Below are 72089 nucleotides of genomic sequence, written 5' to 3' on the forward strand. Positions count from 1 at the left end.
ACTAGAGGTCTGAAACTCTAACATTCTATGATTTGAACCTCTCCTGGGAGTCCAGTTTAGTTTCCGATGCTACACTTTAGGTTTACTGTATCCCTTGGACCTTCTTATTGACGATGAAACACAGATATTGCCTCCGAATTTAATAGAAAAGGCACAATGCCGACTTAAGTACAAGAGGACTGACACTCTAACTTTCTATGATTTGAACCTAACCTGTGAGTCCAGTTTTAGATTCCGATGCTTCAATTCAGGTTTACTGTATTCCTTGAACCTTCTTATTGACGATGAAACACAGATATTGCATCCGAATTTAATACAAAAGGCACAATGCAGACTTAAGTATAAGAGGACTGACACTCTAACTTTCTATGATTTGAACCCCTCCTGTGAGTCCAGATTTAGATTCCGATGCTTCACATCTGGTTTACTGTATACCTTGGTCCTTCATATTGATGGTGAAACACAGAAATTTCATCCGTATTTGATACAAAAGGCACATTGCCGACTTAAGTACAAGAGGACTGACACTCTAACTTTCTATGAATTGAACCCCTCCTGTGAGTCCAGTTTTAGATTCCGTTGCTTCACTTCAGGTGTACCGTATTCCTTGGACCTTCTTATTGACGATGAAACACAGAAATTGAATACGAATGTAATACAAAAGTCACAATGCCGACTTAATTACTAGATGACTGACACTCTAACGTTCTATGATTTGAACCTCTCCTGTGAGTCCAGTTCTAGATTCTGATGTTTCACTTCTGTTATACTGTATCCCTTGGTCCTTGTTATTGACGATGAAACCCAGAAATTGCATCCGAATTTAATACAAAAGGCACAAAGCCGACTTAAGTACAAGAGGACAGACACTCTACCTTTCTATGATTTGAACCTCACCTGTGAGTCTAGTTTTAGATTCCGATGCTTCACTTGAAGTTTACTGTATCACTAGGCCCTTCTTATTTACGACGAAACACAGAATTTGCATTCGAATTTAATACAAAAGGCACAATGCCGACTTAAGTACTAGCGGACTAACACCCTAACTTTCTATGATTTGAACCTGTCCTGTGTGCCAAGTTTTATTTTCCGATGCTTCACTTCAGGTTTACTGTATACCTTGGACCTTCTTATTGTCGATGAAACACAGAAATTGCATCCGAATATAATACAAAAGGCACAATGCCGTCTTAAGTACAAGAGGACTGACACACTAACTTTCTATGATTTGAACGTTTCCTGTGAGTCCAGTATTATTTTCCGAAGCTTCACTGCAGGTTTACTGTATACCTTGGACCTTCTTATTGACGATGAAACATTGAAATTGCATCCGAAATTAATACAAAAGGCACAATGCCGACTTAAGTACATGAGGATTGACACCCTACTTTCTATGATTTGAACCTCTCCTGTGAGTCCAGTTTTAGTTTCCGATGCTTTACTTCAGGTTTACTGTATACCTTGGACCTTGTAATTGACGATGAAACACAGAAATTGCATCCGAATTTAATAAAAAAGGCACAATGCCGTCTTAAGTACAAGAGGACTGACACACTAACTTTCTATGTTTTGAAGCTTTCCTGTGAGCCCAGTTTTAGTTTCTGATGCTTCACTGCAGGTTTACTGTATACCTTGGACCTTCTTATTGACGATGAAACAGAAATTGCATCCGAATTTAATACAAAAGTCACAATGCCGACTTAAGTACAAGAGCACTGACACTCTATCCTTCTATGATTTGAACCTCTCCTGTGAGTCCAGTTTTAGTTTCCGATGCTTCACTTTAGCATTACTGTATCCCTTGGACCTTCTTATAGACGATGAAACACAGAAATTGCATCCGAATTTAATTCAAAAGGCACAAAGCAGACTTAAGTACATGAGGATTGACACTCTAACTCTCTATGATGTGAACCTCTCCTGTGAGTCCAGTTATAGATTCTGATGTTTCACTTCTGGATTACTGTATCCCTTGGACCTTCTTAGTGACGATGAAACACAGAAATTGCATCCGAATTTAATACAAAAGGCACAATGCCGACTTAAGTACAAGAGGACTGACACTCTAACTCTCTATGAGGTGAACCAATCCTGTGAGTCCTGTTTTAGTTTCCGATGCTTCACTTCAGGTTTACTCTATCCCTTGGACCTTCTTATTGACGATGAAACACAGAAACTGAATCCGAATATAATACAAAAGGAACAATGCCGACTTAATTACTAGAGAGCTGACACTCTAACGTTCTATGATTTGAACCTCTCCTGGGAGTCCAGTTTTATATTCTGATGTTTCACTTCTGGTTTACTGTATCCCTTGGACCTTCGTCTAGACGATGAAACACAGAAATTGCATCCGAATTTAATACAAATGGCACAATGCCGACTTAAGTACAAGAGGACAGACACTCTTCTTTTCTATGGTTTGAACCTCACTTGTGAGTCAAGTTATAGATTCCGATGCTACACTTCAGGTTTACTGTATCCCTTGGCCTTTCTTATTGACGATGAAACACAGAAATTGCATCCGAATTTAATACAAAAGGCACAATGCCGACTTAAGTAAAAGAGGACTGACACTCTAACTTTCTATGATTTGAACCTCTCCTGTGAGTCCAGTTTTAGATTCTGATGTTTCACTTCTGGTTTACTTTATCCCTTCGAACTTGTTATTGACGATGAAACACAGAAATTGCATCCGAATTTAATACAAAATGCACAATGCTGACTTAAGTACAAGCGGACAGACACTCTAACTTTCTATGATTTGAACCACACCTGTGAGTCCTGTGTTAGATTCCGATGCTTCACTTCAGGTTTACTGTATCCCTTGGACCTTCTTATTGACGATGAAACACAGAAATTGCATCCGAATTTAATACAAAAGTCACAATGCCGACTTAAGTACAAGAGGGCTGACACTCTAACTTTCTATGATTTGAACCTCTCCGGTGAGTCCAGTTTTTGATTCTGATGTTTCACTATTGGTTTACTGTATTCCTTGGACCTTCTTATTCACGATGAAACACAGAAATTCGATCTGAATTTAATACAAAATGCACAATGCTGACTTAAGTACAAGAGGACTGACACTCTAACTCTCTATGATGTGAACCTCTCCTGTGAGTCCTGTTTTAGTTTCCGATGCTTCACTTCAGGTTTACTTTATCCCTTGGACCTTCTTAGTGACGATGAAACACAGAAATTGCATCTGAATTTAATACAAAAGGCACAATGCCGACTTAAGTACAAGAGGACTGACACTCAAACTTTCTATGATTTGAACCCCTCATGTGAGTCCAGTTTTAGATTCCGATGCTTCACTTCTGGTTTACTGTATACCTTGGACCTTCATACTGACGATGAAACACAGAAATTGCATCCGAATTAGATACAAAACGCACAATGCCGCCTTATGTACAAGAGGACTGACACTTTAACTTTCTATGGTTTGAACCACTCCTGTGAGTCCAGTTTTAGATTCCGATGCTTCACTTCAGGTTTACTGTATCCCTTGGACCTTTTTATTGACGATGAAACACAGAAATTGCATCCGAATTTAATACAAAAGTCACAATGCCGATTTAATTACTAGAGGTCTGAAACTCTAACATGCTATGATTTGGACCTCTCCTGGGAGTCCAGTTTAGTTTCCGATGCTACACTTTAGGTTTACTGTATCCCTTGGATCTTCTTATTGACGATGAAACACAGATATTGCCTCCGAATTTAATAGAAAAGGCACAATGCAGACTTAAGTATAAGAGGACTGACACTCTAACTTTCTATGATTTGAACCCCTCCTGTGAGTCCAGATTTAGATTCCGATGCTTCACTTCAGGTTTACTGTATACCTTGGACTTTCATATTGATGATGAAACACAGAAATTTCATCCGTATTTGCTACAAAAGGCACATTGCCGACTTAAGTACAAGAGGACTGACACTCTAACTTTCTATGAATTGAACCCCTCCTGTGAGTCCAGTTTTAGATTCCGTTGCTTCACTTCAGGTGTACTGTATTCCTTGGACCTTCTTATTGACGATCAAACACAGAAATTGAATCCGAATGTAATACAAAAGTCACAATGCCGACTTAATTACTAGATGACTGACACTCTAACGTTCTATGATTTGAACCTCTCCTGGGAGTCCAGTTTTAGATTCTGATGTTTCACTTCTGTTATACTGTATCCCTTGGCGCTTGTTATTGACGATGAAACCCAGAAATTGGATCCGAATTTAATACAAAAGGCACAATGCCGACTTAAGTACAAGAGGACAGACACTCTACCTTTCTATGATTTGAACCTCACCTTTGAGTCCAGTTTTAGATTCCGATGCTTCACTTCAAGTTTACTGTATCACCTGGCCCTTCTTATTTACGACGAAACACAGAAATTGCATCCGAATTTAATACAAAAGGCACAATGCCGACTTAAAGACATGAGGATTGATACCCTAACTTTCTATGATTTGAACCTGTCCTGTGTGCCAAGTTTTAGTTTCCGATGCTTCACATCAGGTTTACTGTATACATTGGACCTTCTTATTGTCGATGAAACACAGAAATTCGATCTGAATTTAATACAAAATGCACAATGCTGACTTAAGTACAAGAGGACTGACACTCTAACTCTCTATGATGTGAACCTCTCCTGTGAGTCCTGTTATAGTTTCCGATGCTTCACTTCAGGTTTACTTTATCCCTTGGACCTTCTTAGTGACGATGAAACACAGAAATTGCATCTGAATTTAATACCAAAGGCACAATGCCGACTTAAGTACAAGAGGACTGACACTAAAACTTTCTATGATTTGAACCCCTCTTGTGAGTCCAGTTTTAGATTCCGATGCTTCACTTCTGGTTTACTGTATACCTTGGACCTTCATACTGACGATGAAACACAGAAATTGCATCCGAATTAGATACAAAACGCACAATGCCGACTTATGTACAAGAGGACTGACACTTTAACTTTCTATGATTTGAACCACTCCTGTGAGTCCAGTTTTAGATTCCGATGCTTCACTTCAGGTTTACTGTATCCCTTGGACCTTTTTATTGACGATGAAACACAGAAATTGCATCCGAATTTAATACAAAAGTCACAATGCCGATTTAATTACTAGAGGTCTGAAACTCTAACATTCTATGATTTGGACCTCTCCTGGGAGTCCAGTTTAGTTTCCGATGCTACACTTTAGGTTTACTGTATCCCTTGGATCTTCTTATTGACGATGAAACACAGATATTGCCTCCGAATTTAATAGAAAAGGCACAATGCAGACTTAAGTATAAGAGGACTGACACTCTAACTTTCTATGATTTGAACCCCTCCTGTGAGTCCAGATTTAGATTCCGATGCTTCACTTCAGGTTTACTGTATACCTTGGACTTTCATATTGATGATGAAACACAGAAATTTCATCCGTATTTGCTACAAAAGGCACATTGCCGACTTAAGTACAAGAGGACTGACACTCTAACTTTCTATGAATTGAACCCCTCCTGTGAGTCCAGTTTTAGATACCGTTGCTTCACTTCAGGTGTACTGTATTCCTTGGACCTTCTTATTGACGATGAAACACAGAAATTCAATCCGAATGTAATACAAAAGTCACAATGCCGACTTAATTACTAGATGACTGACACTCTAACGTTCTATGATTTGAACCTCTCCTGGGAGTCCAGTTTTAGATTCTGATGTTTCACTTCTGTTATACTGTATCCCTTGGCGCTAGTTATTGACGATGAAACCCAGAAATTGCATCCGAATTTAATACAAAAGGCACAATGCCGACTTAAGTACAAGAGGACAGACACTCTACCTTTCTATGATTTGAACCTCACCTGTGAGTCCAGTTTTAGATTCCGAAGCTTCACTGCAGGTTTACTGTATACCTTGAACCTTCTTATTGACGATGGAACACAGAAATTGCATCCGAATTTAATACAAAAGGCACAATGCCGACTTAAGTACAAGAGGACTGACACTCTAACTTTCTATGATTTGAACCTCTCCTGTGAGTCCAGTTTTAGTTTCCGATGCTTTACTTCAGGTTTACTGTATACCTTGGACCTTGTAATTGACGATGAAACACACAGAAATTGCATCCGAATTTAATAAAAAAGCACAATGCCGTCTTAAGTACAAGAGGACTGACACACTAACTTTCTATGATTTGAAGCTTTCCTGTGAGCCCAGTTTTAGTTTCTGATGCTTCACTGCAGGTTTACTGTATACCTTGGACCTTCTTATTGACGATGAAACAGAAATTGCATCCGAATTTAATTCAAAAGTCACAATGCCGACTTAAGTACAAGAGCACTGACACTCTATCCATCTATGATTTGAACCTCTCCTGTGAGTCCAGTTTTAGTTTCCGATGCTTCACTTCAGCATTACTGTATCCCTTGGACCTTCTTATAGACGATGAAACACAGAAATTGCATCCGAATTTAATTCAAAAGGCACAAAGCAGACTTAAGTACATGAGGATTGACACTCTAACTCTCTATGATGTGAACCTCTCCTGTGAGTCCAGTTTTAGATTCTGATGTTTCACTTCTGGATTACTGTATCCCTTGGACCTTCTTAGTGACGATGAAACACAGAAATTGCATCCGAATTTAATACAAAAGGCACAATGACGACTTAAGTACAAGAGCACTGACACTCTAACTCTCTATGAGATGAACCTATTCTGTGAGTCCTGTTTTAGTTTCCGATGCTTCACTTTAGGTTTTCTCTATCCCTTGGACCTTCTTATTGACGATGAAACACAGAAATTGCATCCGAATTTAATACAAAAGGCACAATGCCGACTTAAGTACATGAGGATTGATACCCTAACTTTCTATGATTTGAACCTGTCCTGTGTGCCAAGTTTTAGTTTCCGATGCTTCACATCAGGTTTACTGTATACCTTGGACCTTCTTATTGTCGATGAAACACAGAAATTCGATCTGAATTTAATACAAAATGCACAATGCTGACTTAATTACAAGAGGACTGACACTCTAACACTCTATGATGTGAACCTCTCCTGTGAGTCCTGTTTTAGTTTCCGATGCTTCACTTCAGGTTTACTTTATCCCTTGGACCTTCTTAGTGACGATGAAACACAGAAATTGCATCTGAATTTAATACAAAAGGCACAATGCCGACTTAAGTACAAGAGGACTGACACTCAAACTTTCTATGATTTGAACCCCTCATGTGAGTCCAGTTTTAGATTCCGATGCTTCACTTCTGGTTTACTGTATACCTTGGACCTTCATACTGACGATGAAAAACAGAAATTGCATCCGAATTAGATACAAAACGCACAATGCCGACTTATGTACAAGAGGACTGACACTTTATCTTTCTATGATTTGAACCACTCCTGTGAGTCCAGTTTTAGATTCCGATGCTTCACTTCAGGTTTACTGTATCCCTTGGACCTTTTTATTGACGATGAAACACAGAAATTGCATCCGAATTTAATACAAAAGTCACAATGCCGATTTAATTACTAGAGGTCTGAAACTCTAACATTCTATGATTTGGACCTCTCCTGGGAGTCCAGTTTAGTTTCCGATGCTACACTTTAGGTTTACTGTATCCCTTGGATCTTCTTATTGACGATGAAACACAGATATTGCCTCCGAATTTAATAGAAAAGGCACAATGCAGACTTAAGTATAAGAGGACTGACACTCTAACTTTCTATGATTTGAACCCCTCCTGTGAGTCCAGATTTAGATTCCGATGCTTCACTTCAGGTTTACTGTATACCTTGGACTTTCATATTGATGATGAAACACAGAAATTTCATCCGTATTTGCTACAAAAGGCACATTGCCGACTTAAGTACAAGAGGACTGACACTCTAACTTTCTATGAATTGAACCCCTCCTGTGAGTCCAGTTTTAGATTCCGTTGCTTCACTTCAGGTGTACTGTATTCCTTGGACCTTCTTATTGACGATGAAACACAGAAATTGAATCCGAATGTAATACAAAAGTCACAATGCCGACTTAATTACTAGATGACTGACACTCTAACGTTCTATGATTTGAACCTCTCCTGGGAGTCCAGTTTTAGATTCTGATGTTTCACTTCTGTTATACTGTATCCCTTGGCGCTTGTTATTGACGATGAAACCCAGAAATTGGATCCGAATTTAATACAAAAGGCACAATGCCGACTTAATTACAAGAGGACAGACACTCTACATTTTCTATGATTTGAACCTCACCTGTGAGTCCAGTTTTAGATTCCGATGCTTCACTTCAAGTTTACTGTATCACTTGGCCCTTCTTATTTACGACGAAACACAGAAATTGCATCCGAATTTAATACAAAAGGCACAATGCCGACTTAAGTACATGAGGATTGATACCCTAACTTTCTATGATTTGAACCTGTCCTGTGTGCCAAGTTTTAGTTTCCGATGCTTCACATCAGGTTTACTGTATACCTTGGACCTTCTTATTGTCGATGAAACACAGAAATTGCATCCGAATATAATACAAAAGGCACAATGCCGTCTTAAGTACAAGAGGACTGACACACTAACTTTCTATGATTTGAACCTTTCCTGTGAGTCCAGTTTTATTTTCCGAAGCTTCACTGCAGGTTTACTGTATACCTCGAACCTTCTTATTGACGATGGAACACAGAAATTGCATCCGAATTTAATACAAAAGGCACAATGCCGACTTAAGTACAAGAGGACTGACACTCTAACTTTCTATGATTTGAACCTCTCCTGTGAGTCCAGTTTTAGTTTCCGATGCTTCACTTCAGCTTTACTATATCCCTTGGACCTTCTTATTGACGATGTAACACAGAAATTGCATCCGAATTTAATACAAAAGGCACAATGCCGACTTAAGTACATGAGGATTGACACCCTACTTTCAATGATTTGAACCTCTCCTGTGAGTCCAGTTTTAGTTTCCGATGCTTTACTTCAGGTTTACTGTATACCTTGGACCTTGTAATTGACGATGAAACACACAGAAATTGCATCCGAATTTAATAAAAAAGGCACAATGCCGTCTTAAGTACAAGAGGACTGACACACTAACTTTCTATGATTTGAAGCTTTCCTGTGAGCCCAGTTTTAGTTTCTGATGCTTCACTGCAGGTTTACTGTATACCTTGGACCTTCTTATTGACGATGAAACAGAAATTGCATCCGAATTTAATACAAAAGTCACAATGCCGACTTAAGTACAAGAGCACTGACACTCTATCCTTCTATGATTTGAACCTCTCCTGTGAGTCCAGTTTTAGTTTCCGATGCTTCACTTCAGCATTACTGTATCCCTTGGACCTTCTTATAGACGATGAAACACAGAAATTGCATCCGAATTTAATTCAAAAGGCACAAAGCAGACTTAAGTACATGAGGATTGACACTCTAACTCTCTATGATGTGAACCTCTCCTGTGAGTCCAGTTTTAGATTCTGATGTTTCACTTCTGGATTACTGTATCCCTTGGACCATCTAAGTGACGATGAAACACAGAAATTGCATCCGAATTTAATACAAAAGGCACAATGCCGACTTAAGTACAAGAGGACTGACACTCTTCTTTTCAATGATTTGAACCTCACTTGTGAGTCAAGTTTTAGATTCCGATGCTACACTTCAGGTTAACTGTATCCCTTGGCCCTTCTTATTGACGATGAAACACAGAAATTGCATCCGAATTTAATACAAAAGGCACAATGCCGACTTAAGTAAAAGAGGACTGACACTCTAACTTTCTACGATATGAACCTCTCCTGTGAGTCCAGTTTTAGATTCTGATGTTTCACTTCTGGTTTACTGTATCCCTTCGAACTTCTTATTGACGATGAAACACAGAAATTGCATCCGAATTTAATACAAAATGCACAATGCCGGCTTAAGTACAAGAGGACAGACACTCTAACTTTCTATGATTTGAACCTCACCCGTGAGTCCTGTGTTAGATTCCGATGCTTCACTTCAGGTTTACTGTATCCCTTGGACCTTCTTATTGACGAAGAAACACAGAAATTGCATCCGAATTTAATACAAAAGTCACAATGCCGACTTAAGTACAAGAGGACTGACACTCTAAATTTCAATGATTTGAACCTCTCCTGCGAGTCCAGTTTTAGACTCTGATGTTTCACTTCTGGTTTACTGTATTCCTTGGACCTTCTTATTGACGATGAAACACAGAAATTCCATCTGAATTTAATACAAAATGCACAATGCTGACTTAAGTACAAGAGGACTGACACTCTAACTCTCTATGATGTGAACCTCTCCTGTGAGTCCTGTTTTAGTTTCCGATGCTTCACTTCAGGTTTACTGTATCCCTTGGACCTTCTTAGTGACGATGAAACACAGAAATTGCATCCGAATTTAATACAAAAGGCACAATGCCGACTTAAGTACAACAGGACTGACACTCTAACTTTCAATGATTTGAACCCCTCATGTGAGTCCAGTTTTAGATTCCGATACTTCACTTCCGGTTTACTGTATACCTTGGACCTTCATACTGACGAAGAAACACAGAAATTGCATCCGAATTAGATACAAAACGCACAATGCCGACTTATGTACAAGAGGACTGACACTTTAACTTTCTATGATTTGAACCACTCCTGTGAGTCCAGTTTTAGATTCCGATGCATCACTGCAGGTTTACTGTATCCCTTGGACTTTTTTATTGACGATGAAACACAGAAATTGCATCCGAATTTAATACAAATGTCACAATGCCGATTTAATTACTAGAGGTCTGAAACTCTAACATTCTATGATTTGAACCTCTCCTGGGAGTCCAGTTTAGTTTCCGATGCTACACTTTAGGTTTACTGTATCCCTTGGACCTTCTTATTGACGATGAAACACAGATATTGCCTCCGAATTTAATAGAAAAGGCACAATGCCGACTTAAGTACAAGAGGACTGACACTCTAACTTTCTATGATTTGAACCTAACCTGTGAGACCACCTTTAGATTCCGATGCTTCAATTCAGATTTACTGTATTCCTTGGACCTTCTTATTGACGATGAAACACAGAAATTGCATCCGAATTTAATACAAAAGGCACAATGCAGACTTAAGTATAAGAGGACTGACACTCTAACTTTCTATGATTTGAACCCCTCCTGTGAGTCCAGAGTTAGATTCCGATGCTTCACTTCAGGTTTACTGTATACCTTGGACCTTCATATTGATGATGAAACACAGAAATTTCATCCGTATTTGATACAAAAGGCACATTGCCGACTTAAGTACAAGAGGACTGACACTCTAACTTTCTATGAATTGAACCCCTCCTGTGAGTCCAGTTTTAGATTCCGTTGCTTCACTTCAGGTGTACTGTATTCCTTGGACCTTCTTATTGACGATGAAACACAGAAATTGAATCCGAATGTAATACAAAAGTCACAATGCCGACCTAATTACTAGATGACTGACACTCTAACGTTCTATGATTTGAACCTCTCCTGGGAGTCCAGTTTTAGATTCTGATGTTTCACTTCTGTTATACTGTATCCCTTGGCACTTGTTATTGACGATAAAACCCAGAAATTGCATCCGAATTTAATACAAAAGGCACAATGCCGACTTAAGTACAAGAGGACAGACACTCTACCTTTCTATGATTTGAACCTCACCTGTGAGTCCAGTTTTAGATTCCGATGCTTCACTTCAAGTTTACTGTATCATTTGGCCCTTCTTTTTTACGACGAAACACAGAAATTGCATCCGAATTTAATACAAAAGGCACAATGCCGACTTAAGTACTAGCGGATTGACACCCTAACTTTCTATGATGTGAACCTGTCCTGTGTGCCAAGTTTTAGTTTCCGATGCTTCACTTCAGTTTTACTGTATCCCTTGGACCTTCTTATTGACGATGAAAGACAGAAATTGCATCCGAATTTATTACAAAAGGCACAATGCCGACATAAGTACTAGAGGACTGACACCCTTACTTTCTATGATTTGAACCTGTCCTGTGAGCCAAGTTTTAGTTTCCGATGCTTCACTTGAGGTTTACTGTATCCCTTGGACTTTCTTATTGACGATGAAACACAGAAATTGCATCCGAATTTAATACATAAGGCACAATGCCGACTTAAGTACATGAGGATTGATACCCTAACTTTCTATGATTTGAACCTCTCCTGTAAGTCCAGTTTTAGTTTCCGATGCTTCACATCAGGTTTACTGTATACCAAGGACCTTCTTATTGTCGATGAAACACAGATTTTGCATCCGAATATAATACAAAAGGCACAATGCCGACTTAAGTACAAGAGGACTGACACTCTAACTTTCTATGATTTGAACCCCTCCTGTGAGTCCAGATTTAGACTCTGATGCTTCACTTCAGGTTTACTGTATACCTTGGACCTTCATATTGATGATGAAACACAGAAATTTCATCCGTATTTGATACAAAAGGCACATTGCCGACTTAAGTACAAGAGGACTGACACTCTAACTTTCTATGAATTGAACCCCTCCTGTGAGGCCAGTTTTAGATTCCGTTGCTTCACTTCAGGTGTACTGTATTCCTTGGACCTTCTTATTGACGATGAAACACAGAAATTGAATCCGAATGTAATACAAAAGTCACAATGCCGACTTAATTACTAGATGACTGACACTCTAACGTTCTATGATTTGAACCTCTCCTGGGAGTCCAGTTTTAGATTCTGATGTTTCACTTCTGTTATACTGTATCCCTTGGCACTTGTTATTGACGATGAAACCCAGATATTGCATCCGAATTTAATACAAAAGGCACAATGCCGACTTAAGTACAAGAGGACAGACACTCTACCTTTCAATGATTTGAACCTCACTTGTGAGTCCAGTTTTAGATTCCGATGCTTCACTTCAAGTTTACTGTATCACCTGGCCCTTATTATTTAGGACGAAACACAGAAATTGCATCCGAATTTAATACAAAAGGCACAATACCGACTTAAGTACTAGCGGACTGACACCCTAACTTTCTATGATTTGAACCTGTCCTGTGTGCCAAGTTTTAGTTTCCGATGCTTCACTTCAGGTTTACTGTATCCCTTGGACCTTCTTATTTAAGATGAAAGACAGAAATTGCATCCGAATTTATTACAAAAGGCACAATGCCGACTTAAGTACTAGACGACTGACACCCTTACTTTCTATGATTTGAACCTGTCCTGTGTGCCAAGTTTTAGTTTCCGATGCTTCACTTCAGGTTTACTGTATCCCTTGGACCTTCTTATTGACGATGAAACCCAGAAATTGCATCCGAATTTAATACAAAAGGCACAATGCCGACTTAAGTACAAGAGCACAGACACTCTACCTTTCTATGATTTGAACCTCACCTGTGAGTCCAGTTTTAGATTCCGATGCTTCACTACAAGTTTACTGTATCACTTGGCCCTTCTTATTTACGACGAAACACAGAAATTGCATCCGAATTTAATACAAAAGGCACAATGCCGACTTAAGTACATGAGGATTGATACCCTAACTTTCTGTGATTTGAACCTCTCCTGTAAGTCCAGTTTTAGTTTCCGATGCTTCACATCAGGTTTACTGTATACCTTGGACCTTCTTATTGTCGATGAAACACAGAAATTGCATCCGAATATAATACAAAAGGCACAATGCCGTCTTAAGTACAAGAGGACTGACACACTAACTTTCTATGATTTGAACCTTTCCTGTGAGTCCAGTTTTATTTTCCGAAGCTTCACTGCAGGTTTACTGTATACCTTGAACCTTCTTATTGACGATGGAACACAGAAATTGCATCCGAATTTAATACAAAAGGCACAATGCCGACTTAAGTACAAGAGGACTGACACTCTAACTTTCTATGATTTGAACCTCTCCTGTGAGTCCAGTTTTAGTTTCCGATGCTTCACTTCAGCTTTACTGTATCACTTGGCCCTTCATATTTACGACGAAACACAGAAATTGCATCCGAATTTATTACAAAAGGCACAATGCCGACTTAAGTACTAGACGACTGACACCCTTACTTTCTATGATTTGAACCTGTCCTGTGTGCCAAGTTTTAGTTTCCGAAGCTTCACTTCAGGTTTACTGTATCCCTTGGACCTTCTTATTGACGATGAAACCCAGAAATTGCATCCGAATTTAATTCAAAAGGCACAAAGCAGACTTAAGTACATGAGGAATGACACTCTAACTCTCTATGATGTGAACCTCTCCTGTGAGTCCAGTTTTAGATTCTGATGTTTCACTTCTGGATTACTGTATCCCTTGGACCTTCTTAGTGACGATGAAACACAGAAATTGCATCCGAATTTAATACAAAAGGCACAATGCCGACCTAAGTACAAGAGGACTGACACTCTAACTCTCTATGAGATGAACCTATCCTGTGAGTTCTGTTTTACTTTCCGATGCTTCACTTCAGGTTTACTCTATCCCTTGGACCTTCTTATTGACAATGAAACACAGAAATTGAATCCGAATTTAATACAAAAGGAACAATGCCGACTTAATTAGTAGAGGGCTGACACTCTAACGTTCTATGATTTGAACCTCTCCTGTAAGTCCAGTTTTAGTTTCCGATGCTTCACATCAGGTTTACTGTATACCTTGGACCTTCTTATTGTCGATGAAACACAGAAATTGCATCCGAATATAATACAAAAGGCACAATGCCGTCTTAAGTACAAGAGGACTGACACACTAACTTTCTATGATTTGAACCTTTCCTGTGAGTCCAGTTTTATTTTCCGAAGCTTCACTGCAGGTTTACTGTATACCTTGAACCTTCTTATTGACGATGGAACACAGAAATTGCATCCGAATTTAATACAAAAGGCACAATGCCGACTTAAGTACAAGAGGACTGACACTCTAACTTTATATGATTTGAACCTCTCCTGTGAGTCCAGTTTTAGTTTCCGATGCTTCACTTCAGCTTTACTGTATCACTTGGCCCTTCTTATTTACGACGAAACACAGAAATTGCATCCGAATTTATTACAAAAGGCACAATGCCGGCTTAAGTACTAGACGACTGACACCCTTACTTTCTATGATTTGAACCTGTCCTGTGTGCCAAGTTTTAGTTTCCGAAGCTTCGCTTCAGGTTTACTGTATCCCTTGGACCTTCTTATTGACGATGAAACCCAGAAATTGCATCCGAATTTAATTCAAAAGGCACAAAGCAGACTTAAGTACATGAGGATTGACACTCTAACTCTCTATGATGTGAACCTCTCCTGTGAGTCCAGTTTTAGATTTTGATGTTTCACTTCTGGATTACTGTATCCCTTGGACCTTCTTAGTGACGATGAAACACAGAAATTGCATCCGAATTTAATACAAAAGGCACAATGCCGACTTAAGTACAAGAGGACTGACACTCTAACTCTCTATGAGATGAACCTATCCTGTGAGTTCTGTTTTAGTTTCCGATGCTTCCCTTTAGGTTTACTCTATCCCTTGGAGCTTCTTATTGACGATGAAACACAGAAATTGAAGCCGAATTTAATACAAAAGGAACAATGCCGACTTAATTAGTAGAGGGCTGACACTCTAACGTTCTATGATTTGAACCTCTCCTGGGAGTCCAGTTTTATATTCTGATGTTTCACTTCTGGTTTACTGTATCCCTTGGACCTTCGTCTAGACGATGAAACACAGATATTGCATCCGAATTTAATACAAATGGCACAATGCCGACTTAAGTACAAGAGGACAGACACTCTTCTTTTCTATGATTTGAACCTCACTTGTGAGTCAAGTTTTAGATTCCGATGCTACACTTCAGGTTTACTGTATCCCTTGGCCCTTCTTATTGACGATGAAACACAGAAATTGCATCCGAATTTAATACAAAAGGCACAATGCCGACTTAAGTAAAAGAGGACTGACACTCTAACTTTCTATGATCTGAACCTCTCCTGTGAGTCCAGTCTTAGATTCTGATGTTTCACTTCTGGTTTACTGTATCCCTTCGAACTTCTTATTGACGATGAAACACAGAAATTGCATCCGAATTTAATACAAAATGCACAATGCCGACTTAAGTACAAGAGGACAGACACTCTAACTTTCTATGATTTGAACCTCACCTGTGAGTCCTGTGTTAGATTCCGATGCTTCACTTCAGGTTTACTGTATCCCTTGGACCTTCTTATTGACGAAGAAACACAGTAATTGCATCCGAATTAAATACAAAAGTCACAATGCCGACTTAAGTACAAGAGGACTGACACTCTAACTTTCTATGATTTGAACCTCTCCTGCGAGTCCAGTTTTAGACTCTGATGTTTCACTTCTGGTTTACTGTATTCCTTGGACCTTCTTATTGACGATGAAACACAGAAATTCCATCTGAATTTAATACAAAATGCACAATGCTGACTTAAGTACAAGAGGACTGACACTCTAACTCTCTATGATGTGAACCTCTCCTGTAAGTCCTGTTTTAGTTTCCGATGCTTCACTTCAGGTTTACTGTATCCCTTGGACCTTCTTAGTGACGATGAAACACAGAAATTGCATCCGAATTTAATACAAAAGGCACAATGCCGACTTAAGTACAAAAGGACTGACACTCAAACTTTCAATGATTTGAACCCCTCATGTGAGTCCAGTTTTAGATTCCGATGCTTCACTTCCGGTTTACTGTATACCTTGGACCTTCATACTGACGAAGAAACACAGAAATTGCATCCGAATTAGATACAAAACGCACAATGCCGACTTATGTACAAGAGGACTGACACTTTAATTTTCTATGATTTGAACCACTCCTGTGAGTCCAGTTTTGGATTCCGATGCTTCACTTCAGGTTTACTGTATCCCTTGGACCTTTTTATTGACCATGAAACACAGAAATTGCATCCGAATTTAATACAAATGTCACAATGCCGATTTAATTACTAGAGGTCTGAAACTCTAACATTCTATGATTTGAACCTCTCCTGGGAGTCCAGTTTAGTTTCCGATGCTACACTTTAGGTTTACTGTATCCCTTGGACCTTCTTATTGACGATGAAACACAGATATTGCCTCCGAATTTAATAGAAAAGGCACAATGCCGACTTAAGTACAAGAGGACTGACACTCTAACTTTCTATGATTTGAACCTAACCTGTGAGACCACTTTTAGATTCCGATGCTTCAATTCAGATTTACTGTATTCCTTGGACCTTCTAATTGACGATGAAACACAGAAATTGCATCCGAATTTAATACAAAAGGCACAATGCAGACTTAAGTATAAGAGGACTGACACTCTAACTTTCTATGATTTGAACCCCTCCTGTGAGTCCAGATTTAGATTCCGACGCTTCACTTCAGGTTTACTGTATACCTTGGACCTTCATATTGATGATGAAACACAGAAATTTCATCCGTATTTGATACAAAAGGCACATTGCCGACTTAAGTACAAGAGGACTGACACTCTAACTTTCTATGAATTGAACCCCTCCTGTGAGTCCAGTTTTAGATTCCGTTGCTTCACTTCAGGTGTACTGTATTCCTTGGACCTTCTTAGTGACGATGAAACACAGAAATTGAATCCGAATGTAATACAAAAGTCACAATGCCGACTTAATTACTAGATGACTGACACTCTAACGTTCTATGATTTGAACCTCTCCTGGGAGTCCAGTTTTAGATTCTGATGTTTCACTTCTGTTATACTGTATCCCTTGGCACTTGTTATTGACGATGAAACCCAGAAATTGCATCCGAATTTAATACAAAAGGCACAATGCCGACTTAAGTACAAGAGGACAGACACTCTACCTTTCTATGATTTGAACCTCACCTGTGAGTCCAGTTTTAGATTCCGATGCTTCACTTCAAGTTTACTGTATCACTTGGCCCTTCTTATTTACGACGAAACACAGAAATTGCATCCGAATTTAATACAAAAGGCACAATGCCGACTTAAGTACTAGCGGATTGACACCCTAACTTTCTATGATGTGAAACTGTCCTGTGTGCCAAGTTTTAGTTTCCGATGCTTCACTTCAGGTTTACTGTATCCCTTGGACCTTCTTATTGACGATGAAAGACAGAAATTGCATCCGAATTTATTACAAAAGGCACAATGCCGACATAAGTACTAGAGGACTGACACCCTTAATTTCTATGATTTGAACCTGTCCTGTGAGCCAAGTTTTAGTTTCCGATGCTTCACTTGAGGTTTACTGTATCCCTTGGACTTTCTTATTGACGATGAAACACAGAAATTGCATCCGAATTTAATACATAAGGCACAATGCCGACTTAAGTACATGAGGATTGATACCCTAACTTTCTATGATTTGAACCTCTCCTGTAAGTCCAGTTTTAGTTTCCGATGCTTCACATCAGGTTTACTGTATACCTTGGACCTTCTTATTGTCGATGAAACACAGAAATTGCATCCGAATATAATACAAATGGCACAATGCCGACTTAAGTACAAGAGGACTGACACTCTAACTTTCTATGATTTGAACCCCTCCTGTGAGTCCAGATTTAGAATCCGATGCTTCACTTCAGGTTTACTGTATACCTTGGACCTTCATATTGATAATGAAACACAGAAATTTCATCCGTATTTGATACAAAAGGCACATTGCCGACTTAAGTACAAGAGGACTGACACTCTCACTTTCTATGATTTGAACCTTTCCTGTGAGCCCAGTTTTAGTTTCTGATGTTTCACTTCAGGTTTACTGTATACCTTGGACCTTCTTATTGACGATGAAACAGAAATTGCATCCGAATTTAATACAAAAGTCACAATGCCGACTTAAGTACAAGAGGACTGACACACTAACTTTCTATGATTTGAACCTTTCCTGTGAGCCCAGTTTTAGTTTCTGATGCTTCACTTCAGGTTTACTGTATACCTTGGACCTTCTTATTGACGATGAAACAGAAATTGCATCCGAATTTAATACAAAAGTCACAATGCCGACTTAAGTACAAGAGCACTGACACTCTACCTTTCTATGATTTGAACCTCTCCTGTGAGTCCAGTTTTAGTTTCCGATGCTTCACTTCAGCATTACTGTATCCCTTGGACCTTCTTATAGACGATGAAACACAGAAATTGCATCCGAATTTAATACAAAAGGCACATAGCCGACTTAAGTACATGAGGATCGACACCCTTCTTTCTATGATTTGAACCTCTCCTGTGAATCCAGTTTTAGTTTCCGATGCTTCACTTCAGGTTTCCTGTATCCCTAGGACCTTTTTATTGACGATGAAACACAGAAATTGCATCCGAATTTAATACAAAAGGCACAGTGCCGACTTAAGTATAAGAGGACTGACACACTTATTTTTAATGTTTTGAACCCCTCCTGTGACTCCAGTTTTAGATTCCGATGCTTCACTTCAGGTTTACTGTATACCTTGGACCTTCTTATTGACGATGTAACACAGTAATTGCATCCGAATTTAATACAAAATGCACAATGCCGACTTAAGTACAGGAGGACTGACACTCTAACATTCTATGATTTGAACCCCTCCTGTGAGTCCAGCTTCAGATTCCGGTGCTTCACTTCAGGTTTACTGTATCCCTATGACCATCTTATTGACGATGAAACAAAGAAATTGCATCCAAAATTAATGCAAAAGGCACAAAGCCGACTTAAGTACAGGAGGACTGACAAATTAACTTTCTGTGGCTTGAACCTTTCATGTGAGTCCAGTTTTAGTTTCCGATGCTTCACTTCAGGTTTACTGTATCCCTTGGACCTTCTTAGTGACGATGAAACACAGAAATTTCATCCAAATTTAATACAAAATGCACAATGCCGACTTAGGTACAAGAGGGCTGACACACTAACTTTCTACGATTTGAACCTCTCCTCTGAATCCAGTTTTAGATTCCAATGCTTCACTTCAGGTTTACAGTATACCTTGGAACTCCTTATTGACGAGAAACACAGAAATTGCATCTGAATTAATTACAAAAGGCACAATGCCGACTTAAGTAAAAGAGGACTGACGCTCTAATTTTATATGATTTGACCCTCTCCTGTGAGTCCAATTTTAGAATCCGATGCTTCACTTCAGGTTTACTGTGTCCCTTGGACCTTATTATTGACGATGAAACACAGATATTGCATCCGAATTTAATACAAAAGGCACAATGCCGACTTAAGTGCATGAGGCCTGACACTCTCATATTCTATGATTTGAACCTCTCCTGTGAGTCCACTTTTAGGTTCCGATGCTTCACTTCATGTTTACTGTATCCCTTGGACCTTCTCATTGACGATGAAACACAGAAATTACATCCGAATTTAATACAAAAGGCACAATGCCGACTTAAGTACAAGAGGACTGACACTCTAACATACTATGATTTGAACCCTTCCTGTGAGTCCTGTTTAACATTCCGATGCTTCACCTCAGGTTTACTGTATCCCTTGGACCTTCTTAGTGACGATGAAACACACAAATTGCATCCGAATTTAATACAAACGGCGCAATGCCGACTTAAGTACAAGAGGACTGACACTGTAACTTTATATGATTTGAACCCCCCCGGTGAGTCCAGTTTTAGATTTAGATGCTTCACTTCAGGTTTACTGTATACCTTGGACCTACTTCTTGACGATGAAACACAGAAATTGCATCCGAATTTGATCCAAAAGGCACAATGCCGACTTAAGTACAAGAGGACTGACACTGTAACTTTATATGATTTGAACCCCTCCTGTGAGTCCAGATTTAGATTCCGATGCTTCACTTCAGGTTTACTGTATCCCTTGGACCCTCTTATTGAAGATGAAACACAGAAATTACATCCGAATTTAACACAAAAGGCACAATGCTGACTTAAGTACTAGAGGACTGACACTCAAACGTTCTATGATTTGAACCTCACCTGTGAGTCCAGTTCTAGTTTCCAATGCTTCACTTTAGGTTTACTGTATCCCTTGGACCTTCTTGTTGACGATGAAACACAGAAATTGCAACCGAATTAAATACAAAAGCCACAATGCCGACTTAAGTACAAGAGAACTGACACTCTAAATTTCTATGAATTGAACCTCTCCTGTGAGTCCAGTTTTTGTTTCCGCTGCTTCACTTCAGGTTTACTGTATACCTTGGACTTTCTTACTGACGATGAAACACAGAAATTACATCCGAATTTAATACAAAGGGCACAACGCCGACTTAAGTACAAGAGGACTGACACTCTAATTTTCTGTGATTGAACCTCTCCTGTGAGTCCAGTTTTAGGTTCCGATGCTTCACTTCATGTTTACTGTATCCCTTGGACCTTCTCATTGACGATGAAACACAGAAATTACATCCGAATTTAATACAAAAGGCACAATGCCGACTTAAGTACAAGAGGACTGACACTCTAACATACTATGATTTGAACCCTTCCTGTGAGTCCTGTTTAACATTCCGATGCTTCACCTCAGGTTTACTGTATCCCTTGGACCTTCTTAGTGACGATGAAACACAGAAATTTCATCCAAATTTAATACAAAAGGCACAATGCCGACTTAGGTACAAGAGGGCTGACACCCTTACTTTCTATGATTTGAACCTCTCCTCTGAATCCAGTTTTAGATTCCAATGCTTCACTTCAGGTTTACAGTATACCTTGGAACTCCTTATTGACGAGAAACACAGAAATTGCATCTGAATTAATTACAAAAGGCACAATGCCGACTTAAGTAAAAGAGGACTGACGCTCTAACTTTATATGATTTGACCCTCTCCTGTGAGTCCAATTTTAGATTCCGATGCTTCACTTCAGGTTTACTGTGTCCCTTGGACCTTATTATTGACGATGAAACACAGATATTGCATCCGAATTTAATACAAAAGGCACAATGCCGACTTAAGTGCATGAGGCCTGACACTCTAATATTCTATGATTTGAACCTCTCCTGTGAGTCCAGTTTTAGGTTCCGATGCTTCACTTCATGTTTACTGTATCCCTTGGACCTTCTCATTGACGATGAAACACAGAGATTACATCCGAATTTAATACAAAAGGCACAATGCCGACTTAAGTACAAGAGGACTGACACTCTAACATACTATGATTTGAACCCTTCCTGTGAGTCCTGTTTAACATTCCGATGCTTCACCTCAGGTTTACTGTATCCCTTGGACCTTCTTAGTGACGATGAAACACACAAATTGCATCCGAATTTAATACAAAAGGCGCAATGCCGACTTAAGTACAAGAGGACTGACACTGTAACTTTATATGATTTGAACCCCCCCGGTGAGTCCAGTTTTAGATTTAGATGCTTCACTTCAGGTTTACTGTATACCTTGGACCTACTTCTTGACGATGAAACACAGAAATTGCATCCGAATTTGATACAAAAGGCACAATGCCGACTTAAGTACAAGAGGACTGACACTGTAACTTTATATGATTTGAACCCCTCCTGTGAGTCCAGTTTTAGATTCCGATGCTTCACTTCAGGTTTACTGTATCCCTTGGACCCTCTTATTGACGATGAAACACAGAAATTACATCCGAATTTAACACAAAAGGCACAATGCTGACTTAAGTACTAGAGGACTGACACTCAAACGTTCTATGATTTGAACCTCACCTGTGAGTCCAGTTCTAGTTTCCAATGCTTCACTTTAGGTTTACTGAATCCCTTGGACCTTCTTGTTGACGATGAAACACAGAAATTGCAACCGAATTTAATACAAAAGCCACAATGCCGACTTAAGTACAAGAGAACTGACACTCTAAATTTCTATGAATTGAACCTCTCCTGTGAGTCCAGTTTTTGTTTCCGCTGCTTCACTTCAGGTTTACTGTATACCTTGGACCTTCTTACTGACGATGAAGCACAGAAATTACATCCGAATTTAATACAAAGGGCACAACGCCGACTTAAGTACAAGAGGACTGACACTCTAATTTTCTGTGATTTGAACCTCTCCTGTGAGTCCAGTTTTAGGTTCCGATGCTTCACTTCATGTTTACTGTATCCCTTGGACCTTCTCATTGACGATGAAACACAGAAATTACATCCGAATTTAATACAAAAGGCACAATGCCGACTTAAGTACAAGAGGACTGACACTCTAACATACTATGATTTGAACCCTTCCTGTGAGTCCTGTTTAACATTCCGATGCTTCACCTCAGGTTTACTGTATCCCTTGGACCTTCTTAGTGACGATGAAACACAGAAATTGCATCCGAATTTAATACAAAAGGCACAATGCCGACTTTAGTACAAGAGGACTCACACTCTAACTTTCTATGATTTGAACCCCCCCGGTGAGTCCAGTTTTAGATTCCGATGCTTCACTTCAGGTTTACTGTATACCTTGGACCTTCTTATTGACGATGAAAGACAGAAATTCCATCTGAATTTAATACTAAAAGCGCAATGCCGACATAAGTACAAGAGGAGTGACACTCCAACTCCCTATGATTTGAACCTCTCCTGAGGGTCCAGTTTTAGATTCCGATGCTTCACTTCAGGTTTACTGTATACCTTGCACCTTCATATTGACGATGAAACACAGAGTTTGCATCCGAATTTAAAAGAAAAGGCACAACGCCGACTTAAGTACAAGAGGACTGACACCTTAACTTTCTATGATTTGAACCGTTCCGGTGAGTCGAGTTTTAAAATTCCGATGCTTCACTTCAGGTTTACTGTATCCCTTGGACCTTCTTATTGACGATGAAACACAGAAATTGCATTCGAATTTAATACGAAAGGCACAATGCCGTCTTAAGTACATGAGGATTGACACAATAACTTTCTAAGATTTGAACCCCTCCTGTGAGTCCAGTTTCAGTTCCCGATGCTTCACTTCAGGTTTACTGTATACCTTGGACCTTCTTATTGACGATGAAACATAGAAATTGCATCCGAATTTAATGAAAAAAGCACAATGCCGTCTTAAGTGCAGGAGGACTGACACACTAACTTCCTATGATTGGAACCTTTCCTGTGAGTCCAGTTTTAGTTTTCGATGCATCACTGCAGGTTTACTGTATACCTTAGACCTTCTTATTGACGATGAAACACAGAAATAGCATCCGAATTTAATACAAAAGGCACAATGCCGACTTAAGTACAAGAGGACTGAAACTCTAACTTTCTATGATTTGAACCGCTCCTGTGAGTGCAGTTTTAGTATCCGATGCTTCACTTCAGCTTTACTGTATCCCTTGGACCTTCTTATTGACGATGAAACACAGATATTGCATCCGAATTTAATACAAAACGCACAACGCCGACGTAAGTACTACAGGACTGACACTCTAACTTTCTATGATGTGAACCTCTACTGTGAGTCCAGTTTTAGATTCCGATGCTTCACTTCAGGTTTACTGTGTCCCTTGCACCTTATTATTGACGATGAAACACAGATATTGCATCCGAATTTAATACAAAAGGCACAATGCCGACTTAAGTGCATGAGGCCTGACACTCTAATTTTCTATGATTTGAACCTCTCCTGTGAGTCCAGTTTTAGGTTCCGATGCTTCACTTCATGTTTACTGTATCCCTTGGACCTTCTCATTGACGATGAAACACAGAAATTACATCCGAATTTAATACAAAGGCACAATGCCGACTTAAGTACAAGAGGACTGACACTCTAACATACTATGATTTGAACCCTTCCTGTGAGTCCTGTTTAACATTCCGATGCTTCACCTCAGGTTTACTGTATCCCTTGGACCTTCTTAGTGACGATGAAACACAGAAATTGCATCCGAATTTAATACAAAAGGCACAATGCCGACTTAAGTACAAGAGGACTAACACCCTAACTGTCTATTATTTGAAACTCTCTGGGGAGTCCAGATTTCGATTCCGATGCTTCACTTCAGGTTTACTGTATCCCTTGGACCTTCGTATTGACGATGAAAAACAAAAATTGCATCCGAATTTAATACAAAAGTCACAATGCCGACTTGAGTACAAGGGGATTGACACTCAAACTTTCTATGATTTGAATCTCTCCTGTGAGTCCAGTTTTAGATTCCGATGCTTCACTTCAGGTTTACTGTATACCTTGGACCTTCTTATTGACGATGAAACACAGAAATTCCATCTGAATTTAAAAAAAAAGGCACAATGCCGACATAAGTACAAGAGGAGTGACACTCCAACTCCCTATGATTTGAACCTCTCCTGAGGGTCCAGTTTTAGATTCCGATGCTTCACTTCAGTTTTACTGTATACCTTGCACCTTCATATTGACGATGAAACACAGAGTTTGCATCCGAATTTAAAACAAAAGGCACAATGCCGACTTAAGTACAAGAGGACTGACACTCTAACTTTCTATGATTTGAACCGTTCCGGTGAGTCGAGTTTTAAAATTCCGATGCTTCACTTCAGGTTTACTGTATCCCTTGGACCTTCTTATTGACGATGAAACACAGAAATTGCATTCGAATTTAATACGAAAGGCACAATGCCGACTTAAGTACATGAGGATTGACACAATAACTTTCTAAGATTTCAACCTCTCCTGTGAGTCCAGTTTCAGTTTCCGATGCTTCACTTCAGGTTTACTGTATACCTTGGTCCTTCTTATTGACGATGAAACACAGAAATTGCATCCGAATTTAATGAAAAAGGCACAATGACGTCTTAAGTGCAGGAGGACTGACACACTAACTTTCTATGATTGGAACCTTTCCTGTGAGTCCAGTTTTAGTTTTCGATGCATCACTGCAGGTTTAATGTATACCTTAGACCTTCTTATTGACGATGAAACACAGAAATAGCATCCGAATTTAATACAAAACGCACAACGCCGACGTAAGTACTAGAGGACTGACACTCTAACTTCCTATGATGTGAACCTCTACTGTGAGTCCAGTTTTAGTTTCCAATGCTGCACTTCAGGTTTACTGTATCCCTTGGACCTCCTTAGTGACGATGAAACACAGAAATTTCATCCAAATTTAATACAAAAGGCACAATGACGACTTAGGTACAAGAGGGCTGACACTCTAACTTTCTACGATTTGAACCTCTCCTCTGAGTCCAGCTTTAGATTCCGATGCTTCACTTCAAGTTTACTGTATACCTTGGACCTCCTTATTGACGATGAAACACAGAAATAGCATCCGAATTTAATACAAAAGGCACAATGCCGACTTAAGTACAAGTGGACTGACACTCTATCTTTCTATGATTTGGTCCTCTCCTGTGAGTCCAGTTTCAGATTCCGATGCTTCACTTCAGGTTTACTGTATACCTTGCACCTTCATATTGACGATGAAACACAGAGTTTGCATCCGAATTTAAAACAAAAGGCACAATGCCGACTTAAGTACAAGAGGACTGACACTCTAACTTTCTATGATTTGAACCTCTCCGGTGATTCCAGTTTTAGATTCCGATGCTTCACTTCAGGTTTACTGTATCCCTTGGACCTTCTTATTGACGATGAAACACAGAAATTGCATTCGAATTTAATACAAAAGGCACAATGCCGACGTAAGTACAGGAGGATTGACACCCTAACTTTCTAAGATTTGAACCTCTCCTGTGAGTCAAGTTTTAGTTTCCGATGCTTTACTTCAGGTTTACTCTATACCTTGGACCTTGTAATTGACGAAGAAACACAGAAATTGCATCCGAATTTAATAAAAAAGGCACAATGCCGTCTTAAGTACAAGAGGACTGACACACTAACGTTCTATGATTTGAACCATTCCTGTGAGCCCAGTTTGAGTTTCCGATGCTTCACTGCAGGTTTACTGTATACCTTGGACCTTCTTATTGACGATGAAACACCGAAATTGCATCCGAATTTAATACAAAAGTCACAATGCCGACTTAAGTACAAGAGGACTGACACTCTAACTTTCTATGATTTGAACCTCTCCTGTGAGTCCAGTTTTAGTTTCCGATGCTTCACTTCAGCTTTACTGTATCCCTTGGACCTTCTTATTGACGATGAAACACAGAAATTGCATCCAAATTTAATACAAAAGGCACAAAGCCGACTTAAGTACATGAGGATTGACACCCTTCTTTCTATGTTTTGAACCTCTCCTGTGAATCCAGTTTTAGATTCCGATGCTTCACTTCAGGTTTACTGTATAAGTTGGACCTTCTTATTGACGATGTATCACAGAAATTGCATCCGAACTTAATACAAAAGGCACAATGCCGACTTAAGTATTAGGGGACTGACACTCTAACCTTTTATGATTTGAACCTTTCCTGTGAGTCCAGTTTTCGATTCCGATGCTTCACTTCAGGTTTACTGTATCCCTTGAACCATCATATTGACAATGAAACACAGAAATTGCATCCGAATTTAATACAAAAGGCACAATGCCGACTTAAGGACAAGAGGCCTGACACTCAAACTTTCTATGATTTGAACCCCTTCTGTGAGTCCTGTCTTAGATTCCGATGCTTCACTTCAGGTTTACTTTATCCCTTGGACCTTCTTATTGACGATGAAACACAGAAATTGCATACGAATTTAAAGTGAAAGGCACAATGTCGACTTAAGTACAAGAGGATTGACACTCTAATTTTCTATGATTTGAACCTCTCCTGTGAGTCCTGTTTTAGTTTCCGATGCTTCACATCAGCTTTACTGTATCCCACATACCTTCTTATTGCCGATGTAACACAGAAATTGCGTCCGAATTTAATACAAAAGGCACAATGCCGACTTAAGTAAATGAGGATTGACACCCTAACTTTCTAAGATTTGAACCTCTCCTGTGAGTCCAGTTTTAGTTTCCGATGCTTCACTTCAGGTTTACTGTATACCTTGGACCTTCTTATTGACGATGAAACACAGAAATTGCTTTCGAATTTAATATAAAAGGCACAATGCCGTCTTAAGTACAGGAGGACTGACAAACTAACTTTCTATGGCTTGAACCTTTCATATGAGTCCAGTTTTAGTTTCCGATGCTTCACTTCAGGTTTACTGGATCCCTTGGACCTTCTTAGTGACGAGGAAACACAGAAATTTCATCCAAATTTAATATACAATGCACAATGCCGACTTAAGTGCATGAGGCCTGACACTCTAATATTCTATGATTTGAACCTCTCCTGTGAGTCCAGTTTTAGGTTCCGATGCTTCACTTCATGTTTACTGTATCCCTTGGACCTTCTCATTGACGATGAAACACAGAAATTACATCCGAATTTCATACAAAACGCACAATGCCGACTTAGGTACAAGAGGGCTGACACTTTAACTTTCTACGATTTGAACCTCTCCTCTGAGTCCAGTTTTAGATTCCAATGCTTCACTTCAGGTTTACTGTATACCTTGGACCTCCTTATTGACGAGAAACACAGAAATTGCATCCGAATTAATTACAAAAGGCACAATGCCGACTTAAGTAAAAGAGGACTGATGCTCTAACTTTATATGATTTGACCCTCTCCTGTGAGTCCAATTTTAGATTCCGATGCTTCACTTCAGGTTTACTGTATCCCTTGGACCTTATTATTGACGATGAAACACAGATATTGCATCCGAATTTAATACAAAAGGCACAATGCCGACTTAAGTGCACGAGGCCTGACACTCTAATATTCTATGATTTGAACCTCTCCTGTGAGTCCAGTTTTAGGTTCCGATGCTTCACTTCATGTTTACTGTATCCCTTGGACCTTCTTATTGACGATGAAACACAGAAATTCCATCTGAATTTAAAAAAAAAGGCACAATGCCGACATAAGTACAAGAGGAGTGACACTCCAACTCCCTATGATTTGAACCTCTCCTGAGGGTCCAGTTTTAGATTCCGATGCTTCACTTCAGTTTTACTGTATACCTTGCACCTTCATATTGACGATGAAACACAGAGTTTGCATCCGAATTTAAAACAAAAGGCACAATGCCGACTTAAGTACAAGAGGACTGACACTCTAACTTTCTATGATTTGAACCGTTCCGGTGAGTCGAGTTTTAAAATTCCGATGCTTCACTTCAGGTTTACTGTATCCCTTGGACCTTCTTATTGACGATGAAACACAGAAATTGCATTCGAATTTAATACGAAAGGCACAATGCCGACTTAAGTACATGAGGATTGACACAATAACTTTCTAAGATTTCAACCTCTCCTGTGAGTCCAGTTTCAGTTTCCGATGCTTCACTTCAGGTTTACTGTATACCTTGGTCCTTCTTATTGACGATGAAACACAGAAATTGCATCCGAATTTAATGAAAAAGGCACAATGACGTCTTAAGTGCAGGAGGACTGACACACTAACTTTCTATGATTGGAACCTTTCCTGTGAGTCCAGTTTTAGTTTTCGATGCATCACTGCAGGTTTAATGTATACCTTAGACCTTCTTATTGACGATGAAACACAGAAATAGCATCCGAATTTAATACAAAACGCACAACGCCGACGTAAGTACTAGAGGACTGACACTCTAACTTCCTATGATGTGAACCTCTACTGTGAGTCCAGTTTTAGTTTCCAATGCTGCACTTCAGGTTTACTGTATCCCTTGGACCTCCTTAGTGACGATGAAACACAGAAATTTCATCCAAATTTAATACAAAAGGCACAATGACGACTTAGGTACAAGAGGGCTGACACTCTAACTTTCTACGATTTGAACCTCTCCTCTGAGTCCAGCTTTAGATTCCGATGCTTCACTTCAAGTTTACTGTATACCTTGGACCTCCTTATTGACGATGAAACACAGAAATAGCATCCGAATTTAATACAAAAGGCACAATGCCGACTTAAGTACAAGTGGACTGACACTCTATCTTTCTATGATTTGGTCCTCTCCTGTGAGTCCAGTTTCAGATTCCGATGCTTCACTTCAGGTTTACTGTATACCTTGCACCTTCATATTGACGATGAAACACAGAGTTTGCATCCGAATTTAAAACAAAAGGCACAATGCCGACTTAAGTACAAGAGGACTGACACTCTAACTTTCTATGATTTGAACCTCTCCGGTGATTCCAGTTTTAGATTCCGATGCTTCACTTCAGGTTTACTGTATCCCTTGGACCTTCTTATTGACGATGAAACACAGAAATTGCATTCGAATTTAATACAAAAGGCACAATGCCGACGTAAGTACAGGAGGATTGACACCCTAACTTTCTAAGATTTGAACCTCTCCTGTGAGTCAAGTTTTAGTTTCCGATGCTTTACTTCAGGTTTACTCTATACCTTGGACCTTGTAATTGACGAAGAAACACAGAAATTGCATCCGAATTTAATAAAAAAGGCACAATGCCGTCTTAAGTACAAGAGGACTGACACACTAACGTTCTATGATTTGAACCATTCCTGTGAGCCCAGTTTGAGTTTCCGATGCTTCACTGCAGGTTTACTGTATACCTTGGACCTTCTTATTGACGATGAAACACCGAAATTGCATCCGAATTTAATACAAAAGTCACAATGCCGACTTAAGTACAAGAGGACTGACACTCTAACTTTCTATGATTTGAACCTCTCCTGTGAGTCCAGTTTTAGTTTCCGATGCTTCACTTCAGCTTTACTGTATCCCTTGGACCTTCTTATTGACGATGAAACACAGAAATTGCATCCAAATTTAATACAAAAGGCACAAAGCCGACTTAAGTACATGAGGATTGACACCCTTCTTTCTATGTTTTGAACCTCTCCTGTGAATCCAGTTTTAGATTCCGATGCTTCACTTCAGGTTTACTGTATAAGTTGGACCTTCTTATTGACGATGTATCACAGAAATTGCATCCGAACTTAATACAAAAGGCACAATGCCGACTTAAGTATTAGGGGACTGACACTCTAACCTTTTATGATTTGAACCTTTCCTGTGAGTCCAGTTTTCGATTCCGATGCTTCACTTCAGGTTTACTGTATCCCTTGAACCATCATATTGACAATGAAACACAGAAATTGCATCCGAATTTAATACAAAAGGCACAATGCCGACTTAAGGACAAGAGGCCTGACACTCAAACTTTCTATGATTTGAACCCCTTCTGTGAGTCCTGTCTTAGATTCCGATGCTTCACTTCAGGTTTACTTTATCCCTTGGACCTTCTTATTGACGATGAAACACAGAAATTGCATACGAATTTAAAGTGAAAGGCACAATGTCGACTTAAGTACAAGAGGATTGACACTCTAATTTTCTATGATTTGAACCTCTCCTGTGAGTCCTGTTTTAGTTTCCGATGCTTCACATCAGCTTTACTGTATCCCACATACCTTCTTATTGCCGATGTAACACAGAAATTGCGTCCGAATTTAATACAAAAGGCACAATGCCGACTTAAGTAAATGAGGATTGACACCCTAACTTTCTAAGATTTGAACCTCTCCTGTGAGTCCAGTTTTAGTTTCCGATGCTTCACTTCAGGTTTACTGTATACCTTGGACCTTCTTATTGACGATGAAACACAGAAATTGCTTTCGAATTTAATATAAAAGGCACAATGCCGTCTTAAGTACAGGAGGACTGACAAACTAACTTTCTATGGCTTGAACCTTTCATATGAGTCCAGTTTTAGTTTCCGATGCTTCACTTCAGGTTTACTGGATCCCTTGGACCTTCTTAGTGACGAGGAAACACAGAAATTTCATCCAAATTTAATATACAATGCACAATGCCGACTTAAGTGCATGAGGCCTGACACTCTAATATTCTATGATTTGAACCTCTCCTGTGAGTCCAGTTTTAGGTTCCGATGCTTCACTTCATGTTTACTGTATCCCTTGGACCTTCTCATTGACGATGAAACACAGAAATTACATCCGAATTTAATACAAAACGCACAATGCCGACTTAGGTACAAGAGGGCTGACACTCTAACTTTCTACGATTTGAACCTCTCCTCTGAGTCCAGTTTTAGATTCCAATGCTTCACTTCAGGTTTACTGTATACCTTGGACCTCCTTATTGACGAGAAACACAGAAATTGCATCCGAATTAATTACAAAAGGCACAATGCCGACTTAAGTAAAAGAGGACTGATGCTCTAACTTTATATGATTTGACCCTCTCCTGTGAGTCCAATTTTAGATTCCGATGCTTCACTTCAGGTTTACTGTATCCCTTGGACCTTATTATTGACGATGAAACACAGATATTGCATCCGAATTTAATACAAAAGGCACAATGCCGACTTAAGTGCACGAGGCCTGACACTCTAATATTCTATGATTTGAACCTCTCCTGTGAGTCCAGTTTTAGGTTCCGATGCTTCACTTCATGTTTACTGTATCCCTTGGACCTTCTCATTGACGATGAAACACAGAAATTGCATCCGAATTTAATACAAAAGGCACAATGCCGACTTAAGTACAAGAGGACTGACACACTAACTTTCTATGATTTGAACCATTCCTGTGAGCCCAGTTTGAGTTTCCGATGCTTCACTGCAGGTTTACTGTATACCTTGGACCTTCTTATTGACGATGAAACACCGAAATTGCATCCGAATTTAATACAAAAGTCACAATGCCGACTTAAGTACAAGAGGACTGACACTCTAACTTTCTATGATTTGAACCTCTCCTGTGAGTCCAGTTTTAGTTTCCGATGCTTCACTTCAGCTTTACTGTATACCTTGCACCTTCATATTGACGATGAAACACAGAGTTTGCATCCGAATTTAAAACAAAAGGCACAAAGCCGACTTAAGTACAAGAGGACTGACACTCTAACTTTCTATGATTTGAACCGTTCCGGTGAGTCGAGTTTTAAAATTCCGATGCTTCACTTCAGGTTTACTGTATCCCTTGGACCTTCTTATTGACGATGAAACACAGAAATTGCATTCGAATTTAATACGAAAGGCACAATGCCGACTTAAGTACATGAGGACTGACACTCTAACTTTCTATGATTTGAACCTCTCCTGTGAGTCCAGTTTTAGGTTCCGATGCTTCACTTCATGTTTACTGTATCCCTTGGACCTTCTCATTGACGATGAAACACAGAAATTACATCTGAATTTAATACAAAAGGCACAATGCCGACTTAAGTACAAGAGGACTGACACTCTAACATACTATGATTTGAACCCTTCCTGTGAGTCCTGTTTAACATTCCGATGCTTCACCTCAGGTTTACTGTATCCCTTGGACCTTCTTAGTGACGATGAAACACACAAATTGCATCCGAATTTAATACAAACGGCGCAATGCCGACTTAAGTACAAGAGGACTGACACTGTAACTTTATATGATTTGAACCCCCCCGGTGAGTCCAGTTTTAGATTTAGATGCTTCACTTCAGGTTTACTGTATACCTTGGACCTACTTCTTGACGATGAAACACAGAAATTGCATCCGAATTTGATCCAAAAGGCACAATGCCGACTTAAGTACAAGAGGACTGACACTGTAACTTTATATGATTTGAACCCCTCCTGTGAGTCCAGATTTAGATTCCGATGCTTCACTTCAGGTTTACTGTATCCCTTGGACCCTCTTATTGAAGATGAAACAAAGAAATTACATCCGAATTTAACACAAAAGGCACAATGCTGACTTAAGTACTAGAGGACTGACACTCAAACGTTCTATGATTTGAACCTCACCTGTGAGTCCAGTTCTAGTTTCCAATGCTTCACTTTAGGTTTACTGTATCCCTTGGACCTTCTTGTTGACGATGAAACACAGAAATTGCAACCGAATTTAATACAAAAGCCACAATGCCGACTTAAGTACAAGAGAACTGACACTCTAAATTTCTATGAATTGAACCTCTCCTGTGAGTCCAGTTTTTGTTTCCGCTGCTTCACTTCAGGTTTACTGTATACCTTGGACTTTCTTACTGACGATGAAACACAGAAATTACATCCGAATTTAATACAAAGGGCACAACGCCGACTTAAGTACAAGAGGACTGACACTCTAATTTTCTGTGATTGAACCTCTCCTGTGAGTCCAGTTTTAGGTTCCGATGCTTCACTTCATGTTTACTGTATCCCTTGGACCTTCTCATTGACGATGAAACACAGAAATTACATCCGAATTTAATACAAAAGGCACAATGCCGACTTAAGTACAAGAGGACTGACACTCTAACATACTATGATTTGAACCCTTCCTGTGAGTCCTGTTTAACATTCCGATGCTTCACCTCAGGTTTACTGTATCCCTTGGACCTTCTTAGTGACGATGAAACACAGAAATTTCATCCAAATTTAATACAAAAGGCACAATGCCGACTTAGGTACAAGAGGGCTGACACCCTTACTTTCTATGATTTGAACCTCTCCTCTGAATCCAGTTTTAGATTCCAATGCTTCACTTCAGGTTTACAGTATACCTTGGAACTCCTTATTGACGAGAAACACAGAAATTGCATCTGAATTAATTACAAAAGGCACAATGCCGACTTAAGTAAAAGAGGACTGACGCTCTAACTTTATATGATTTGACCCTCTCCTGTGAGTCCAATTTTAGATTCCGATGCTTCACTTCAGGTTTACTGTGTCCCTTGGACCTTATTATTGACGATGAAACACAGATATTGCATCCGAATTTAATACAAAAGGCACAATGCCGACTTAAGTGCATGAGGCCTGACACTCTAATATTCTATGATTTGAACCTCTCCTGTGAGTCCAGTTTTAGGTTCCGATGCTTCACTTCATGTTTACTGTATCCCTTGGACCTTCTCATTGACGATGAAACACAGAGATTACATCCGAATTTAATACAAAAGGCACAATGCCGACTTAAGTACAAGAGGACTGACACTCTAACATACTATGATTTGAACCCTTCCTGTGAGTCCTGTTTAACATTCCGATGCTTCACCTCAGGTTTACTGTATCCCTTGGACCTTCTTAGTGACGATGAAACACACAAATTGCATCCGAATTTAATACAAAAGGCGCAATGCCGACTTAAGTACAAGAGGACTGACGCTGTAACTTTATATGATTTGAACCCCCCCGGTGAGTCCAGTTTTAGATTTAGATGCTTCACTTCAGGTTTACTGTATACCTTGGACCTACTTCTTGACGATGAAACACAGAAATTGCATCCGAATTTGATACAAAAGGCACAATGCCGACTTAAGTACAAGAGGACTGACACTGTAACTTTATATGATTTGAACCCCTCCTGTGAGTCCAGTTTTAGATTCCGATGCTTCACTTCAGGTTTACTGTATCCCTTGGACCCTCTTATTGACGATGAAACACAGAAATTACATCCGAATTTAACACAAAAGGCACAATGCTGACTTAAGTACTAGAGGACTGACACTCAAACGTTCTATGATTTGAACCTCACCTGTGAGTCCAGTTCTAGTTTCCAATGCTTCACTTTAGGTTTACTGAATCCCTTGGACCTTCTTGTTGACGATGAAACACAGAAATTGCAACCGAATTTAATACAAAAGCCACAATGCCGACTTAAGTACAAGAGAACTGACACTCTAAATTTCTATGAATTGAACCTCTCCTGTGAGTCCAGTTTTTGTTTCCGCTGCTTCACTTCAGGTTTACTGTATACCTTGGACCTTCTTACTGACGATGAAGCACAGAAATTACATCCGAATTTAATACAAAGGGCACAACGCCGACTTAAGTACAAGAGGACTGACACTCTAATTTTCTGTGATTTGAACCTCTCCTGTGAGTCCAGTTTTAGGTTCCGATGCTTCACTTCATGTTTACTGTATCCCTTGGACCTTCTCATTGACGATGAAACACAGAAATTACATCTGAATTTAATACAAAAGGCACAATGCCGACTTAAGTACAAGAGGACTGACACTCTAACATACTATGATTTGAACCCTTCCTGTGAGTCCTGTTTAACATTCCGATGCTTCACCTCAGGTTTACTGTATCCCTTGGACCTTCTTAGTGACGATGAAACACAGAAATTGCATCCGAATTTAATACAATAGGCACAATGCCGACTTTAGTACAAGAGGACTCACACTCTAACTTTCTATGATTTGAACCCCCCCGGTGAGTCCAGTTTTAGATTCCGATGCTTCACTTCAGGTTTACTGTATACCTTGGACCTTCTTATTGACGATGAAAGACAGAAATTCCATCTGAATTTAATACTAAAGGCGCAATGCCGACATAAGTACAAGAGGAGTGACACTCCAACTCCCTATGATTTGAACCTCTCCTGAGGGTCCAGTTTTAGATTCCGATGCTTCACTTCAGGTTTACTGTATACCTTGCACCTTCATATTGACGATGAAACACAGAGTTTGCATCCGAATTTAAAAGAAAAGGCACAACGCCGACTTAAGTACAAGAGGACTGACACCTTAACTTTCTATGATTTGAACCGTTCCGGTGAGTCGAGTTTTAAAATTCCGATGCTTCACTTCAGGTTTACTGTATCCCTTGGACCTTCTTATTGACGATGAAACACAGAAATTGCATTCGAATTTAATACGAAAGGCACAATGCCGTCTTAAGTACATGAGGATTGACACAATAACTTTCTAAGATTTGAACCCCTCCTGTGAGTCCAGTTTCAGTTCCCGATGCTTCACTTCAGGTTTGCTGTATACCTTGGACCTTCTTATTGACGATGAAACATAGAAATTGCATCCGAATTTAATGAAAAAAGCACAATGCCGTCTTAAGTGCAGGAGGACTGACACACTAACTTCCTATGATTGGAACCTTTCCTGTGAGTCCAGTTTTAGTTTTCGATGCATCACTGCAGGTTTACTGTATACCTTAGACCTTCTTATTGACGATGAAACACAGAAATAGCATCCGAATTTAATACAAAAGGCACAATGCCGACTTAAGTACAAGAGGACTGAAACTCTAACTTTCTATGATTTGAACCGCTCCTGTGAGTGCAGTTTTAGTATCCGATGCTTCACTTCAGCTTTACTGTATCCCTTGGACCTTCTTATTGACGATGAAACACAGATATTGCATCCGAATTTAATACAAAACGCACAACGCCGACGTAAGTACTACAGGACTGACACTCTAACTTTCTATGATGTGAACCTCTACTGTGAGTCCAGTTTTAGATTCCGATGCTTCACTTCAGGTTTACTGTGTCCCTTGCACCTTATTATTGACGATGAAACACAGATATTGCATCCGAATTTAATACAAAAGGCACAATGCCGACTTAAGTGCATGAGGCCTGACACTCTAATTTTCTATGATTTGAACCTCTCCTGTGAGTCCAGTTTTAGGTTCCGATGCTTCACTTCATGTTTACTGTATCCCTTGGACCTTCTCATTGACGATGAAACACAGAAATTACATCCGAATTTAATACAAAGGCACAATGCCGACTTAAGTACAAGAGGACTGACACTCTAACATACTATGATTTGAACCCTTCCTGTGAGTCCTGTTTAACATTCCGATGCTTCACCTCAGGTTTACTGTATCCCTTGGACCTTCTTAGTGACGATGAAACACAGAAATTGCATCCGAATTTAATACAAAAGGCACAATGCCGACTTAAGTACAAGAGGACTAACACCCTAACTGTCTATTATTTGAAACTCTCTGGGGAGTCCAGATTTGGATTCCGATGCTTCACTTCAGGTTTACTGTATCCCTTGGACCTTCGTATTGACGATGAAAAACAAAAATTGCATCCGAATTTAATACAAAAGTCACAATGCCGACTTGAGTACAAGGGGATTGACACTCAAACTTTCTATGATTTGAATCTCTCCTGTGAGTCCAGTTTTAGATTCCGATGCTTCACTTCAGGTTTACTGTATACCTTGGACCTTCTTATTGACGATGAAACACAGAAATTCCATCTGAATTTTAAAAAAAAGGCACAATGCCGACATAAGTACAAGAGGAGTGACACTCCAACTCCCTATGATTTGAACCTCTCCTGAGAGTCCAGTTTTAGATTCCGATGCTTCACTTCAGTTTTACTGTATACCTTGCACCTTCATATTGACGATGAAACACAGAGTTTGCATCCGAATTTAAAACAAAAGGCACAATGCCGACTTAAGTACAAGAGGACTGACACTCTAACTTTCTATGATTTGAACCGTTCCGGTGAGTCGAGTTTTAAAATTCCGATGCTTCACTTCAGGTTTACTGTATCCCTTGGACCTTCTTATTGACGATGAAACACAGAAATTGCATTCGAATTTAATACGAAAGGCACAATGCCGACTTAAGTACATGAGGATTGACACAATAACTTTCTAAGATTTCAACCTCTCCTGTGAGTCCAGTTTCAGTTTCCGATGCTTCACTTCAGGTTTACTGTATACCTTGGTCCTTCTTATTGACGATGAAACACAGAAATTGCATCCGAATTTAATGAAAAAGGCACAATGACGTCTTAAGTGCAGGAGGACTGACACACTAACTTTCTTTGATTGGAACCTTTCCTGTGAGTCCAGTTTTAGTTTTCGATGCATCACTGCAGGTTTAATGTATACCTTAGACCTTCTTATTGACGATGAAACACAGAAATAGCATCCGAATTTAATACAAAAGGCACAATGCCGACTTAAGTACAAGAGGACTGACACTCTAACTTTCTATGATTTGAACCGCTCCTGTGAGTGCAGTTTTAGTATCCGATGCTTCACTTCAGCTTTACTGTATCCCTTGGACCTTCTAATTGACGATGAAACACAGATATTGCATCCGAATTTAATACAAAACGCACAACGCCGACGTAAGTACTAGAGGACTGACACTCTAACTTCCTATGATGTGAACCTCTACTGTGAGTCCAGTTTTAGTTTCCAATGCTGCACTTCAGGTTTACTGTATCCCTTGGACCTTCTTAGTGACGATGAAACACAGAAATTTCATCCACATTTAATACAAAAGGCACAATGACGACTTAGGTACAAGAGGGCTGACACTCTAACTTTCTACGATTTGAACCTCTCCTCTGAGTCCAGCTTTAGATTCCGATGCTTCACTTCAGGTTTACTGTATACCTTGCACCTTCATATTGACGATGAAACACAGAGTTTGCATCCGAATTTAAAACAAAAGGCACAATGCCGACTTAAGTACAAGAGGACTGACACTCTAACTTTCTATGATTTGAACCTCTCCGGTGATTCCAGTTTTAGATTCCGATGCTTCACTTCAGGTTTACTGTATCCCTTGGACCTTCTTATTGACGATGAAACACAGAAATTGCATTCGAATTTAATACAAAAGGCACAATGCCGACGTAAGTACAGGAGGATTGACACCCTAACTTTCTAAGATTTGATCCTCTCCTGTGAGTCAAGTTTTAGTTTCCGATGCTTTACTTCAGGTTTACTCTATACCTTGGACCTTGTAATTGACGAAGAAACACAGAAATTGCATCCGAATTTAATAAAAAAGGCACAATGCCGTCTTAAGTACAAGAGGACTGACACACTAACGTTCTATGATTTGAACCATTCCTGTGAGCCCAGTTTGAGTTTCCGATGCTTCACTGCAGGTTTACTGTATACCTTGGACCTTCTTATTGACGATGAAACACCGAAATTGCATCCGAATTTAATACAAAAGTCACAATGCCGACTTAAGTACAAGAGGACTGACACTCTAACTTTCTATGATTTGAACCTCTCCTGTGAGTCCAGTTTTAGTTTCCGATGCTTCACTTCAGCTTTACTGTATCCCTTGGACCTTCTTATTGACGATGAAACACAGAAATTGCATCCAAATTTAATACAAAAGGCACAAAGCCGACTTAAGTACATGAGGATTGACACCCTTCTTTCTATGTTTTGAACCTCTCCTGTGAATCCAGTTTTAGATTCCGATGCTTCACTTCAGGTTTACTGTATACCTTGGACCTTCTTATTGACGATGTATCACAGAAATTGCATCCGAACTTAATACAAAAGGCACAATGCCGACTTAAGTATTAGGGGACTGACACTCTAACCTTTTATGATTTGAACCTTTCCTGTGAGTCCAGTTTTCGATTCCGATGCTTCACTTCAGGTTTACTGTATCCCTTGAACCATCATATTGACAATGAAACACAGAAATTGCATCCGAATTTAATACAAAAGGCACAATGCCGACTTAAGGACAAGAGGCCTGACACTCAAACTTTCTATGATTTGAACCCCTTCTGTGAGTCCTGTCTTAGATTCCGATGCTTCACTTCAGGTTTACTTTATCCCTTGGACCTTCTTATTGACGATGAAACACAGAAATTGCATACGAATTTAAAGTGAAAGGCACAATGTCGACTTAAGTACAAGAGGATTGACACTCTAATTTTCTATGATTTGAACCTCTCCTGTGAGTCCAGTTTTAGTTTCCGATGCTTCACATCAGCTTTACTGTATCCCACATACCTTCTTATTGCCGATGTAACACAGAAATACGGCCGAATTTTATACAAAAGGCACAATGCCGACTTAAGTAAATGAGGATTGACACCCTAACTTTCTAAGATTTGAACCTCTCCTGTGAGTCCAGTTTTAGTTTCCGATGCTTAACTTCAGGTTTACTGTATACCTTGGACCTTCTTATTGACGATGAAACAAAGAAATTGCTTTCGAATTTAATATAAAAGGCACAATGCCGTCTTAAGTACAGGAGGACTGACAAACTAACTTTCTATGGCTTGAACCTTTCATATGAGTCCAGTTTTAGTTTCCGATGCTTCACTTCAGGTTTACTGGATCCCTTGGACCTTCTTAGTGACGAGGAAACACAGAAATTTCATCCAAATTTAATATACAAGGCACAATGCCGACTTAAGTGCATGAGGCCTGACACTCTAATATTCTATGATTTGAACCTCTCCTGTGAGTCCAGTTTTAGGTTCCGATGCTTCACTTCATGTTTACTGTATCCCTTGGACCTTCTCATTGACGATGAAACACAGAAATTACATCCGAATTTAATACAAAACGCACAATGCCGACTTAGGTACAAGAGGGCTGACACTCTAACTTTCTACGATTTGAACCTCTCCTCTGAGTCCAGTTTTAGATTCCAATGCTTCACTTCAGGTTTACTGTATACCTTGGACCTCCTTATTGACGAGAAACACAGAAATTGCATCCGAATTAATTACAAAAGGCACAATGCCGACTTAAGTAAAAGAGGACTGATGCTCTAACTTTATATGATTTGACCCTCTCCTGTGAGTCCAATTTTAGATTCCGATGCTTCACTTCAGGTTTACTGTATCCCTTGGACCTTATTATTGACGATGAAACACAGATATTGCATCCGAATTTAATACAAAAGGCACAATGCCGACTTAAGTGCACGAGGCCTGACACTCTAATATTCTATGATTTGAACCTCTCCTGTGAGTCCAGTTTTAGGTTCCGATGCTTCACTTCATGTTTACTGTATCCCTTGGACCTTCTCATTGACGATGAAACACAGAAATTGCATCCGAATTTAATACAAAAGGCACAATGCCGACTTAAGTACAAGAGGACTGACACACTAACTTTCTATGATTTGAACCATTCCTGTGAGCCCAGTTTGAGTTTCCGATGCTTCACTGCAGGTTTACTGTATACCTTGGACCTTCTTATTGACGATGAAACACCGAAATTGCATCCGAATTTAATACAAAAGTCACAATGCCGACTTAAGTACAAGAGGACTGACACTCTAACTTTCTATGATTTGAACCTCTCCTGTGAGTCCAGTTTTAGTTTCCGATGCTTCACTTCAGCTTTACTGTATACCTTGCACCTTCATATTGACGATGAAACACAGAGTTTGCATCCGAATTTAAAACAAAAGGCACAAAGCCGACTTAAGTACAAGAGGACTGACACTCTAACTTTCTATGATTTGAACCGTTCCGGTGAGTCGAGTTTTAAAATTCCGATGCTTCACTTCAGGTTTACTGTATCCCTTGGACCTTCTTATTGACGATGAAACACAGAAATTGCATTCGAATTTAATACGAAAGGCACAATGCCGACTTAAGTACATGAGGACTGACACTCTAACTTTCTATGATTTGAACCTCTCCTGTGAGTCCAGTTTTAGGTTCCGATGCTTCACTTCATGTTTACTGTATCCCTTGGACCTTCTCATTGACGATGAAACACAGAGATTACATCCGAATTTAATACAAAAGGCACAATGCCGACTTAGGTACAAGAGGGCTGACACCCTTACTTTCTATGATTTGAACCTCTCCTCTGAATCCAGTTTTAGATTCCAATGCTTCACTTCAGGTTTACAGTATACCTTGGAACTCCTTATTGACGAGAAACACAGAAATTGCATCTGAATTAATTACAAAAGGCACAATGCCGACTTAAGTAAATGAGGATTGACACCCTAACTTTCTAAGATTTGAACCTCTCCTGTGAGTCCAGTTTTAGTTTCCGATGCTTCACTTCAGGTTTACTGTATACCTTGGACCTTCTTATTGACGATGAAACACAGAAATTGCTTTCGAATTTAATATAAAAGGCACAATGCCGTCTTAAGTACAGGAGGACTGACAAACTAACGTTCTATGGCTTGAACCTTTCATATGAGTCCAGTTTTAGTTTCCGATGCTTCACTTCAGGTTTACTGGATCCCTTGGACCTTCTTAGTGACGAGGAAACACAGAAATTTCATCCAAATTTAATATACAAGGCACAATGCCGACTTAAGTGCATGAGGCCTGACACTCTAATATTCTATGATTTGAACCTCTCCTGTGAGTCCAGTTTTAGGTTCCGATGCTTCACTTCATGTTTACTGTATCCCTTGGACCTTCTCTTTGACGATGAAACACAGAAATTGCATCCGAATTTAATACAAAAGGCACAATGCCGACTTAAGTACAAGAGGACTGACACACTAACTTTCTATGATTTGAACCATTCCTGTGAGCCCAGTTTGAGTTTCCGATGCTTCACTGCAGGTTTACTGTATACCTTGGACCTTCTTATTGACGATGAAACACCGAAATTGCATCCGAATTTAATACAAAAGTCACAATGCCGACTTAAGTACAAGAGGACTGACACTCTAACTTTCTATGATTTGAACCTCTCCTGTGAGTCCAGTTTTAGTTTCCGATGCTTCACTTCAGCTTTACTGTATACCTTGCACCTTCATATTGACGATGAAACACAGAGTTTGCATCCGAATTTAAAACAAAAGGCACAAAGCCGACTTAAGTACAAGAGGACTGACACTCTAACTTTCTATGATTTGAACCTCTCCTGTGAGTCCAGTTTTAGGTTCCGATGCTTCACTTCATGTTTACTGTATCCCTTGGACCTTATTATTGACGATGAAACACAGATATTGCATCCGAATTTAATACAAAAGGCACAATGCCGACTTAAGTGCATGAGGCCTGACACTCTAATATTCTATGATTTGAACCTCTCCTGTGAGTCCAGTTTTAGGTTCCGATGCTTCACTTCATGTTTACTGTATCCCTTGGACCTTCTCATTGACGATGAAACACAGAGATTACATCCGAATTTAATACAAAAGGCACAATGCCGACTAAAGTACAAGAGGACTGACACTCTAACATACTATGATTTGAACCCTTCCTGTGAGTCCTGTTTAACATTCCGATGCTTCACCTCAGGTTTACTGTATCCCTTGGACCTTCTTAGTGACGATGAAACACACAAATTGCATCCGAATTTAATACAAAAGGCGCAATGCCGACTTAAGTACAAGAGGACTGACACTGTAACTTTATATGATTTGAACCCCCCCGGTGAGTCCAGTTTTAGATTTAGATGCTTCACTTCAGGTTTACTGTATACCTTGGACCTACTTCTTGACGATGAAACACAGAAATTGCATCCGAATTTGATACAAAAGGCACAATGCCGACTTAAGTACAAGAGGACTGACACTGTAACTTTATATGATTTGAACCCCTCCTGTGAGTCCAGTTTTAGATTCCGATGCTTCACTTCAGGTTTACTGTATCCCTTGGACCCTCTTATTGACGATGAAACACAGAAATTACATCCGAATTTAACACAAAAGGCACAATGCTGACTTAAGTACTAGAGGACTGACACTCAAACGTTCTATGATTTGAACCTCACCTGTGAGTCCAGTTCTAGTTTCCAATGCTTCACTTTAGGTTTACTGAATCCCTTGGACCTTCTTGTTGACGATGAAACACAGAAATTGCAACCGAATTTAATACAAAAGCCACAATGCCGACTTAAATACAAGAGAACTGACACTCTAAATTTCTATGAATTGAACCTCTCCTGTGAGTCCAGTTTTTGTTTCCGCTGCTTCACTTCAGGTTTACTGTATACCTTGGACCTTCTTACTGACGATGAAGCACAGAAATTACATCCGAATTTAATACAAAGGGCACAACGCCGACTTAAGTACAAGAGGACTGACACTCTAATTTTCTGTGATTTGAACCTCTCCTGTGAGTCCAGTTTTAGGTTCCGATGCTTCACTTCATGTTTACTGTATCCCTTGGACCTTCTCATTGACGATGAAACACAGAAATTACATCCGAATTTAATACAAAAGGCACAATGCCGACTTAAGTACAAGAGGACTGACACTCTAACATACTATGATTTGAACCCTTCCTGTGAGTCCTGTTTAACATTCCGATGCTTCACCTCAGGTTTACTGTATCCCTTGGACCTTCTTAGTGACGATGAAACACAGAAATTGCATCCGAATTTAATACAAAAGGCACAATGCCGACTTTAGTACAAGAGGACTCACACTCTAACTTTCTATGATTTGAACCCCCCCGGTGAGTCCAGTTTTAGATTCCGATGCTTCACTTCAGGTTTACTGTATACCTTGGACCTTCTTATTGACGATGAAAGACAGAAATTCCATCTGAATTTAATACTAAAGGCGCAATGCCGACATAAGTACAAGAGGAGTGACACTCCAACTCCCTATGATTTGAACCTCTCCTGAGGGTCCAGTTTTAGATTCCGATGCTTCACTTCAGGTTTACTGTATACCTTGCACCTTCATATTGACGATGAAACACAGAGTTTGAATCCGAATTTAAAAGAAAAGGCACAACGCCGACTTAAGTACAAGAGGACTGACACCTTAACTTTCTATGATTTGAACCGTTCCGGTGAGTCGAGTTTTAAAATTCCGATGCTTCACTTCAGGTTTACTGTATCCCTTGGACCTTCTTATTGACGATGAAACACAGAAATTGCATTCGAATTTAATACGAAAGGCACAATGCCGTCTTAAGTACATGAGGATTGACACAATAACTTTCTAAGATTTGAACCCCTCCTGTGAGTCCAGTTTCAGTTCCCGATGCTTCACTTCAGGTTTACTGTATACCTTGGACCTTCTTATTGACGATGAAACATAGAAATTGCATCCGAATTTAATGAAAAAAGCACAATGCCGTCTTAAGTGCAGGAGGACTGACACACTAACTTCCTATGATTGGAACCTTTCCTGTGAGTCCAGTTTTAGTTTTCGATGCATCACTGCAGGTTTACTGTATACCTTAGACCTTCTTATTGACGATGAAACACAGAAATAGCATCCGAATTTAATACAAAAGGCACAATGCCGACTTAAGTACAAGAGGACTGAAACTCTAACTTTCTATGATTTGAACCGCTCCTGTGAGTGCAGTTTTAGTATCCGATGCTTCACTTCAGCTTTACTGTATCCCTTGGACCTTCTTATTGACGATGAAACACAGATATTGCATCCGAATTTAATACAAAACGCACAACGCCGACGTAAGTACTACAGGACTGACACTCTAACTTTCTATGATGTGAACCTCTACTGTGAGTCCAGTTTTAGATTCCGATGCTTCACTTCAGGTTTACTGTGTCCCTTGCACCTTATTATTGACGATGAAACACAGATATTGCATCCGAATTTAATACAAAAGGCACAATGCCGACTTAAGTGCATGAGGCCTGACACTCTAATTTTCTATGATTTGAACCTCTCCTGTGAGTCCAGTTTTAGGTTCCGATGCTTCACTTCATGTTTACTGTATCCCTTGGACCTTCTCATTGACGATGAAACACAGAAATTACATCCGAATTTAATACAAAGGCACAATGCCGACTTAAGTACAAGAGGACTGACACTCTAACATACTATGATTTGAACCCTTCCTGTGAGTCCTGTTTAACATTCCGATGCTTCACCTCAGGTTTACTGTATCCCTTGGACCTTCTTAGTGACGATGAAACACAGAAATTGCATCCGAATTTAATACAAAAGGCACAATGCCGACTTAAGTACAAGAGGACTAACACCCTAACTGTCTATTATTTGAAACTCTCTGGGGAGTCCAGATTTGGATTCCGATGCTTCACTTCAGGTTTACTGTATCCCTTGGACCTTCGTATTGACGATGAAAAACAAAAATTGCATCCGAATTTAATACAAAAGTCACAATGCCGACTTGAGTACAAGGGGATTGACACTCAAACTTTCTATGATTTGAATCTCTCCTGTGAGTCCAGTTTTAGATTCCGATGCTTCACTTCAGGTTTACTGTATACCTTGGACCTTCTTATTGACGATGAAACACAGAAATTCCATCTGAATTTAAAAAAAAAGGCACAATGCCGACATAAGTACAAGAGGAGTGACACTCCAACTCCCTATGATTTGAACCTCTCCTGAGGGTCCAGTTTTAGATTCCGATGCTTCACTTCAGTTTTACTGTATACCTTGCACCTTCATATTGACGATGAAACACAGAGTTTGCATCCGAATTTAAAACAAAAGGCACAATGCCGACTTAAGTACAAGAGGACTGACACTCTAACTTTCTATGATTTGAACCGTTCCGGTGAGTCGAGTTTTAAAATTCCGATGCTTCACTTCAGGTTTACTGTATCCCTTGGACCTTCTTATTGACGATGAAACACAGAAATTGCATTCGAATTTAATACGAAAGGCACAATGCCGACTTAAGTACATGAGGATTGACAGAATAACTTTCTAAGATTTCAACCTCTCCTGTGAGTCCAGTTTCAGTTTCCGATGCTTCACTTCAGGTTTACTGTATACCTTGGTCCTTCTTGTTGACGATGAAACACAGAAATTGCATCCGAATTTAATGAAAAAGGCACAATGACGTCTTAAGTGCAGGAGGACTGACACACTAACTTTCTATGATTGGAACCTTTCCTGTGAGTCCAGTTTTAGTTTTCGATGCATCACTGCAGGTTTAATGTATACCTTAGACCTTCTTATTGACGATGAAACACAGAAATAGCATCCGAATTTAATACAAAAGGCACAATGCCGACTTAAGTACAAGAGGACTGACACTCTAACTTTCTATGATTTGAACCGCTCCTGTGAGTGCAGTTTTAGTATCCGATGCTTCACTTCAGCTTTACTGTATCCCTTGGACCTTCTAATTGACGATGAAACACAGATATTGCATCCGAATTTAATACAAAACGCACAACGCCGACGTAAGTACTAGAGGACTGACACTCTAACTTCCTATGATGTGAACCTCTACTGTGAGTCCAGTTTTAGTTTCCAATGCTGCACTTCAGGTTTACTGTATCCCTTGGACCTTCTTAGTGACGATGAAACACAGAAATTTCATCCAAATTTAATACAAAAGGCACAATGACGACTTAGGTACAAGAGGGCTGACACTCTAACTTTCTACGATTTGAACCTCTCCTCTGAGTCCAGCTTTAGATTCCGATGCTTCACTTCAAGTTTACTGTATACCTTGGACCTCCTTATTGACGATGAAACACAGAAATAGCATCCGAATTTAATACAAAAGGCACAATGCAGACTTAAGTACAAGTGGACTGACACTCTATCTTTCTATGATTTGGTCCTTTCCTGTGAGTCCAGTTTCAGATTCCGATGCTTCACTTCAGGTTTACTGTATACCTTGCACCTTCATATTGACGATGAAACACAGAGTTTGCATCCGAATTTAAAACAAAAGGCACAATGCCGACTTAAGTACAAGAGGACTGACACTCTAACTTTCTATGATTTGAACCTCTCCGGTGATTCCAGTTTTAGATTCCGATGCTTCACTTCAGGTTTACTGTATCCCTTGGACCTTCTTATTGACGATGAAACACAGAAATTGCATTCGAATTTAATACAAAAGGCACAATGCCGACGTAAGTACAGGAGGATTGACACCCTAACTTTCTAAGATTTGAACCTCTCCTGTGAGTCAAGTTTTAGTTTCCGATGCTTTACTTCAGGTTTACTCTATACCTTGGACCTTGTAATTGACGAAGAAACACAGAAATTGCATCCGAATTTAATAAAAAAGGCACAATGCCGTCTTAAGTACAAGAGGACTGACACACTAACGTTCTATGATTTGAACCATTCCTGTGAGCCCAGTTTGAGTTTCCGATGCTTCACTGCAGGTTTACTGTATACCTTGGACCTTCTTATTGACGATGAAACACCGAAATTGCATCCGAATTTAATACAAAAGTCACAATGCCGACTTAAGTACAAGAGGACTGACACTCTAACTTTCTATGATTTGAACCTCTCCTGTGAGTCCAGTTTTAGTTTCCGATGCTTCACTTCAGCTTTACTGTATCCCTTGGACCTTCTTATTGACGATGAAACACAGAAATTGCATCCAAATTTAATACAAAAGGCACAAAGCCGACTTAAGTACATGAGGATTGACACCCTTCTTTCTATGTTTTGAACCTCTCCTGTGAATCCAGTTTTAGATTCCGATGCTTCACTTCAGGTTTACTGTATACCTTGGACCTTCTTATTGACGATGTATCACAGAAATTGCATCCGAACTTAATACAAAAGGCACAATGCCGACTTAAGTATTAGGGGACTGACACTCTAACCTTTTATGATTTGAACCTTTCCTGTGAGTCCAGTTTTCGATTCCGATGCTTCACTTCAGGTTTACTGTATCCCTTGAACCATCATATTGACAATGAAACACAGAAATTGCATCCGAATTTAATACAAAAGGCACAATGCCGACTTAAGGACAAGAGGCCTGACACTCAAACTTTCTATGATTTGAACCCCTTCTGTGAGTCCTGTCTTAGATTCCGATGCTTCACTTCAGGTTTACTTTATCCCTTGGACCTTCTTATTGACGATGAAACACAGAAATTGCATACGAATTTAAAGTGAAAGGCACAATGTCGACTTAAGTACAAGAGGATTGACACTCTAATTTTCTATGATTTGAACCTCTCCTGTGAGTCCAGTTTTAGTTTCCGATGCTTCACATCAGCTTTACTGTATCCCACATACCTTCTTATTGCCGATGTAACACAGAAATTGCGTCCGAATTTTATACAAAAGGCACAATGCCGACTTAAGTAAATGAGGATTGACACCCTAACTTTCTAAGATTTGAACCTCTCCTGTGAGTCCAGTTTTAGTTTCCGATGCTTCACTTCAGGTTTACTGTATACCTTGGACCTTCTTATTGACGATGAAACACAGAAATTGCTTTCGAATTTAATATAAAAGGCACAATGCCGTCTTAAGTACAGGAGGACTGACAAACTAACTTTCTATGGCTTGAACCTTTCATATGAGTCCAGTTTTAGTTTCCGATGCTTCACTTCAGGTTTACTGGATCCCTTGGACCTTCTTAGTGACGAGGAAACACAGAAATTTCATCCAAATTTAATATACAAGGCAAAATGCCGACTTAAGTGCATGAGGCCTGACACTCTAATATTCTATGATTTGAACCTCTCCTGTGAGTCCAGTTTTAGGTTCCGATGCTTCACTTCATGTTTACTGTATCCCTTGGACCTTCTCATTGACGATGAAACACAGAAATTACATCCGAATTTAATACAAAACGCACAATGCCGACTTAGGTACAAGAGGGCTGACACTCTAACTTTCTACGATTTGAACCTCTCCTCTGAGTCCAGTTTTAGATTCCAATGCTTCACTTCAGGTTTACTGTATACCTTGGACCTCCTTATTGACGAGAAACACAGAAATTGCATCCGAATTAATTACAAAAGGCACAATGCCGACTTAAGTAAAAGAGGACTGATGCTCTAACTTTATATGATTTGACCCTCTCCTGTGAGTCCAATTTTAGATTCCGATGCTTCACTTCAGGTTTACTGTATCCCTTGGACCTTATTATTGACGATGAAACACAGATATTGCATCCGAATTTAATACAAAAGGCACAATGCCGACTTAAGTGCACGAGGCCTGACACTCTAATATTCTATGATTTGAACCTCTCCTGTGAGTCCAGTTTTAGGTTCCGATGCTTCACTTCATGTTTACTGTATCCCTTGGACCTTCTCATTGACGATGAAACACAGAAATTGCATCCGAATTTAATACAAAAGGCACAATGCCGACTTAAGTACAAGAGGACTGACACACTAACTTTCTATGATTTGAACCATTCCTGTGAGCCCAGTTTGAGTTTCCAATGCTTCACTGCAGGTTTACTGTATACCTTGGACCTTCTTATTGACGATGAAACACCGAAATTGCATCCGAATTTAATACAAAAGTCACAATGCCGACTTAAGTACAAGAGGACTGACACTCTAACTTTCTATGATTTGAACCGTTCCGGTGAGTCGAGTTTTAAAATTCCGATGCTTCACTTCAGGTTTACTGTATCCCTTGGACCTTCTTATTGACGATGAAACACAGAAATTGCATTCGAATTTAATACGAAAGGCACAATGCCGACTTAAGTACATGAGGAGTGACACAATAACTTTCTAAGATTTGAACCTCTCCTGTGAGTCCAGTTTCAGTTTCCGATGCTTCACTTCAGGTTTACTGTATACCTTGGACCTTCTTATTGACGATGAAACACAGAAATTGCATCCGAATTTAATGAAAAAGGCACAATGACGTCTTAAGTGCAGGAGGACTGACACTCTAACTTTCTATGATTTGAACCGCTCCTGTGAGTGCAGTTTTAGTATCCGATGCTTCACTTCAGCTTTACTGTATCCCTTGGACCTTCTTGTTGACGATGAAACACAGATATTGCATCCGAATTTAATACAAAACGCACAACGCCGACGTAAGTACTAGAGGACTGACACTCTAACTTTCTATGAAGTGAACCTCTACTGTGAGTCCAGTTTTAGTTTCCAATGCTGCACTTCAGGTTTACTGTATCCCTTGGACTTTCTTAGTGACGATGAAACACAGAAATTTCATCCAAATTTAATACAAAAGGCACAATGACGACTTAGGTACAAGAGGGCTGACACTCTAACTTTCTACGATTTGAACCTCTCCTCTGAGTCCAGCTTTAGATTCCGATGCTTCACTTCAAGTTTACTGTTTACCTTGGACCTCCTTATTGACGATGAAACACAGAAATAGCATCCGAATTTAATACAAAAGGCACAATGCCGACTTAAGTACAAGTGGACTGACACTCTATCTTTCTATGATTTGAACCTCTCCGGTGAGTCCAGTTTTAGATTCCGTTGCTTCACTTCAGGTTTACTGTATCCCTTGGACCTTCTTATTGACGATGAAACACAGAAATTGCATTCGAATTTAATACAAAAGGCACAATGCCGACGTAAGTACAGGAGGATTGACACCCTAACTTTCTAAGATTTTTAACCTCTCCTGTGAGTCAAGTTTTAGTTTCCGATGCTTTACTTCAGGTTTACTCTATACCTTGGACCTTGTAATTGACGAAGAAACACAGAAATTGCATCCGAATTTAATAAAAAAGGCACAATGCCGTCTTAAGTACAAGAGGACTGACACACTAACGTTCTATGATTTGAACCATTCCTGTGAGCCCAGTTTGAGTTTCCGATGCTTCACTGCAGGTTTACTGTATACCTTGGACCTTCGTATTGACGATGAAACACCGAAATTGCATCCGAATTTAATACAAAAGTCCCAATGCCGACTTAAGTACAAGAGGACTGACACTCTAACTTTCTATGATTTGAACCTCTCCTGTGAGTCCAGTTTTAGTTTCCGATGCTTCACTTCAGCTTTACTGTATCCCTTGGACCTTCTTATTGACGATGAAACACAGAAATTGCATCCGATTTTAATACAAAAGGCACAAAGCCGACTTAAGTACATGAGGATTGACACCCTTCTTTCTATGATTTGAACCTCTCCTGTGAATCCAGTTTTAGATCCCGATGCTTCACTTCAGGTTTACTGTATACCTTGGACCTTCTTATTGACGATGTATCACAGAAATTGTATCCGAACTTAATACAAAATGCATAATGCCGACTTAAGTACAGGAGGACTGACACTCTAAAATTCTATGATTTGAACCCCTCCTGTGAGTCCAGCTTTAGATTCCGGTGCTTCACTTCAGGTTTACTGTATCCCTATGACCATCTTATTGACGATGAAACAAAGAAATTGCATCCGAAATTAATACAAAAGGCACAAAGCCGACTTAAGTACTAGAGGACTGACACTCTATCTTTCTATGATTTGAACCTCTCCTGTGAGTCCAGTTTTAGTTTCCGAAGCTTCACTTCAGATTTACTGTATCCCTTGGACCTTCTTATTGACAATGAAACACAGAAATTGCATCCGAATTTAATAAAAAAAGCACAATGCCGACTTAAGTATTAGGGGACTGACACTCTAACCTTTTATGATTTGAACCTTTCCTGTGAGTCCAGTTTTCGATTCCGATGCTTCACTTCAGGTTTACTGTATCCCTTGAACCATCATATTGACAATGAAACACAGAAATTGCATCCGAATTTAATACAAAAGGTACAATGCCGACTTAAGGACAAGAGGCCTGACACTCAAACTTTCTATGATTTGAACCCCTTCTGTGAGTCCTGTCTTAGATTCCGATGCTTCACTTCAGGTTTACTTTATCCCTTGGACCTTCTTATTGACGATGAAACACAGAAATTGCATACGAATTTAAAGCGAAAGGCACAATGTCGACTTAAGTACAAGAGGATTGACACTCTAATTTTCTATGATTTGAACCTCTCCTGTGAGTCCAGTTTTAGTTTCCGATGCTTCACATCAGCTTTACTGTATCCCACGTACCTTCTTATTGCCGATGTAACACAGAAATTGCGTCCGAATTTAATACAAAAGGCACAATGCCGACTTAAGTAAATGAGGATTGACACCCTAACTTTCTAAGATTTGAACCTCTCCTGTGAGTCCAGTTTTAGTTTCCGATGCTTCACTTCAGGTTTACTGTATACCTTGGACCTTCTTATTGACGATGAAACACAGAAATTGCTTTCGAATTTAATATAAAAGGCACAATGCCGTCTTAAGTACAGGAGGACTGACAAACTAACTTTCTATGGCTTGAACCTTTCATGTGAGTCCAGTTTTAGTTTCCGATGCTTCACTTCAGGTTTACTGTATCCCTTGGACCTTCTTAGTAACGAGGAAACACAGAAATTTCATCCAAATTTAATATAAAAGGCACAATGCCGACTTAAGTGCATGAGGCCTGACACTCTAATATTCTATGATTTGAACCTCTCCTGTGAGTCCAGTTTTAGGTTCCGATGCTTCACTTCATGTTTACTGTATCCCTTGGACCTTCTCATTGACGATGAAACACAGAAATTACATCCGAATTTAATACAAAAGGCACAATGCCGACTTAGGTACAAGAGGGCTGACACTCTAACTTTCTACGATTTGAACCTCTCCTCTGAGTCCAGTTTTAGATTCCAATGCTTCACTTCAGGTTTACTGTATACCTTGGACCTCCTTATTGACGAGAAACACAGAAATTGCATCCGAATTAATTACAAAAGGCACAATGCCGACTTAAGTAAAAGAGGACTGACGCTCTAACTTTATATGATTTGACCCTCTCCTGTGAGTCCAATTTTAGATTCCGATGCTTCACTTCAGGTTTACTGTATCCCTTGGACCTTATTATTGACGATGAAACACAGATATTGCATCCGAATTTAATACAAAAGGCACAATGCCGACTTAAGTGCATGCGGCCTGACACTCTAATATTCTATGATTTGAACCTCTCCTGTGAGTCCAGTTTTAGGTTCCGATGCTTCACTTCATGTTTACTGCATCCCTTGGACCTTCTCATTGACGATGAAACACAGAAATTGCATCCGAATTTAATACAAAAGGCACAATGCCGACTTATGTACAAGAGGACTGACACTAACTTTCTATGATTTGAACCATTCCTGTGAGCCCAGTTTGAGTTTCCGATGCTTCACTGCAGGTTTACTGTATACCTTGGACCTTCGTATTGACGATGAAACACCGAAATTGCATCCGAATTTAATACAAAAGTCACAATGCCGACTTAAGTACAAGAGGACTGACACTCTAACTTTCTATGATTTGAACCACTCCTGTGAGTCCAGTTTTAGTTTCCGTTGCTTCACTTCAGCTTTACTGTATCCCTTGGACCTTCTTATTGACGATGAAACACAGAAATTGCATCCGAATTTAATACAAAAGGCACAAAGCCGACTTAAGTACATGAGGATTGACACCCTTCTTTCTATGATTTGAACCTCTCCTGTGAATCCAGTTTTAGATCCCGATGCTTCACTTCAGGTTTACTGTATACCTTGGACCTTCTTATTGACGATGTATCACAGAAATTGTATCCGAACTTAATACAAAATGCATAATGCCGACTTAAGTACAGGAGGACTGACACTCTAAAATTCTATGATTTGAACCCCTCCTGTGAGTCCAGCTTTAGATTCCGGTGCTTCACTTCAGGTTTACTGTATCCCTATGACCATCTTATTGACGATGAAACAAAGAAATTGCATCCGAAATTAATACAAAAGGCACAAAGCCGACTTAAGTACTAGAGGACTGACACTCTATCTTTCTATGATTTGAACCTCTCCTGTGAGTCCAGTTTTAGTTTCCGAAGCTTCACTTCAGATTTACTGTATCCCTTGGACCTTCTTATTGACAATGAAACACAGAAATTGCATCCGAATTTAATAAAAAAAGCACAATGCCGACTTAAGTATTAGGGGACTGACACTCTAACCTTTTATGATTTGAACCTTTCCTGTGAGTCCAGTTTTCGATTCCGATGCTTCACTTCAGGTTTACTGTATCCCTTGAACCATCATATTGACAATGAAACACAGAAATTGCATCCGAATTTAATACAAAAGGTACAATGCCGACTTAAGGACAAGAGGCCTGACACTCAAACTTTCTATGATTTGAACCCCTTCTGTGAGTCCTGTCTTAGATTCCGATGCTTCACTTCAGGTTTACTTTATCCCTTGGACCTTCTTATTGACGATGAAACACAGAAATTGCATACGAATTTAAAGCGAAAGGCACAATGTCGACTTAAGTACAAGAGGATTGACACTCTAATTTTCTATGATTTGAACCTCTCCTGTGAGTCCAGTTTTAGTTTCCGATGCTTCACATCAGCTTTACTGTATCCCACGTACCTTCTTATTGCCGATGTAACACAGAAATTGCGTCCGAATTTAATACAAAAGGCACAATGCCGACTTAAGTAAATGAGGATTGACACCCTAACTTTCTAAGATTTGAACCTCTCCTGTGAGTCCAGTTTTAGTTTCCGATGCTTCACTTCAGGTTTACTGTATACCTTGGACCTTCTTATTGACGATGAAACACAGAAATTGCTTTCGAATTTAATATAAAAGGCACAATGCCGTCTTAAGTACAGGAGGACTGACAAACTAACTTTCTATGGCTTGAACCTTTCATGTGAGTCCAGTTTTAGTTTCCGATGCTTCACTTCAGGTTTACTGTATCCCTTGGACCTTCTTAGTAACGAGGAAACACAGAAATTTCATCCAAATTTAATATAAAAGGCACAATGCCGACTTAAGTGCATGAGGCCTGACACTCTAATATTCTATGATTTGAACCTCTCCTGTGAGTCCAGTTTTAGGTTCCGATGCTTCACTTCATGTTTACTGTATCCCTTGGACCTTCTCATTGACGATGAAACACAGAAATTACATCCGAATTTAATACAAAAGGCACAATGCCGACTTAGGTACAAGAGGGCTGACACTCTAACTTTCTACGATTTGAACCTCTCCTCTGAGTCCAGTTTTAGATTCCAATGCTTCACTTCAGGTTTACTGTATACCTTGGACCTCCTTATTGACGAGAAACACAGAAATTGCATCCGAATTAATTACAAAAGGCACAATGCCGACTTAAGTAAAAGAGGACTGACGCTCTAACTTTATATGATTTGACCCTCTCCTGTGAGTCCAATTTTAGATTCCGATGCTTCACTTCAGGTTTACTGTATCCCTTGGACCTTATTATTGACGATGAAACACAGATATTGCATCCGAATTTAATACAAAAGGCACAATGCCGACTTAAGTGCATGCGGCCTGACACTCTAATATTCTATGATTTGAACCTCTCCTGTGAGTCCAGTTTTAGGTTCCGATGCTTCACTTCATGTTTACTGTATCCCTTGGACCTTCTCATTGACGATGAAACACAGAAATTGCATCCGAATTTAATACAAAAGGCACAATGCCGACTTATGTACAAGAGGACTGACACTAACTTTCTATGATTTGAACCATTCCTGTGAGCCCAGTTTGAGTTTCCGATGCTTCACTGCAGGTTTACTGTATACCTTGGACCTTCTTATTGACGATGAAACACCGAAATTGCATCCGAATTTAATACAAAAGTCACAATGCCGACTTAAGTACAAGAGGACTGACACTCTAACTTTCTATGATTTGAACCACTCCTGTGAGTCCAGTTTTAGTTTCCGTTGCTTCACTTCAGCTTTACTGTATCCCTTGGACCTTCTTATTGACGATGAAACACAGAAATTGCATCCGAATTTAATACAAAAGGCACAAAGCCGACTTAAGTACATGAGGATTGACACCCTTCTTTCTATGATTTGAACCTCTTCTGTGAATCCAGTTTTAGATTCCGATGCTTCACTTCAGGTTTACTGTATACCTTGGACCTTCTTATTGACGATGTATCACAGAAATTGCATCCGAACTTAATACAAAATGCACAATGCCGACTTAAGTACAGGAGGACTGACACTCTAACATTCTATGATTTGAACCCCTCCTGTGAGTCCAGCTTTAGATTCCGGGGCTTCACTTCAGGTTTACTGTATCCCTATGACCATCTTATTGACGATGAAACAAAGAAATTGCATCCGAAATTAATACAAAAGGCACAAAGCCGACTTAAGTACTAGAGGACTGACACTCTATCTTTCTATGATTTGAACCTTTCCTGTGAGTCCAGTTTTAGTTTCCGAAGCTTCACTTCAGATTTACTGTATACCTTGGACCTTCTTATTGACGATGAAACACCGAAATTGCATCCGAATTTAATACAAAAGTCACAATGCCGACTTAAGTACAAGAGGACTGACACTCTAACTTTCTATGATTTGAACCACTCCTGTGAGTCCAGTTTTAGTTTCCGATGCTTCACTTCAGCTTTACTGTATCCCTTGGACCTTCTTATTGACGATGAAACACAGAAATTGCATCCGAATTTAATACAAAAGGCACAAAGCCGACTTAAGTACATGAGGATTGACACCCTTCTTTCTATGATTTGAACCTCTCCTGTGAATCCAGTTTTGGATTCCGATGCTTCACTTCAGGTTTACTGTATACCTTGGACCTTCTTATTGACGATGTATCACAGAAATTGCATCCGAACTTAATACAAAATGCACAATGCCGACTTAAGTACAGGAGGACTGACACTCTAACATTCTATGATTTGAACCCCTCCTGTGAGTCCAGCTTTAGATTCCGGGGCTTCACTTCAGGTTTACTGTATCCCTATGACCATCTTATTGACGATGAAACAAAGAAATTGCATCCGAAATTAATACAAAAGGCACAATGCCGACTTAAGTACAAGAGGACTGACACACTAACTTTCTATGATTTGAACCATTCCTGTGAGCCCAGTTTGAGTTTCCGATGCTTCACTGCAGGTTTACTGTATACCTTGGACCTTCTTATTGACGATGAAACACCGAAATTGCATCCGAATTTAATACAAAAGTCACAATGCCGACTTAAGTACAAGAGGACTGACACTCTAACTTTCTATGATTTGAACCTCTCCTGTGAGGCCAGTTTTAGTTTCCGATGCTTCACTTCAGCTTTACAGTATACCTTGCACCTTCATATTGACGATGAAACACAGAGTTTGCATCCGAATTTAAAACAAAAGGCACAATGCCGACTTAAGTACAAGAGGACTGACACTCTAACTTTCTATGATTTGAACCGTTCCGGTGAGTCGAGTTTTAAAATTCCGATGCTTCACTTCAGGTTTACTGTATCCCTTGGACCTTCTTATTGACGATGAAACACAGAAATTGCATTCGAATTTAATACGAAAGGCACAATGCCGACTTAAGTACATGAGGAGTGACACAATAACTTTCTAAGATTTGAACCTCTCCTGTGAGTCCAGTTTCAGTTTCCGATGCTTCACTTCAGGTTTACTGTATACCTTGGACCTTCTTATTGACGATGAAACACAGAAATTGCATCCGAATTTAATGAAAAAGGCACAATGACGTCTTAAGTGCAGGAAAACTGACACTCTAACTTTATATGATTTGAACCGCTCCTGTGAGTGCAGTTTTAGTATCCGATGCTTCACTTCAGCTTTACTGTATCCCTTGGACCTTCTTGTTGACGATGAAACACAGATATTGCATCCGAATTTAATACAAAACGCACAACGCCGACGTAAGTACTAGAGGACTGACACTCTAACTTTCTATGAAGTGAACCTCTACTGTGAGTCCAGTTTTAGTTTCCAATGCTGCACTTCAGGTTTACTGTATCCCTTGGACTTTCTTAGTGACGATGAAACACAGAAATTTCATCCAAATTTAATACAAAAGGCGCAATGACGACTTAGGTACAAGAGGGCTGACACTCTAACTTTCTACGATTTGAACCTCTCCTCTGAGTCCAGCTTTAGATTCCGATGCTTCACTTCAAGTTTACTGTATACCTTGGACCTCCTTATTGACGATGAAACACAGAAATAGCATCCGAATTTAATACAAAAGGCACAATGCCGACTTAAGTACAAGTGGACTGACACTCTATCTTTCTATGATTTGAACCTCTCCGGTGAGTCCAGTTTTAGATTCCGATGCTTCACTTCAGGTTTACTGTATCCCTTGGACCTTCTTATTGACGATGAAACACAGAAATTGCATTCGAATTTAATACAAAAGGCACAATGCCGACGTAAGTACAGGAGGATTGACACCCTAACTTTCTAAGATTTTTAACCTCTCCTGTGAGTCAAGTTTTAGTTTCCGATGCTTTACTTCAGGTTTACTCTATACCTTGGACCTTGTAATTGACGAAGAAACACAGAAATTGCATCCGAATTTAATAAAAAAGGCACAATGCCGTCTTAAGTACAAGAGGACTGACACACTAACGTTCTATGATTTGAACCATTCCTGTGAGCCCAGTTTGAGTTTCCGATGCTTCACTGCAGGTTTACTGTATACCTTGGACCTTCGTATTGACGATGAAACACCGAAATTGCATCCGAATTTAATACAAAAGTCCCAATGCCGACTTAAGTACAAGAGGACTGACACTCTAACTTTCTATGATTTGAACCTCTCCTGTGAGTCCAGTTTTAGTTTCCGATGCTTCACTTCAGCTTTACTGTATCCCTTGGACCTTCTTATTGACGATGAAACACAGAAATTGCATCCGAATTTAATCCAAAAGGCACAAAGCCGACTTAAGTACATGAGGATTGACACCCTTCTTTCTATGATTTGAACCTCTCCTGTGAATCCAGTTTTAGATCCCGATGCTTCACTTCAGGTTTACTGTATACCTTGGACCTTCTTATTGACGATGTATCACAGAAATTGTATCCGAACTTAATACAAAATGCATAATGCCGACTTAAGTACAGGAGGACTGACACTCTAAAATTCTATGATTTGAACCCCTCCTGTGAGTCCAGCTTTAGATTCCGGTGCTTCACTTCAGGTTTACTGTATCCCTATGACCATCTTATTGACGATGAAACAAAGAAATTGCATCCGAAATTAATACAAAAGGCACAAAGCCGACTTAAGTACTAGAGGACTGACACTCTATCTTTCTATGATTTGAACCTCTCCTGTGAGTCCAGTTTTAGTTTCCGAAGCTTCACTTCAGATTTACTGTATCCCTTGGACCTTCTTATTGACAATGAAACACAGAAATTGCATCCGAATTTAATAAAAAAAGCACAATGCCGACTTAAGTATTAGGGGACTGACACTCTAACCTTTTATGATTTGAACCTTTCCTGTGAGTCCAGTTTTCGATTCCGATGCTTCACTTCAGGTTTACTGTATCCCTTGAACCATCATATTGACAATGAAACACAGAAATTGCATCCGAATTTAATACAAAAGGCACAATGCCGACTTAAGGACAAGAGGCCTGACACTCAAACTTTCTATGATTTGAACCCCTTCTGTGAGTCCTGTCTTAGATTCCGATGCTTCACTTCAGGTTTACTTTATCCCTTGGACCTTCTTATTGACGATGAAACACAGAAATTGCATACGAATTTAAAGCGAAAGGCACAATGTCGACTTAAGTACAAGAGGATTGACACTCTAATTTTCTATGATTTGAACCTCTCCTGTGAGTCCAGTTTTAGTTTCCGATGCTTCACATCAGCTTTACTGTATCCCACGTACCTTCTTATTGCCGATGTAACACAGAAATTGCGTCCGAATTTAATACAAAAGGCACAATGCCGACTTAAGTAAATGAGGATTGACACCCTAACTTTCTAAGATTTGAACCTCTCCTGTGAGTCCAGTTTTAGTTTCCGATGCTTCACTTCAGGTTTACTGTATACCTTGGACCTTCTTATTGACGATGAAACACAGAAATTGCTTTCGAATTTAATATAAAAGGCACAATGCCGTCTTAAGTACAGGAGGACTGACAAACTAACTTTCTATGGCTTGAACCTTTCATGTGAGTCCAGTTTTAGTTTCCGATGCTTCACTTCAGGTTTACTGTATCCCTTGGACCTTCTTAGTGACGAGGAAACACAGAAATTTCATCCAAATTTAATATAAAAGGCACAATGCCGACTTAAGTGCATGAGGCCTGACACTCTAATATTCTATGATTTGAACCTCTCCTGTGAGTCCAGTTTTAGGTTCCGATGCTTCACTTCATGTTTACTGTATCCCTTGGACCTTCTCATTGACGATGAAACACAGAAATTACATCCGAATTTAATACAAAAGGCACAATGCCGACTTAGGTACAAGAGGGCTGACACTCTAACTTTCTACGATTTGAACCTCTCCTCTGAGTCCAGTTTTAGATTCCAATGCTTCACTTCAGGTTTACTGTATACCTTGGACCTCCTTATTGACGAGAAACACAGAAATTGCATCCGAATTAATTACAAAAGGCACAATGCCGACTTAAGTAAAAGAGGACTGACGCTCTAACTTTATATGATTTGACCCTCTCCTGTGAGTCCAATTTTAGATTCCGATGCTTCACTTCAGGTTTACTGTATCCCTTGGACCTTATTATTGACGATGAAACACAGATATTGCATCCGAATTTAATACAAAAGGCACAATGCCGACTTAAGTGCATGAGGCCTGACACTCTAATATTCTATGATTTGAACCTCTCCTGTGAGTCCAGTTTTAGGTTCCGATGCTTCACTTCAGCTTTACTGTATCCCTTGGACCTTCTCATTGACGATGAAACACAGAAATTGCATCCGAATTTAATACAAAAGGCACAATGCCGACTTATGTACAAGAGGACTGACACTAACTTTCTATGATTTGAACCATTCCTGTGAGCCCAGTTTGAGTTTCCGATGCTTCACTGCAGGTTTACTGTATACCTTGGACCTTCTTATTGACGATGAAACACCGAAATTGCATCCGAATTTAATACAAAAGTCACAATGCCGACTTAAGTACAAGAGGACTGACACTCTAACTTTCTATGATTTGAACCTCTCCGGTGAGTCCAGTTTTAGTTTCCGATGCTTCACTTCAGCTTTACTGTATCCCTTGGACCTTCTTATTGACGATGAAACACAGAAATTGCATCCGAATTTAATACAAAAGGCACAAAGCCGACTTAAGTACATGAGGATTGACACCCTTCTTTCTATGATTTGAACCTCTCCTGTGAATCCAGTTTTAGATTCCGATGCTTCACTTCAGTTTTACTGTATACCTTGGACCTTCTTATTGACGATGTATCACAGAAATTGCATCCGAACTTAATACAAAATGCACAATGCCGACTTAAGTACAGGAGGACTGACACTCTAACATTCTATGATTTGAACCCCTCCTGTGAGTCCAGCTTTAGATTCCGGGGCTTCACTTCAGGTTTACTGTATCCCTATGACCATCTTATTGACGATGAAACAAAGAAATTGCATCCGAAATTAATACAAAAGGCACAAAGCCGACTTAAGTACTAGAGGACTGACACTCTATCTTTCTATGATTTGAACCTTTCCTGTGAGTCCAGTTTTAGTTTCCGAAGCTTCACTTCAGATTTACTGTATCCCTTGGACATTCTTATTGACAATGAAACACAGAAATTGCATCCGAATTTAATACAAAAGGCACAATGCCGACTTAAGTATTAGGGGACTGACACTCTAACCTTTTATGATTTGAACCTTTCCTGTGAGTCCAGTTTTCGATTCCGATGCTTCACTTCAGGTTTACTGTATCCCTTGAACCATCATATTGACAATGAAACACAGAAATTGCATCCGAATTTAATACAAAAGGCACAATGCCGACTTAAGGACAAGAGGCCTGACACTCAAACTTTCTATGATTTGAACCCCTTCTGTGAGTCCTGTCTTAGATTCCGATGCTTCACTTCAGGTTTACATTATCCCTTGGACCTTCTTATTGACGATGAAACACAGAAATTGCATACGAATTTGAAGCGAAAGGCACAATGTCGACTTAAGTACAAGAGGATTAACACTCTAATTTTCTATGATTTGAACCTCTCCTGTGAGTCCAGTTTTAGTTTCCGATGCTTCACATCAGCTTTACTGTATCCCACGGACCTTCTTATTGCCGATGTAACACAGAAATTGCGTCCGAATTTAATACAAAAGGCACAATGCCGACTTAAGTAAATGAGGATTGACACCCTAACTTTCTAAGATTTGAACCTCTCCTGTGAGTCCAGTTTTAGTTTCCGATGCTTCACTTCAGGTTTACTGTATACCTTGGACCTTCTTATTGACGATGAAACACAGAAATTGCTTTCGAATTTAATATAAAAGGCACAATGCCGTCTTAAGTACAGGAGGACTGACAAACTAACTTTCTATGGCTTGAACCTTTCATGTGAGTCCAGTTTTAGTTTCCGATGCTTCACTTCAGGTTTACTGTATCCCTTGGACCTTCTTAGTGACGAGGAAACACAGAAATTTCGTCCAAATTTAATATAAAAGGCACAATGCCGACTTAAGTGCATGAGGCCTGACACTCTAATATTCTATGATTTGAACCTCTCCTGTGAGTCCAGTTTTAGGTTCCGATGCTTCACTTCATGTTTACTGTATCCCTTGGACCTTCTCATTTTCGATGAAACACAGAAATTACATCCGAATTTAATACAAAAGGCACAATGCCGACTTAGGTACAAGAGGGCTGACACTCTAATTTTCTACGATTTGAACCTCTCCTCTGAGTCCAGTTTTAGATTCCAATGCTTCACTTCAGGTTTACTGTATCCCTTGGACCTTCTCATTGACGATGAAACACAGAAATTGCATCCGAATTTAATACAAAAGGCACAATGCCGACTGAAGTACAAGAGGACTGACACTCTAACATACTATGATTTGAACCCTTCCTGGGAGTCCTGTTTAACATTCCGATGCTTCACCTCAGGTTTACTGTATCCCTTGGACCTTCTTAGTGACGATGAAACACAGAAATTGCATCCGAATTTAATACAAAAGGCACAATACCGACTTAAGTACAAGAGGACTCACACTCTAACTTTCTATGATTTTAACCCCCCCGGTGAGTCCGGTTTTAGATTTAGATGCTTCACTTCAGGTTTACTGTATACCTTGGACCTACTTCTTGACGATGAAACACCGAAAGTGCATCCGAATTTGATACAAAAGGCACAATGCCGACTTAAGTACAAGAGGACTGACACTGTAACTTTCTATGATTTGAAACCCTCCTGTGAGTCCAGTTTTAGATTCCGATGCTTCACTTCAGGTTTACTGTATCCCTTGGACCCTCTTATTGACGATGAAACACAGAAATTACATCCGAATTTAACACAAAAGGCACAATGATGACTTAAGTACTAGAGGACTGACACTCAAACGATCTATGATTTGAACCTCACCTGTGAGTCCAGTTTTAGTTTCCAATGCGTCACTTTAGGTTTACTGTATCCCTTGGACCTTCTTGTTGACGATGAAACACAGAAATTGCATCCGAATTTAATACAAAAGCCACAATGCCGACTTAAGTACAAGAGAACTGACACTCTAAATTTCTATGAATTGAACCTCTCCTGTGAGTCCAGTTTTTGTTTCCGCTGCTTTACTTCAGGTTTACTGTATACCTTGGACCTTCTTACTGACGATGAAACACAGAAAGTACATCCGAATTTAATACAAAGGGCACAACGCCGACTTAAGTACAAGAGGACTGGCACTCTAATTTTCTGTGATTTGAACCTCTCCTGTGAGTCCAGTTTTAGATTCCGATGCTTCACTTCAGGTTTACTGTATCCCTTGGATCTTCTTATTGACGATGAAACACAGAAATTCCATCTGAATTTAATACATAAGGCACAATGCCGACTTAAGTACAAGAGGACTGACACTCTAACTTTCTATGATTTGAACCCTTCCTGTGAGTCCAGTTTTAGATTCCGATGCTTCACTTCAGGTTTACTGTATACCCTGGACATTCTTATTGACGATGAAACACAGAAATTCCATCTGAATTTAATACAAAAGGCACAATGCCGACTTAAGTACAAGAGGACTGACACTATAACTTTCTACGATTTGAACCATTCCTTTGAGTCCAGTTTTAGATTCCGATGCTTCACTTCAGGTTTACTGTATTCCTTGGACCTTCTTATTGACGATGAAACACAGAAATTGCATCCGAATTTAATACAAAAGTCACATTGCCGACTTAAGTACAATAGACTGACACTCTAACTTTCTATGAAGTGAACCTCTCCTGTGAGTCCAGTTATAGTTTCCGATGCTTCACTTCAGGTTTACTGTATCCCTTGGACGTTCTTAGTGACGATGAAACACAGAAATTGCATCCGAATTTAATACAAAAGGCACAATGCCGACTTAAGTACAAGAGGACTGACACTCTAACTGTCTATTATTTGAAACTCTCTGGGGAGTCCAGATTTGGATTCCGATGCTTCACTTCAGGTTTACTGTATCCCTTGGACCTTCGTATTGACGATGAAAAACAAAAATTGCATCCGAATTTAATACAAAAGTCACAATGCCGACTTGAGTAAAAGGGGATTGACACTCAAACTTTCTATGATTTGAATCTATCCTGTGAGTCCAGTTTTAGATTCCGATGCTTCACTTCAGGTTTACTATATCCCTTGGACCTTTTTATTGACGATGAAACACAGATATTGCATCCGAATCTAATACAAAAGGCACAATGCCTACTTAAGTGCATGAGGACTATCACTCTAACATTCTATGATTTGAACCTCTCCTGTGAGTCCAGTTTCAGATTCCGATGCTTCACTTCAGGTTTACTGTATCCCTTGGACCTTCTTATTGACGATGAAACACAGAAATTGCATCCGAATTTAATACAAAAGGCACAAAGCCGACTTAAGTACATGAGGATTGACACCCTTCTTTCTATGATTTGAACCTCTCCTGTGTATCCAGTTTTAGATTCCAATGCTTCACTTCAGGTTTACTGTATACCTTGGACCTTCTTATTGACGATGTAACACAGAAATTGCATCCGAACTTAATACAAAATGCACAATGCCGACTTAAGTACAGGAGGACTGACACTCTAACATTCTATGATTTGAACCCCTCGTGTGAGTCCAGCTTTAGATTCCGGTGCTTCACTTCAGGTTTACTGTATCCCTATGACCATCTTATTGACGATGAAACAAAGAAATTGCATCCGAAATTAATACAAAAGGCACAAAGCCGACTTAAGTACTAGAGGACTGACACTCTATCTTTCTATGATTTGAACCTCTCCTGTGAGTCCAGTTTTAGTTTCCGAAGCTTCACTTCAGATTTACTGTATCCCTAGGACCTTCTTATTGACAATGAAACACAGAAATTGCATCCGAATTTAATACAGAAGGCACAATGCCGACTTAAGTATTTGAGGACTGACACTCTAACTTTCAATGATTTGAACCTCTCCTGTGAGTCCAGTTTTCGATTCCGATGCTTCACTTCAGGTTTACTGTATCCCTTGAACCTTCATATTGACAATGAAACACACAAATTGCATCCGAATTTAATAAAAAAGGCACAATGCCGACTTAGGTACATGAGGGCTGACACTCTAACTTTCTACAATTTCAACCTCTCCTCTGAGTCCAGTTTTAGATTCCGATGCTTCACTTCAGGTTTACTGTATACCTTGGACCTCCTTATTGACGAGAAACACAGAAATTGCATCCGAAATAATTACAAAAGGCACAATGCCGACTTAAGTAAAAGAGGACTGACGCTCTAACTTTATATGATTTGACCCTCTCCTGTGAGTCCAATTTTAGATTCTGATGCTTCACTTCAGGTTTACTGTATCCCTTGGACCTTATTATTGACGATGAAACACAGATATTTCATCCTAATTTAATACAAAAGGCACAATGCCGACTTAAGTGCAAGAGGCCCGACACTCTAACATTCTATGATTTGAACCTCTCCTGTGAGTCCAGTTTTAGATTCCGATGCTTCACTTCATGTTTACTGAATCCCTTGGACCTTCTCATTTACGATGATACACAGAAATTACATCCGAATTTAATACAAAAGGCAAAATGCCGACCTAAGTACAAGAGGACTGACACTCTAACATTCTATGATTTGAACCCTTACTGTGAGTCCTGTTTAACATTCCGATGCTTCACCTCAGGTTTACTGTATCCCTTGGACCTTCTTAGTGACGATGAAACACAGAAATTGCATCCGAACTTAATACAAAAGGCACAATGCCGACTTAAGTACAAGAGGACTCACACTCTAATTTTCTATGATTTGAACCCCCCCGGTGAGTCCAGTTTTAGATTTAGATGCTTCACTTCGGGTTTACTGTATACCTTGGACCTACTTCTTGACGATGAAACACAGAAATTGCATCCGAATTTGATACAAAAGGCACAATGCCGACTTAAGTACAAGAGGACTGACACTGTAACTTTCTATGATTTGAACCCCTCCTGTGAGTCCAGTTTTAGATTCCGATGCTTCACTTCAGGTTTACTGTATCCCTTGGACCCTCTTATTGACGATGAAACACAGAAATTACATCCGAATTTAACACAAAAGGCACAAAGCTGACTTAAGTACTAGAGGACTGACACTCAAAAGTTCTATGATTTGAACCTCACCTGTGAGTCCAGTTTTAGTTTACGATGCTTCACTTCAGGTTTACTGTATCCCTTGGACCTTCTTAGTGACGATGAAACACAGAAATTGCATCCGAATTTAATACAGAAGGCACAATGCCGATTTAAGTACAAGAGATCTGACACTCTAAATTTCTATGAATTGAACCTCACCTGTGAGTCCAGTTTCATTTTCCGCTGCTTCACTTCAGGTTTACTATACATCTTGGACCTTCTTACTGACGATGAAACACAGAAATTACATCCGAATTTAATACAAAGGGCACAACGCCGACTTAAGTACAAGAGGACTGACAATCTAATATTCTGTGATTTGAACCTCTAATGTGAGTCCAGTTTTAGATTCCGATGCTTCACTTCAGGTTTACTGTATCCCTTGGATCTTCTTATTGACGATGAAACACATAAATTCCATCTGAATTTAATACATAGGGCACAATGCCGACTTAAGTACAAGAGGACTGACACTCTAACTTTCTATGAAGTGAACCTCTCCTGTGAGTCCAGTTTTATTTTCCGATGCTTCACTTCAGGTTTACTGTATCCCTTGAACGTTCTTAGTGACGATGAAACACAGAAATTGCATCCGAATTTAATACAAAAGTCACAATGCCGACTTAAGTTCAAGAGGACTGACACTCTAACTGTCTATTATTTGAAACTCTCTGGGGAGTCCAGATTTGGATTCCGATGCTTCACTTCAGGTTTACTGGATCCCTTGGACCTTCGTATTGACGATGAAAAACAAAAATAGCATCCGAATTTAATACAAAAGTCACAATGCCGACTTGAGTACAAGGGGATTGACACTCAAACTTTCTATGATTTGAATCTCTCCTGTGAGTCCAGTTTTAGATTCCGATGCTTCACTTCAGGTTTACTGTATACCTTGGACCTTCTTATTGACGATGAAACACAGAAATTCCATCTGAATTTAATACAAAAGGCACAATGCCGACATAAGTACAAGAGGAGTGACACTCCAACTCCCTATGATTTGAACCTCTCCTGAGGGTCCAGTTTTAGATTCCGATGCTTCACTTCAGGTTTACTGTATACCTTGCACCTTCATATTGACGATGAAACACAGAGTTTGCATCCGTATTTAAAACAAAAGGCACAATGCCGACTTAAGTACAAGAGGACTGACACTCTAACTTTCTATGATTTGAACCTCTCCGGTGAGTCCAGTTTTAGATTCCGATGCTTCACTTCAGGTTTACTGTATCCCTTGGACCTTCGTATTGACGATGAAACACAGAAATTGCATTCGAATTTATTACAATAGGCACAATGCCGACTTAAGTACATGAGGATTGACACCCTAACTTTCTAAGATTTGAACCTCTCCTGTGAGTCCAGTTTCAGTTTCCGATGCTTCAATTCAGGTTTACTGTATACCTTGGATATTCTTATTGACGATGAAACACAGAAATTGCATCCGAATTTAATAAAAAAGGCACAATGCCGTCTTAAGTACAGGAGGACTGACACACTAACTTTCTATGATTGGAACCTTTCCTGTGAGTCCAGTTTTAGTTTTCGATGCATCACTGCAGATTTACTGTATACCTTAGACCTTCTTATTGCCGATGAAACACAGAAATAGCATCCGAATTTAATACAAAAGGCACAATGCCGACTTAAGTACAAGAGGACTGACACTCTAACTTTCTATGATTTGAACCGCTCCTGTGAGTCCAGTTGTAGATTCCGATGCTTCACTTCAGCTTTACTGTATCCCTTGGACCTTCTTATTGACGATGAAACACAGATATTGCATCCGAATTTAATACAAAACGCACAACGCCGACGTAAGTACTAGAGAACTGACACTCTAACTTTCTATGATGTGAACCTCTACTGTGAGTCCAGTTTTAGTTTCCAATGCTGCACTTCAGGTTTACTGTACCCTTTGGACCATCTTACTGACGATGAAACACAGAAATTTCATCCAAATTTAATACAAAATGCACAATGCCGACTTAGGTACAAGAGGGCTGACACTCTAACTTTCTACGATTTGAACCTCTACTCTGAGTCCAGTTTTAGATTCCGATGCTTCACTTCAGGTTTACTGTATACCTTGGACCTCATTATTGACGATGAAACACAGAGATTGCATTAGAATTTAATACAAAAGGCACAATGCCGACTTAAGTAAAAGAGGACTGACGCTCTAACTTTATATGATTTGACCCCTCTCCTTTGAAACCAGTTTTACATTCCGATGCTTCACTTCAGGTTTACTGTATCCTATGGACCTTCTCATTGACGATGGAACACAGAAATTACATCCGAATTTAATACAAAAGGCACAATGCCGACTTAAGTACAAGAGGACTGACACTCTAACATTCTATTATTTGAACCCATCCTGTGAGTTCAGCTTTACATTCCGATGCTTCACCTCAGGTTTACTGTATACCTAGGACCTTCTTATTGATGATTAAACACAGAAATTGCATCCAAATTATATACAAAAGGCACAATGCAGACCTAAGTACAAGAGGACTGACACTCTAACTACCTATGATGTGAACCTCTACTGTGAGTCCAGTTTTAGTTTCCGATGCTTCACTTCAGGTTTACTGTATCCGTTGGACACTCTTATTGACGATGAATCATAGAAATTACATCCGAATTTAATACAAAAGGCACAATGCCGACTTAAGCACTAGAGGACTGACACTCAAACGTTCTATGATTTGAACCTCACCTTTGAGTCCAGTTTTAGTTTCCAATGCTTCACTTTAGGTTTACTGTATCCATTGGACCATCTTATTGGCGATGAAACACAGAAATTGCTTCCGAATTTAATACAAAAGCCACAATGCCGACTTACGTACAAGAGAACTAACACTCTAAATTTCTATGAATTGAACCTCTCCTGTGAGTCCAGTTTTAGTTTCCGCTGCTTCACTTCAGGTTTACTGTATACCTTGGACTTTCTTTCTGACGATGAAACACAGAAATTACATCCGAATTTAATACAAAGGGCACAACGCCGACTTAAGTACAAGAGGACTAACACTCTAACTTTCTATGATTTGAACCCTTCCTGTGAGTCCAGTTTTAGATTCCGATGCTTCACTTCAGGTTTACTGTATACCTTGGACTTTCTTATTGACGATGAAACACAGAAATTCCATCTGAATTTAATACAAAAGGCACAATGCCGACTTAAGTACAAGAGGACTGACACTATAACTTTCTATGATTTGAATCTCTCCTGTGAGTCCAGTTTTAGATTCCGATGCCTCACTTCAGGTTTACTGTATACCTTGGACCTTCGTATTGACGATGAACCACAGAAATTGCATCCGAATTTAATACAAAAGTCACAATGCCGACTTAAGTACAAGGGGATTGACACTCAAACTTTCTATGATTTGAATCTCTCCTGTGAGCCCAGTTTTAGATTCCGATGCTTCACTTCAGGTTTACTGTATACCTTGGACCTTCTTATTGTCGATGAACCACAGAAGTTGCATCCGAATTTAATACAAAAGTCACAATGCCGACTTAAGTACAAGGGGATTGACACTTAACCTATCTATGATTTGAATCTCTCCTGTGAGTCCAGTTTTAGTTTTTGATGCTTTACTTCAGGTTTACTGAATCCCTTGGACCTTCTTATTGACGATGAAACACAGAAATTCCATCTGAATTAAATACAAAAGGCACATGCCGGCTTAAGTACAGAAGGACTGACAGTCTAAATTTCTATGATGTGAACCCTTCCTGTGAGTCCAGTTTTAGCTTCCGATTCTTCACTTCAGGTTTACTGTATACCATGGACCTTCTTATTGACGATGAAACACAGAAAATCCATCTGAATTTAATGCAAAAGGCACAATGCCGACATAAGTACAAGAGGAGTGACACTCCAACTCCCTATGATTTGAACCTCTCCTGTGGGTCCAGTTTTAGATTCCTATGCTTCACTTCAAGTTTACCGTATCCCTTGGACCATCTTATTGACGATGAAACACAGAAATTGCATCCGAATTTAATACAAAAGGCACAATGCCGACTCAAGTACAAATGGACTGACACTCTATCTTTCGTTGATTTGGTCCTCTCCTGTGAGTCCAGTTTTAGATTCCGATGCTTCACTTCAGGTTTACTGTATACCTTGCACCTTCATATTGACGTTGAAACACAGAGTTTGCATCCGAATTTAAAACAAAAGGCACAATGCCGACTTAAGTACAAGAGGACTGACACTCTAACTTTCTATGATTTGAACCCCTCCGGTGAGTCCAGTTTTAGATTCCAATGCTTCACTTCAGGTTTACTGTATCCCTTGGACCTTCTTATTGACGATGAAACACAGAAATTGCATTCGAATTTAATACAAAAGGCACAATGCCGACGTAAGTACATGAGGATTGACACTCTAACTTTCTAAGATTTGAACCTAACCTGTGAGTCCGGTTTTAGTTTCCGATGCTTTACTTCAGGTTTACTGTATACCTTGGACCATGTAATTGACGAAGATACACAGAAATTGCATCC

Source organism: Schistocerca serialis, chromosome 1, assembly GCF_023864345.2.
Source record: "Schistocerca serialis cubense isolate TAMUIC-IGC-003099 chromosome 1, iqSchSeri2.2, whole genome shotgun sequence".
NCBI lineage: Eukaryota > Metazoa > Arthropoda > Insecta > Orthoptera > Acrididae > Schistocerca > Schistocerca serialis.